At 36.4% G+C, this 72,089-nt stretch overlaps 1 protein-coding gene across 1 annotated transcript; it reads left to right on the forward strand.

The window, feature by feature from the left end:
- The first annotated feature begins 18,378 nt into the window (after positions 1–18,378).
- NAF1 (nuclear assembly factor 1 ribonucleoprotein) lies at positions 18,379–60,049 on the forward strand. Its single transcript, XM_042935150.1, has 8 exons — positions 18,379–18,839; positions 23,376–23,544; positions 38,375–38,468; positions 42,064–42,146; positions 48,488–48,648; positions 52,047–52,098; positions 55,632–55,734; positions 59,183–60,049. Exons 1-8 carry the CDS (start codon positions 18,511–18,513, stop codon positions 59,644–59,646), a joined length of 1,455 nt encoding a protein of 484 aa, XP_042791084.1. The 5' UTR covers positions 18,379–18,510; the 3' UTR covers positions 59,647–60,049.
- Positions 60,050–72,089: the final 12,040 nt, after the last annotated feature.

Consider the following 72,089-nt stretch of genomic DNA (forward strand, 5'->3'; position numbering starts at 1 on the left):
CTATGGTCCTATTGAGAAAAAAAAATATTTTCTGTTTTTCTCATCCTAACTAAGAACTAGAAGTTCTGGACAAAAATAAAATAAAACAAAATAAAATCTATTTGAAGGCATAGGAAAGCTGCCAAAATAGCAAAGATTTGTGAGAGCACAAGATCCCAGAGAGAATGGAAGTTCAGAGAAGTGAGTCCAAGATCCGTCAATTCCAGAGTAACTGCTGAGGCTGCAAAACCAAGCAAAGGGTTTGACAGACTCATGAAGTTCCAGTGAGAAAAAACAAAAAAACCCCTAAAAACCTGGGCTTTAGGGACTAGGAGGAAAGAGAAAGCCTTGTAAATGTTACAGGTTTTATGCAGGACCCTGGAGGCCTCCATCCTAGGAATCAAGGGTAAACCAGAAATAAGGCTCAAATTAGAATCATTTCAATTTCTGACTATATGAAGGTGACCTGAAATTTCTGGCACCTTAGTAAAAGAAGAGTAAATTTTCTCTGTCAGAAAGTATCATCTAAAGATCCAAGTTACCTATAATTTTTCACAAATAATGTCTGACATTAAAAGAAAAATCTCTAGACATAACAGAATGAAAAGAGGATAAATAAATCAAAAATATAAGTAAGGAAAACAATGTCCAAACTGAGTATGACAGACAAAAACATAGAAAATACATTAAAAAGTGCAAAAAACGTGTGACATAGTAAAATGGTCTATCATGTGTAAAGTTGGAGACAGAGAGGAGACAGACAACAGGACAACAGCAATATTTGAGGAAATAATGTCTAAGATTTTTTTTCAAAACAGTTCTCATGATGAAGAGCTGAGGAAAATCTCCTGGCTCTGAAAGGGGAAGGAAAGACTATTCGTTGTGAAAAACACTGAGAGCATTCTACGTAACAAGAGCTATTCTTTAAGGGAAAATATTTAGCAGAGCCTTACCCCATGTGGGGAAGAACATTTCATGTCAGTCCACTCTAGTCTTTCTGTCTCACATAAAAGGGGAAACACAGGAAAGGTAGTAGTCCAAGAACTTAGATCCAGTAAGACTGAGAGTTCATCATAAGATTATAGAATGCTTCTCCTTCCCCACACCTTACCAAATGCCAACAGTGCTCCAGTATAATAACAGTGGGTTATTGCTGGAAGGGGTGCAAGATACAGACTCTTTCTAAGGAGAAGTACTTAGGGAAGTCAAAAGTCAACAGGGGAGAAACAAAAGAGGACACTCAAGGGATTGGAAGTCTCAGGTACTTACAGCTACAGAGACATTAAACACAACTGAATTCCTTTTTGGCTTTTGCCAAATGCATTACAAAATGAAAAGAATGTCAGTCCAGTTAAATATTGTGAAGATGGGCAAAAATGTTCTAAATTATCAAGGAAATATGCTTTGAAATATGCTTTCACATCTGCTATTATTCATTCATAACTTAATTCACTCTAAATGTATAACGTATATTGTTTATCTTATGGTTTTGCGATGACTCTTTTTCAGCTATTACAGTAATTAAAATCAAATACCAATATAATTGTAAATGGCTGTTAAAAACATAATGAAAAATGTGGAAGGTGACTGGATATTTGACATCATTAAGGAATTTTTGTTAGTTTTTCTTTGTTAATGTGATTTATTTTTAAAATGCATATCTTCAAGGAATACATATTCAAATATTTACAGATGAATTTTATGATATCTGGAATTTGTTTCAAAATATTCTAAGTTAGCGGTTGGGGAATTAATACATAAACCAAGACTTCTACGAACTGATAATGATTGAAATGGATGAAGAATACAAAGGGGTTCATTTTAGTATTCACATTATTTTTCTATTAAAAATTTCCTTATTTAAAAGGTAAAAAAAACCCTTAATTTAGAACCTCAGCTTTTCTTTTGAGAGAGAGAGAGAATTCACTAGCATGAGCAGGGGAGGGGCAGAGTGAGAGGGAAAGAGGATCCCAGGCAGGGATTATTATTTTCAAATAATAAAGCTTATTCAATAGCATTACACTAAGTTATTACTAAAACTGATATTTGACAAAAGTAAAACTTTTTGTGCCATTAATTTAAAAGTTTGTATTGCTTTTAAATTTGAATTATTTAACAGTATGCTTTATTTTATCTAAAGTTTTATTTAAAATTCTTCATTTTCTAATTTCTATTTTAATGCACTTAATATTAATATGGTGTATGCATATAGTTTATAAGTAACTAAATATGCATTTTTTGGGCACACATATTCCCAAATCATTTTCTGATGATGTACTGTAGTGTTTCATTTTATTTTGCTTTTTAAAGTCTATTTATTTATTTTGAGAGAGAGAAAGAGAGAGAGCATGAGCTGGGGAGGGCTAGGGAGAAGGAGAGACAGAATCCTGAGTAGGCCCCCCACCAACTTTCAGGGCAGAGCCCGACATGGGGCTCAATTCACCACCATGAGATCATGACCTGAGCCCAGATCAAGAGTTGGACACTTAACCAACCGAGCCACCCAGCCTCCCCTTTGCTGTATTGTAAATATTTGTGATTTTCTGTATATTATGATGTTTTAATATCTTAAAAACAGAACAAAAAAACTTGTGGGGACAGACTGCCCTTTAGGGAGCTAGCCAATTCTTGGAGATAGCAAAGGGCCCAGCCAGAAGCATGTCTTTGTTATGCAAACTAAGCTATCCAAAATCAAATCTCTATCTGGCACATTATACCCTGGAGGCAATATTTTTCTACCTTAATCATCCCATGGTCAAGTGCAAGGCAACTAGGGACTACCACCGCTGGCCCAAACCTGCCAAAATTATTCCAATCAACCAATCCTAAACTGTGCAAACTGTCCTCCTTGACTCCCCAGGGAAACCCCAATAAAGACTGTGGCCTACACCTTCCCATCCTTCCCATCACTCCTGCTTCTGCCTCCTGACCATCCTGGTGGCTTTCCCACATGGTCTTTGTGGCATGCTATGCCTCCTGTCTGCAGAAACTGTGAATATAATAAACGTTGCTATTTCCTCAGCCAGTCTTCTGTGTCTTCTTGTAGTACATCTGTCTGACCATCTCTTAAAAAAGTAGAAAACTGGTGCACCTACAGAAAAAAAGTTTGGAGATCTCTACCCTACAAGTTGTCTAGTTCACGTTCAAGCACAATATAAGACTTTCTTTGAAATATTCCAATATGGTTTTAAATTCACCCCCCTCCCCCGCCCCCTGCCGCAAAGAAGCTGACTACATTGTTGATTTATGCTGTTTGCAACAAACAATCTTTAAATTGGCAATTCACAGGCCAGAGAAGAATAGACAGAGGTAGTAGGGTCACTGCTTTTACCTTTAGGTATGACACAAAAGTGTTAAAAAGTGAGTTAATCATTTCCTGAGAAATACTGAAATGTTTCTGCCTACCACCATCAGTGCACCACAGTGTCTTTGACAAAAGGACCTCAGGACCTTTCAGGCAAAAGCATCTTTTCTTCACTCCATCATTCAAATTTACTTTCCTCATGATATACGCAGTAAATAATCCAGCGATTGCCATCGTCATTTAATTCAAAGAACTGAGCAAGAATGACTCTGACATACTTTAATTTGGAATCTAGAGGAAAATAACGCATTTCCTATAAGAACTTCTTGTCGATCATTAGTAAATCTCAACAAGGCAGTGTGAAAACAATTTTCTCTGATTTCACAGACAAACCACCAAACATCTGTTTTTACTGCTTCTTTCCCAAATTGGAAATAATGGCAGCTGCAGCATTCTAACTGGCTGGCTTGTGAAATCGTTCAACTATTGACTGACCTCTGTTTAACTTTCATGTCGCTTTATTAAAAAGGAAATTTTTTTTGGAAGAGTACAATCAATTTTAGTAACTTCAAGATTGAATTATAGATAACAAATTGAAATATTCAACATTAGCCTGTGAACTGAAATTTAGAAAAAGAGGAATGCAAACCCTGGCTCAGACAGAACTGAAAATAAACAAAAATGAAATGTAAGAAATTTGTCGAGCGTATTACCTTTACACCCTGCCTGGGTATAGCAGTTCCAAAAATAGTCACAGTTTCTCTTTTCTTATTTCCTAAAATTTCAGCTTTATTTAGGGACAACTAGCATATAAAATTAACTCAAGACTTATGGATGCTGTCTTCTTCTCTTATACTCCTGTGTCTGTATTCCTGCTAACTTGATTCAGATCCTGCTCTTTGTCAAACAGCAAAAATTCAACTGAGTAAATTTGAAGATCTCACTGGCTTTGTTCAGTGACTCAAGAATTAAGCAGCATCCCATCTAACAAGTGGAAGGGAGCTCCTGAGAAGCTGTACCAATAGAAGACTATTACACGTAGAAGAGGGAAGACCAGATTGTTTCATCTTCCTTTTGAGGATGGGAAGAGTCTGTGAGGCAGATGACCTTATTAGTGCTGGTCAGGATGTTCCAGACTGACCAGTTAAGACTACATTCCTGGAGAGAAAGTGGAAATTGCAATTAATTTAGATATTAAGTCTTGATTTGGTGACATGGGCTTAGCACAAGTGACTCTATTTTGGGAAACTATTTTCTTTTTAACAGTTTCCCCCTTTTGATCGGATTCTCATCTTAACTGAGGGATGTGATACAAATATGAAGCATTAGCAGCACCTCAGCTACTGCTTGAAATTTTCGTTTGTTCTTTGTGTGCTACCTATAGGTCATGATGTTTTTGCTTAATGCCTGTAATGCTCATAGGTCACAGAGGTTCACAATCTTTAAGTCGGTCATTCTCTTTGTTCCTTTTATGATGTTCCAATCTTAAGGAGATCATTTGACTGCTGGTTAGTGGCTGAAAACGTGCATTAAAAGCTTCTGAGAGGATACAACACACCAGGGACATTATTATGATTATTACAAGCAGAATAATTCCCAATGTTTGAAGCACACTTCAGAGCCATGGTCCCCCAGACCCAAACTAATCAAAATCAAATAAGTCAAAGACAGACCTGCTAAAGGAATTATCCTTGTAAGCCAAATGGCTTGCTCTGTGATTGTATGTAACTGAGTTTTGACTTCCTCAGAAGTGTTAATCCAGATATAACAGGTAGTATTAGCCACAACACAGAGACCTCTTTACTCAGCTAAAAGATAATTGAACAACTTGGAACAGAACAACATGGAGGCAGAATAAGACCTATAAATACAGAGAACAAACGGATAATTGCCAGAGTGAGTAAGGTAATGAGCAAAATGGGTGAAGGGGAGTGGGAGGTGCAGGCTTCCAGTTTTGGAATGAAGAGTCATGGGAATAAAAGGTACAGCACAGGGAACATATTTACTGATATTGTAATTGTGTTAAATGGCGATGGATGGTAGCTACACTTGTGTGAGCATAACATATAGAACTGCTGAATCACTATGTTGTACACTTGAAACTAATGTAACATTGTGTGTCAACTATATTCAGATAAAAATAAGATAAATGTTAACATTTGCTTTCAACAAAAACAACAACAGCAACAACAACCGCAACAACACTTTGGCCAGAGAGTCTAAGGATCTTTGCAGAGCAGCAATCACCTTAACAGTAGATTCTGCAATATTTACAAGATTTACATGATTTCTAATCATAAGGTCATTTACATTTATTCCTAACCAGGGAAATAGAACCCTGCCAAAGAAAGTGAATCCTGAATCATGAATGCCTTCTGGTAATTATTTGAGATCATGTGAACGTGAAAAATAGTTGGGTTAATTTTTATAAAGTTTTTGAAGATTTTTATGAATGCTTAATTTATATAAGGGTTTGATTTTCTTAAAACTAACTAAAAAGAGTTCTTTTCCAAATTAATTTTGGCAATACCATTCAGAAGTAGAAAATATCACACATCTACAATCTACAACACACACACATATACTATACATATATATGTATATATGTATATGTATATATGTATATGTACATATGTGTATATATGTATTCGTACATACGTATATATATGTATGTATATTAAACTGAGAGACAGACAAGAGAACTTACAGCTTCCATACACACATTTCCCATTAGCCCAAATTCCAAATTACTTTTTTTTCTTTTTTTGATAAGAATTACATCCATGCAGTTTGTATTTTAATATTTATATCTCAAAGTCTCAAGACTTTTAAGAGAAATAGAAGAAGTTTGGGGATTGGTAAGAAAGAATAGGTACATTTTGAACTTCCTCTAGAGTCGCATTTCTAGTTTTTGTAAAGATTTGTAAGATAACGACAGTTGCTCTCAATTCCTCAGGAAATGGGCTTGCAACTTAAATGGCCTGATAGGTTGATCCACCCGTAAATCTTTTCACAGGGGCTTTAGAAAGTTTTTCTTTTCCTCTGAGTATATCGTTTTATTTTAACTTGGGGAGAAGGCCTAACAAAAAATTTTTTTTCTATCAGACTCTATAATTTGACCAATTTTTTGACCACAGAGCTACTTTGTAGTTTTTAGCTGGAACAAACAATAAATATTTCTGGCAGTATTGAACAACCTCTTGCACTGAGGAGGCGTTCTCAAAGATGGTGCAAAAGATATTTTATTTTCCTCTTTCTGCTAGGTACTACAGCAGAGATCCAGGAGAGCTGACTCTGATAAGGATTCTTAGTCTTAACTGGCTTCTGCCAGTTTTCCTAGGATCTCATCTGTAGCTCCAGTATATTTACCAGAATTTGGCAAGGTTTTTCATTATTTTTAGTTTTAGTTTTCCCTTGGCTATTTGAGAGAATAACAGCAATTTATCAGAAAATTCCTCCAAGTCAGGTAAACTTCGGGAGGGACCCATTTAGGGTCCCAGCTTTAAGGGTAGATTTGAAGGCATAAATTGTTGAAAATTTTGCAGAGGCCTTTTGAGCACAATCTTTTTTCCAGAGTCCTCACTGATAACAACTGAGACATTAATCCCTGGGCCAGTATTTTAACAATGGACCCCAGGAGATTGTGATATGGAGGTGGAAGGAAAAGTGTTATTTTATTTTAGGTGTCTGGCCTTGGAGCTGTCATAGCTGTAAAGCTAATGGTTTGGTAAACTTTTGTTTATGCTCTTGTGTCTTTAAATTTTCATTAGTCTTGGGGCGCCTGGGTGGCTCAGTCGGTTAAGCATCCGACTTCGGCTCAGGTCACGATTTTGCGGTCCGTGAGTTCGAGCCCCGCGTCGGGCTCTGGGCTGATGGCTCGGAGCCTGCTTCCGATTCTGTGTCTCCCTCTCTCTCTGCCCCTCCCCCGTTCATGCTCTGTCTCTCTCTGTCTCAAAAATAAATAAACGTTAAAAAAAAAAATTAAAAAAAAATAAATTTTCATTAGTCCTTTACAACTAATTTTTTAATTAAGCTATTTTGGAATCTTGAAGCCTTTGGAAGCTTCCATATACCAATTAAAATAGGTATCCCAGGCGCATCTCGGTGGCTTAGTAGTGAGGGCCAACTCTTGATTTTGGTTCAGGTCACAGTCTCTCATTTCGTGGGTCTGAGCCCTGCATCAGTCTCTGTGCTGGCAGCACAGAACCTGCTTGAGAGTCTCTCTCTCCCCCTCTCTCTGCTTCTCCCCTGCTTGCTCTCTACTTCTCTTTCAAAATAAATAATAACTAAACATTTAAAAAAGTAAGTATCCCATTCTGTTTGTTTGATATGGGGACCCTTACTTTTAAGTATACTTAAGTAAACAATCTTGTCTAATAGGAATATTCCGCATAATGAACATTATAATTCTAGGTTGTCTTTAGTAAAATTTTGTCATTTTGGTGGCTATTTAAAGCTTCCAGGAACACAGTTCTCAGACCTAACATGAACAGATATGCTAAGAAGATGGTGTGCTTGTTGAACTTTGAGATTACTATATAATTACTGTTATTGTTATTATTTTAGCTAAGCCTTTGGGTCACTCAAGCCAAACTAATACTTACGAGGGATGTGCCATAGGGTTGGGGTTGTGTGGTGTTTCACAGTGCACCTCATTCCACACAAATTATCTTGAGGTTGGTGGGTGACCTAGGGTCAATCTAATCCATTGTGTGACCAACTAATCCTCACATAAGAGTCTTTGAAATAGGTGGCAAGTGCTCTAAAACAGCCTTTAAGTTCTCAACTTGTGCCTGCCATTTTTCGTGGCCTTTTTCCTCTCAAGATTCCCATCAGCAATTAGCCTCTATCTACACAAACCCAGGCAAACAGACACATAAGCCTTAATAGATTAGCAATAACCAAGAGAATGTTACTGCTTCTTGGCCAAGAGAACAGCTTGTGTATACCACCAGCAAATCCCAGCATGGATTAAGTCAGCAGAGTTCAGTAAATGGGGATTGTGCACTAAAACTGGGGAAAGATATTCCAAACAACTGGGGAGTTTTGGACTGAACCAAGGGCTAGGGACTCAGCTTCCAGTGGAACCATTTGACAAAGCTGATCTGCTAAGCCCTGAAAAGCCAATTAGATCAGGATCTCAATGTAAAGACAGTGGAGCTCAGAACCAATTGGACTTACCCATGGCTCTCATAAAGAGCAAGAAAGACGGTGAATTCAAAGAGGTTCACAGAGCACCATGCCTATGTTTTTCATTGTCCCTGAATGCCATCAGAAGTTTGCTTCAGATCCAGCTGCCACCACCAAATCCATTAAACAATAAAAATTCAATGCAGTAAATTTGAAGGTCTAAACAGCTTTATTCAATGATTCATGAATCATGTAATGTCCCATCTAGCAAGCAGAAAACAGCTCTGAAGACCCGTACGAGATGGAAAGCTGTTATACACAGAAGGGGAAGGGATTAATTCATCTTCCTTTGGGGAATGAAAAAGGGTTTATGTGGCAGATTACCTCATTAGTGCTGACCAGAAAATTCTGGACTGACTGCTTAAGACTACATTCCTGGAGAAGGTTGAAAGTAGAATCAGTTTAGGTATTAAGCCTTGGTTTGATGACATGGGCTGAGCAAAAGTGACTCCATTTTGAGCCTATTATTTATTTTTACACCTTGATGCATAGATAAACTGAATTGCAGGCAGCACTGCTCACAGCAATGTGTCCTTGGGCAAGAGGTTATTTGAGGTTAAGTAGAGGTTCTGAAGCAATATTAGTCCAGGTTGTTTTGAGCTATGTTGGTGGGATAAAGGGACAACATTTAAAAGTGTCAAAAGTGCAATATTAATGAATGCTAAGTCTGATGAGATGGGACTACAAGAAAATTACATAGAATTTACCAGAAGAGTAAAGAGTTAAAGATAGATTTACAGTATGGTTTGTGTTAAGCAGTTCAATGTGTTACAGACACCACCGCTTTTTTTGAAAACTTCTTTAAGGCTTTATTTCTTATTTCTATTTTTAATTGTACGGATATATATTTGGATTTTTAATTTTCTTGGAATAATTTCAAAATCATAGAATAGTTATAAGAATAGTACAAAGAGAGGTGTCTGGATGGTTCAGTCGGTTGAGCACCCAACTCTTGATTTCAGCTCAGGTCATGATCTCATGGTCATGGGATCAAGCCCTACACAGGGCTCTGTGTTGAGCATGGAGCCTTCTTGAGACTCTCTCCCTCTGCCTCTGCCCCTCTCTCCTGCTCATGCTTGCTCTCTATCTCTCTCTAAAATTAAATAAAGAAATAAATAAAGAAGAAGAATAAAAAAAAATAGTATTAAGAACTCCCACTGACTCATTACCCAGCTTACCTAAAATTAACATTACTGTAATGGCACAATATTCTGATGTAATTTGCTGCCAGAAACACAGCATTGTTTTTGTGATATCCTTGCAAAATAAATATATCATATGAATCAAATAATGAGAAAACATCAGATGAACCCTAGTTAAGAAACATTCTTCAAAATAAGTGCCTTGTTCTCCAAAGAAACAATTGATTGTTACGTACAATTGATAATTTTCTTGTGTTTATACGTGAAATGTCCTTTTTATAAGAAACACGCACTGAAATATTTGAGGGTAGAGAGGCATCATTTCTGTCACTGACTTCCAAGTGGGGCATAATGTTGTACACACATGCACAAACAGATGCAGACGTATGTATACACACACATGGGGTGACAATGAGAATATGTACTAAAATGTTAACATTCTGAGACCCTTTTTCACCTAAAGCCCTAAGCTTGCTGTGGAAGCTGCCTTGCCAGGAAAGGCACAATCACTCACTCCTGCACCATAACCACAAGAGTGCAGGGTTTGGAGTGTGCTTGAGGAAGCCTAAGGCCGTAGCTATGCCCCCTCTTGTCCATAATCTAGCCAGTGACTGAAGCTGAGTGTCAGGACAGAGAAGCAAGGCGATATGGAAAAGTAAGGCATAATAAAGAATGAAGAAAAACGAGATTAAGAAAGTGCAAGAGCAAGAAAGTGATGAGAACAAGGACACTAGTTCTCTGGTATGGGTCAGGAACTCAGTCGTTCACTTTGCAGCAATTTGCATCTTTCTTTGCATTACCTTCAGCTCTCAGCAAAGCATGCTTTTCTGGGGGATTTTGAGGGGTGTTTGGCTTTGGTCATAAAGGAGTACAATGTAGTGGGGAACTCTTCTAGGTTTGGAAGGGCAGATGGCTGGGAAAGTCTGGGGGCTAGGACTAGGTAACTGGTATTTTGAACACAATGGACTCGAGCAGTGTAATCCAAAAAATGAACTTTATTTCTTCCACTGTGCCATTAAATCTGCCCAGGGGGACAATCCTTCTATTTGTGTGAAAACTCAGTCTCTCTGACTTTTCTGGTCACTCTGCAAAAAGAGAAAGTCCTATGATCTTTTAACATGGCAAACATAAAAATAACAATGTGTCTCACATAATAATCAAAATTCTAAATTTTATGTCAACATAAAATCTTCACACTTCTCTCCAACTGAAGACTTCTTTGAGCTGGTTGCTGACTGTGGGAAGCAGGACATGGTTTTCCTTTTGTCTTTTATCCTGTCCTAATATTTCTCCTCCTTTCCAAGGTTGTTATCATGCTAGATTTTTTTGGTCCTTCCTGTGTTGATGAGAAATGGCAGAGAGAAAAGAGGGAAGGTGGATTGAGAGAGGGGGTGAGAATCACAATAATCCATCAACTTTATCCTTCAACAGTTTTTTTTTAATGTTTATTTACATTTGAGAGAGAGAGAGAGAGAGAGCGCACGCTTGAGTGAGGAGAGGGGCAGAGAGATGGAGACAGAATCTGAAGCAGGCTCCAGGCTCTGAACTGTCAGCACAGAGCCCGAAGTGGGGTTCAAACCCACGAGCTGCAAGATCATGACCTGAGCTGAAGTAGGATGCTTAACCGAATAAGCCACCCAGGCACACCTCAACTTCTCTTTCAAAACCTCTTCATAAAATCCTGTGTCCGTCCTACTTTTTTATATCTTCATTGTGAATAAGGGAAATTTAAGGTTTTCATGAATGAGCATTGGCTGTTTCCTTTGAAATTCTGCCTTCAAGGAAGTCTAGCACTTTCTCAAAGGTAGCACCACTTGTATTCTGGTGCTTTGTTCAAAAGTTCCAATTTAATATCCTGTTAGAACCATATCATGGAATATTGGTGTCTTAGTCAATTTAGGCTGCTAAAATGAAGTATTGTGGACTTGTTAGCAACAGAAACTTATTTCTCACAGTTCTGGAGGCTTGAAGTATGAGATCAAGGTGCCAGTTTGCTTGGGTTCTGATGATAGTTCCCTTCCTGATTGCAGAATGCTGACTGCTTGTTTTAATCTCACATTGCTAGAAGAGCAAGGAAGTTCTCTCAGGTCTTTAATCCCACTCATGAAGGCAGAGCCCTCATGACCTAATCATCTCCAAAGGCTTCACATCCTAATATCATCACATTGGGGATTAAGTTTCAACATATGAATTCTGGGGGCATACAAACAATTAGTCTATAGCAGCAGGTATATATGAATTCTATCTTCAGGGAAAGAGGTAATCCTATAATCATGCTTAAAAAATTTGTTTCCCTGGAGACATTCTTCAAGGACCTAATTTATATGGTCTATCTGGTTGTTCTCATAGCAAAGGGCAATGGGAATGCATACTTGTCTTGAGAGAGCTTTCAACCCTGAAAGCCTGACATCAACTGGCATTCTGAGTGAGATGCATTAGGGTTTGGAGGACTTTAACAGCCATAAAAACAGGGTCAGAAGATGATCTAATGCAATCAACAGATGATCATTTTTAAGGGTCAACAATAATGTATGTGGAGTCCTCAGGGCAGTCTAAGATAAAGTCTATAGTTCCAGCTCTCAAGACCACTCAAGTATCAGAAGATCACATCCAGTATATTTTGACATATTTGAGAACAGTATGTTGAATGTAGAAATAAAAAACAATGTCTAGCCCAAGAGAAGGAAAACCAGCCCAACTTTCCCTGTCTCCTTGCTTTGCTTAAAATAGTCTCTGACAACACTGTCTTCATTCCCATCACCTATTGGGTGGTTGCTTTGCAATTTTGTTTTCATGTCATATTTAGGAGTTTTCTTTTATCTTAAGGAAATGGTGAATTACGGAAAGATTTTAAGTCAGAAAAATTATATGATCATATTTGCATTTCAGACATCTCATTCTGGCAAGAGTGTAGCGCATGGGTTAGAGACAGGTGAGACTAACTACTACATCAACAGTTAAGAGAGAATGGAGGAAAAGCCAAAAGTAAAACCAAGAAAATGAAAATAAAGCAGAAAGGGGGAAAATAGAAGAATGGTACCATAGATGCCACAGGTAGGTGGAGGGAGTGATAAACAGCTTATAATCGTTATGTGACAAATGTTACAAAATCTTATTTCCATTTAACATGCTCCTAACCATACATGTGTCTATTCATGTCTTTTTTTTTGATCTAAATTTTTTAAAATATTTTTTTTTCAGAGAGAGAGAGAGAGAGAGAGAGAATGGGGGAGGGGCAGAGAGAGAGACCAAGATAAAGAATCTGAAGCAGACTCCAGGCCCTGAGCTGTCAGCACAGAACCTGACATGGGGCTCGAATTCATGAGTTGTGAGATCATGAAGTGAGCTGAAGTTGGACGCTTAACCAACTGAGCCACCCAGGCACCCCTATTTATGTCTTTTTAAACACTGAAATAAACAGATCAATCACTGTTATATTCTATAAAAATTCCTGAATTCAAAAAATCTGAGAACTAAAAGCAGACTATATGAAATCACAATTCTATAAAAGGTCTTAAATTTCAAGTTGTTCTTTTTTTTTTTTCTTTTCTAAATCTTTTCTTCAAATGAAATCTTACTTGAAACCCAACACTTGTAATCCATCTGGAATGCCAATCTCCGCATTATTGGCTCCTGATGCACTCTGAGGTCTATCAAGGTCTGTTCTTGTGACCATTCATCATTTAAAACTGAAATTTATACTGTGAGTTCCATGAGCTCTAGGGCCATTTCTGTTGTATTTACCACTTTATTCCCAATACCTAGCACAGCATGTGACACAAAGTGGTGTCTGATGAATATTTATTGAATGAATGAGTGACGAAAGATCAGACAGAGAAAATGACATGACTTGAATTAAGTCACACAGCAAATCGATGAGGTTCAGACTTAGTATATAGCGACTGGGTAGGTACCGGTGGCATTACCAGAATATGAAATAAAGGAGGAGAAATAGAGTGAAAAAGGATGCTGAGGTCAGTTTTGGATATTAGAGTTTGAAGTGCTTTGGGGGCATCCAGGTAGAGGCATCAACAGACAACAAACTGTTAAGTCTATTTAGTTTAGACTCAGTGGTCTAGCTCTTCAACTCCTCTTGCAAACGGCTTTCATTTGTTTCACTTTTAAGCACTGTGTTTGTCCAGGCATGTTTCCCACCGTCACATAGCCACCAGAGCAGAGTTGCCTCAACTTTATTGTACATGCAAATCAACATGAGGAATCTTCTTAAAAAACAGATTCTGACTCAGAAGGTAGAGCCTGAGCTTTGGCAGTCTTAACAGGCAGTCTTAGTAAGTTTCCGTGTGATGCCGAGGCTGCTCATCTACATTTTGAGAAGCAAGACCCTGCAAATCAGTGAAAAATGGCACGAAGAGTTGGTTGGCAGTTTGTTTTTCTCGTTCTGTAAAATTTCACAATCTTTATAATAAATAGAGATGGGGAACTTGCAAAGTTTTATTTGCTTTTCAAATGAATTTCTTCTCATAAACTTTTCTTTTGCACTTCAAACAATATGTTTAGGTGTTTTACATGTTTGCTTTATAATATAATGTGACTGTTAATTCATAAATTAATTCAAGACAAATTTTCTTAATTTAGTTTTATTTTTTTGTTATTTTATGTATGTATGTATGTATTTACTTATTTATATTTTATTCTTAGGAGAGAGTATGAGCAGGGAAGGGGCAGAGAGAGAGAGAGAGAGAGAGAGAGAGAGAGAGAATCTCAAGCAGGCTCCACACTACCAGCTCAGAGCCCAACGCGGGGCTCGATCCCACCAACTGTGAGATCATGACCTGAGCTGAAATCAAGAGTCCAATGCCCAACCAACTGAGCCACCCAGATGCCCCAATTTTTATTTATTTTGAGAGAAAGATAGAGAGCAAGGGGTGGGGGGGAGGGCAGAGAGAGAGGAAGACAGAATCCCAGGCAGGCTCTGCACCATCAGCCCAGAGTCCGATGCAGGGCTTGAACATACCAAAGCGAGATGGTGACCTGAAGTCAAGAGTGAGAGGCTTAACTGACTGAGCCACCCAGGCGCCCCAGAATTTTCTTAATTTTAATAGTGATCCCATAAACTGCTTATTCTTTCTAGGAGTTTTTTTTAGCTGTTAGCCTCAGGCTAAGATTTCAGGCTAAGTTTAGCAGCTGTTGGAAGTAAAGCTGTTAGAGAGGCAGGCTCTGGAAGTAGGTAAATTCAAGACATTTTGAAACATTCAAGTACTTATAAAAAGTACCAATTGCAAAATAGTAACATAGTTTAAATCTATGCAGAGGTCTAGTTATTCTTATCCTGAAACATGGAGACCATCCCAACTGGAAAACAAAAAGATTTTTATGAGAAACCAGTAGCCTTTCTTAGATATCATTACATTCATCTAAATTGAATGAATGACTTAGGCATCATCTGTACTTTTATCTGTAAGTCATTTTTCTTTTAACGTGATTGCTATACAAAACTTCATTGTTTTCTTTTTCATTCTTCCATTCAAAAAATCTTTTTATGATTCGTTATGCTTCTGGGCACTGAGAGACAGCTGTTGAGTCAGATAAAGATCTCGAGTTCACAGAATTAGTTTTGTAGGAAAAGAGACAATAAGTAAATAAATGTGATCGTTTCATGTGAAAATATGTACTACTAGAAAAATAAAAAAAAGAACAACCAACTGGAGTGGTTCAAGGGTGGTATTCTTAGATTGGGTGGTCTGGAAAGCCTTATCTAGGGTGTAATATATGAGTAGAGAAATGAGTAAAATGAAGACATGAACCATATTTTTTTATTTTTTTAACTTTTTTTTTGACGTTTATTTATTTTTGAGACAGAGAGAGACAGAGCATATGAACAGGGGAGGGTCAGAGAAAGAGGGAGACACAGAATCAGAAGCAGGCTCCAGGCTCTACGCTGTCAGCACAGAGCCCGATGGCAGGGCTCGAACCCACAAACTGTGAGATCGTGACCTGAGCCGAAGTCGGACGCTCAACTGACTGGGCCACCCAGGCGCCCCAAGACATGAGCCATATTAATAAGAAAAGATAAGAGCAGAGTGGAACTGCCATATACCAAGAGTAAGCTTGGTGTGTGGAAGGGAGATTAAGACCAGTGAGATGACGGGCACAAGAGAGGAAAAAGCAAAAGAAGAATGGAAATGAGAGAGATAAGCAGCAGCCAGATCAAGCAGAGCAGGGAGTATGGATTTTATTCTAAGAGTGACTGCAAATATTTAGAGTTTTTAACAGAAAATTACATGTAATTTCTCTCTTCAGCATTTCCATCTGTACATTCCACTACTATAGTACATGCTTCTATAATACATTTCTTCACTAACGTTATTTATCACTTATTTCCAACATGTCTTTTCTACTAAACTGTTAGCTCCTTAAGAGCAGGGACTGTAATGATTTATCCACCTTCTTGTATGCCCAGTTCATAGTGCAGTGCATAATATATGGAAGGGCTAAGTAAATGATTACTGAATGAACAAATGGGTATTTTATTTGTTCATAAATCTCTACTCCTGGTTGTAATCTTTCTATTGAATTCTGGTCTCATACTTGCAAATGCTACTGGCATTTTCAATTAACTGTCCAATTTTTTTTTTTCCTCAAGTTCAACTACAAACTCATTATTTCATTCCAACTTCTCCATATTTATTGGTTTATATCAACTTCTTTCTAGTTTCCTCAGTTAGAAATGTTAGAGTACTGGGGCACCTGGGTGGCTCAGTCTGTTTAGGGTCCAACTTCAGCTCAGGTCATGATCTCTCAGCTCGTGGGTTCGACCTTGTTTTGGGCTCTGTGCTGACAGCTCAGAGCCTGGAGTCTGCTTCAGATTCTGTGTCTCTGTCTCTCTCTGCCCCTCCCCTGCTCATGCTCTGTCTCCCTCTCTCTCTGAAAAACAAATAAACACTGAAAAAAATTAGAAATTTTAGAATACTTTGATTCTTCTGATATTGGGAATTTTCTTTACTTCATTGACTCTAGCACTGGTTCAGACTTTCATTATTTAACCTGGAACCATCCAACAGACTTTTATCTGGCTAGGACATTCTGACTTAAATTTCTTCTCTTTTCACATTGACACCACATATCTCTGCAAGATCATTGTCGCTGAAGTGTCATTTTATTCATAAGTTTGTTCATGTTCTATTTATCAATGATTTTTCACACTAATGTGTTTGATATGTGGCATTTTCTTGTATAAATCCTTAATTAGTGCTCACATGAACTATATGAGATAGTATTTTTATCTCCATTTTATAGGTAAGGAAAATGAGATTTTGGTATGTCAGGCTACCTGCTTAAGGTTACTTTTTTTTTTTTTTTTTTTTGAATGAGAGAGAAGGAGAGAGCACAAGTGTGAAGGGGCAGAAAGAGAGCAAGAGAGAGAGAATCCCAAGCAGGCCCATGCTGACAGTGATGTGGAGCTCAAACTCACAAACTGTGAGATCATAACCTGAGCCAAAATCAACTGAGCCATCCAGGAGCCTCCAGGTTACTATTACACCAATAAGGAAATGGTAGGGCTGAGATTTGAACACAGGTCTATTTAGCTGGGAGAACTAAACTTTAGTTATTGCATTCATGAGTGGTATCTCAAGCTTAAATTCCTGCTTGTCTTTGGAGGTTACCCATGATACAGCCTACCAGTCTTACTGAACTTCTTATGACTGCTGAATTTGCATCCTGCATTTCTCATCTTAAATGTTTTTCTAGTTATCTTCTGGGCATTGACCTTTTTACTTCAATTACATTGTAAGCTCCTTAAGATCAGATAGGATGTATTACTCTTACGTTTCTGTGAAGGTCTGCTAATGTGGCGTGCACAGGATATATTCTCAGTAAAAAACTGACAAATCTTTAGCACAGTCCTTGGCACATATGCATGCTTACTAAATGGTAACAATGATTATTATTTATTATTCCTGAAGAGCTGATACATTAAACTGAAGTTCTAAAAAGATAACTATAGAGAAGCTTGGGTGGCTCAGTCAGTTAAGTGTGCGACTCTTGATTTTGGCTCAGGTCATGATCTCATTGTTTGTGGCTTGGAGCCCCATATCGGGCTCTGAGCAGAGCCTGCTAGAGATTCTCTCTGCCCCTCCCCCACTCACACTCTCAAATAAACATTAAAATTTTTTTTTGAAAAAGATACCATCGAATTCCGATCTCTGCCTCAATCCTAAGAAATTTTTGCTTACCTTCCTTATGATCTAAACAGTTTTCCATGCTAAGTTTGTTCATTTTAGTCCCATCCTACCCTTTCTATTAAGTGGCATCAACTACAATATAGATCTCACCATAACATCAACAAGCAGCAACATTCCGTCAACTATTACTGCTCTTTTTGAGAGTGCTTTGAAGAAAAACAAGGAATAGTTGGAGTAATTTTTTTCAGATGATTGTTAACGCGCTTGCTATCTATCTATCGATTTAACTTTAATGAAGTTTACTAGAAGTGTCTGTTCCAGACTTCTGGCTCAAGTTTCTTACTTACAGTGACTCGTGCAATCAGGTAACTCCCTTGCCCTACAAGCCCTCCTTCGCATCTCAGCTTGAAGTTGAATTGTCCCAGATGCAATAATTGGAACGTCCAGCCCCCCGACCCCACGGTGCCCGGGGACGCAATGAAACGGAGGGTTTAGGGCCCCGCGGGTCCGCCCCGCCCCCGGTGAGCGCAATCGCGTCCGGTCACGTCGTACGCTCCCCCGGAAGTGCCGCTGAGTAAGCGGCGGGGGCGTGTCTCCAGGCAGCTAGGCGTGCAGTTAGCCAGAAACGCGGGAAGTCGGGCCTGGCGCGGTTACAGACGCGAACCCTGTTGTTCTGTCCTTTTCCCGAGGGACCCGCGAGCCTCTCTGAGTGCCCTGAAGGTGAATCCGACTGGGTCTCCGGCGCGACGCCATGGAAGTGGTGGAGGCCGCTGCCGCTCAGTTGGAAACTCTGAAATTTAATGGCACCAGTTTGGGAGATAGCCAGGGTCAGGCGGTGCTGTCTCCGAGCTGTGTACCTGTCCCAGACCCTCGGCCGCCACCACAGTCGAATGAGCGGTCCCCGGACACCGGCCAGGCCGCGGAGGCTCAGCCTGCAGAGGAACAGCCGCCAGAACTCGCGCCGCAATCAAGGCCAGAACCTCCACAGGGAGGGAACTGCGTCACCGGCTCAGGCCCCGCAGAGCAGGCGCGGACCCCAGACTCTCTAGAGACCTCGGACTCGGATTCAGACTCGGACAGGTCCGGTGCCTAGGGGTCCCGGATCTCCGGCGGGTGGGGGGAGGAGCGAGGCCAGGGACTGAGAGGGTTCTCGCGTGGGCCCGGGAGGGAGGGAGGGAGGAGCGGTAGCTAAGCTTACTGAGCACGTGTTGACAAGTAGCTCGGACCGCCCATTCCTCTCTCCTGCAAATCGCGTGGTGAATCCGAGATTAATAATCAGATCCCTCTTTCTTAAATGTGGTAGTCTAAAGGGTCCTATGTATAGATCGTAAAAAAAAAAACCTGAGGATGATGGATTCGATAACCAGTTTGGCGTGTGTCCCTTTACGTTTATGATTTTGAGTTTTGGCGGATCTTCAAACAAACAAACAAACAAACAGGTTTAGAGTGTGTTTTTTTGAGCCAGATGAGTTAAGGAAGGACCAGTTACAGGATTTCAGACATTTCCCGTTTGGCTCCTGACAATTTTGTTAATTCGTAGAATTCTTGCAGGGAGCACGTGTTCGTGAAATTAGGGAAACGTTGTTATTTAGCATTATTATATGATCTGGATAGATTTTATAAAGAGGTGTTTTTTTGTTTTTTTTTTATAAATATGACACATGTGGTGAGAGAGGACTTAAGGTTGTAGGATGTTACTAGACCACACTGAACGTTATCTACACGTATTTGAGTGTCATGTGGGATACTGAATAGGTGAATAAAATAGAGAGAGGGACCAAAACTAAAACTAAACACATCAATACATAAATTAGAGGTGGTGAGAATTACAGTGAAGGGACAAGTGAGACATTGGGAAAGTAATAGGAGAGGCCAACCCTGTAGGACCCTGTAGCCATGTTAAAGTTTTCATTCAAAGTGTTAGAGAAGCTTTTGAATTTTAAGCAGAGAAATGGCATTCTCAGGTGTATATTCTAATAAGTTTTGCTCTGTGGAGAAGGAATTGAACTGGATTCAAGAGTGAAAGAAGAGGGGTGCCTGGGTGGCTCAATCAGTTAAGTCTCCCACTCTTGGTTTCAGCTCAGGTCATCATCTCAGGGTTTGTGGGTTCAAGCCCCACATCGGGTTATGTGCTGATAGTTTTGAGCCTGCTTGGGATTCTCTCTCTCTGCCCTTCCTGCACTCGCTCTCTCGCTTTCTCTCTCTCAAATAAAGAGTGAGAGCAGAGAAGCAAGAGTGGAACAGTGGTTGGTGTGGAAGTAGTTGGAAAGATGTTGCACGAGTCCATGATGTGACCATTGTTGTCTGGGTTAAATATTTTGAAGTTGCCCTAATAGATGGGGCAGTGAGCTAGACAAAGAGACATTGGTGGTGCTGTTTAGTGAAGTGGGGAGTAACCTATCTGGGATGGGGGCTGGAGACAAATAAGGGTGTTTAATTTGAACAGTTAATTTGAGATTTCTTTGACAGCTAATTGTAGATGTCAGGGAAGCATGGGATAATAAGTTTAGAGTTCGGGGGACAATTCTTGACTGGAGATGTAAAGTTGAACATCAGATTACAAATAGGATTTAGTTTAACTTTTTATTACAGACATTTCAAATTTGTTGAAAGTAGAGAGTAATGTAATGAATGCCCATGTACTCGACACCACACTTAAACAGTTTCCATTATTTCGCTAATCTTGTTTTATCTTTTTTTTTAACCTGAGAGTTTTAAAGGAAATCTAAAACAGCATGTCACCTTACCTATATGTTCTTTACATTTCTGACTGATAAAGTACTTGTTAAGCAACCACCATGTCATTATCAGATGTAGTAAAATTAACCCTAATTCCTTAATATCACCTAATAGTCTATATTCATATTTTGCTAGTTGTCTTTTAATAGTTGGTTTGTTTGAATTAGAATTCAAACAAGATTCTCAAGCAATGCATTTGGATGTTATGTCTGTTTAGTCTCTTTTAAGTGAACGACATTTTTTATTTAATGTTTATTTTTGAGAGAGAGAGAGAGAGAGAGAGAGAGAGAGAGAACAAGTGGGGGAGGGGCAGAGAGAGACGGAGACACAGAATCTGAAGCAGGCTGCAGGCTCTGAGTTTTAGCACAGAGCCCAACACGGGGCTTGAACTCACTGGGATCATGACCTGAGCTGAAGTTGGACGCTTTACTGACTGAGCCACCCAGGTGCCCCAAGTGAAGGTCATATGTAAAGCCGTGAAGACAGAAGAAGCCACATGAGGGTGGAATACCCCCTTAACATAGTGGATGCCAAAATATGGAAGTTTTTTGAGGAAGCCAGTGGGAACCATGTCAGATGTTGCTGAGAAGTTAATTAAGATGACAGAAACACGTCCATTGGACTTGACAACATGGGGAATGTTGGTGATCTTGTCAAGGAGTGGTGGTGATGGAAGCCATTTTGGGGTAAAGACTGAATGGGAAGTAAAGGAGCAGAGACAGCATGCGGTAACAACAACCGTGTCAAGAAACTTTAAGGGGAGAAATGAGGCCATAGCTGGAGGAATTCAACAGAGGTAGTGTAGAGTTTTGATATGCTGATGGGAATGATCAGGGATAGAGGGGAAGATTCCTGATAATAGTAATAGTGGGAAGGAGTTCACTGGTAACAGAAGGAAAGACCATACTTGCCAGGACTAATGTCTTAATTTCAAGCACTTAATAGTCCATTGTTTTTCAATGAATTATGGAATAGTATGGACTGGCTGTACTAGGCAGTTTGAAAAGAAAACGCTGTACTAGACAAAGAAAGAAATAAGTGTACCTTTGGTGGGTAGGGGGTGGCTTCAGAGGAGGTAATATTTGAGTTGAGCCTATAAAGAAGAATGGAATTTTTCTGCCCTGGGGCATTCCAGTCAAATAGCACAAATAATGGCATGAGGTGTGAAAATAAGGGAATTTGGGAAGTTTTATATGCTTCTGGGCTAGAGAAGTGGCAGGAGATGGGCTTGTAAAGGTTATCAGGAACCTGATTGCAGAGGGCTCTGAAATACACTAGGAGCATGGCCTGTGTCTTGTACCCAGCATAGATTTATGGAGAAAGTTTTAAAGCTTTTCTCTGTTTAGTGTTTTCTTAATAAAGAAATGGAAAGAATGGTACAAACACACAGCTGTCATCTTGATTTAATACTTATTAACATTTCAGAAGTTAGTTTCAGAGCCATTTTATTTTTTTAAATCTTTATTTATTTTGAGAGAGAGAGAGGAGGAGAGCATCCCGAGCAGGCTCTGCACTGTCAGGGCAGAGCCTAACACAGGGCTCCATTTCACCAACCATGAGATCACGACCTGAGCTGAAATCAAGAGATGCTTAACTGAGTCACCCAAGTGCCCCATTAATGAGCCATTTAAAAGTCATTTATAGGTATTATGACACTTTCTCCCTGAATGTTTTCAGCATGCATTCTCTAAGGGGACATTTTCTTAACATAATCACAATTACCACACATAACAAAATTAATAATTCCCCAAGATCTAATGTCCAATCATGGATGGTTTTTTTCTTTTTTCTTTTAAGCAAGTGTGAACTGATTAGGAGGGAAGGTCATGAAAGGGTGAGGGTTAACAGCAGTAGAAGGAAGGGTTGACTGTAGTGGAAAGAGACTACTAGTGTTAACGCCAGTTATACAGTTATTACAGAAAGATAGGTGAGAAATGAGGACCTCCCCCAAATATGGTCATAGTGACAGTGGAAATGGGAGTGAGAAGTGGAGTAGGAGTGAAGTTTGCCATCTGAAGATAGTATTTTATCACTGTGAGATTGCATTAGCTCAAAATGATTCCAACTTTTCTACCTATGGTGACTGGATTGAAGACTAAGCAATGAAATAAAATAGTAGCTCAAGGAGAGAAGCAGGTTTAATAGGGAGAATTTTTTTTTTTTAAACTTGTTGCTAGTATGAGGTGAGTGTGGGTTATTCATACAGAGTGGCCAGTGTACAGCCAGAGATAAGGGGTGGAGCCTAGAATTTTCAGTATCAAAGCTGATGATTTAGGAGTTATCTATACAGGAGTGATGATTGAAATCATTGGAATGGATGAGGTTATCCATGGGAAGAGGACAAAGAAGAAGAAATGAGGATGGACTTTTAAAAACATAAAATGTGCTGAGGGACATAATCAGCAATTTAAGAAGAGGGTTACTGGTCGCTGTGGAAATCAAGGGCTAAGGGAGTTTTTAGAGAGTAGAGTGGTCAGCATGATTGGTAATTTTCAGGAGTTTCCCAAGTTGCATGAAACTGTGAACATTTTATTGGCAATTAAGTGATCTTCTGGTCATTGAGTAGTAAGAAAGGTCTCTTGTTCAGAGATTTCTTTTGTGAGTGATTTGTCACATGCATAATTACATTAAGACAAATGTGTGATGTGTGAGACTATTTTAATAAAAAGGTTTTGGGTTATAGCAGAGGTTTTGCAAATGTTACCAATGGATTAAAGTCTACTTTCCAAAAATCATAGTCAATTTCGAGATGCTAGCTTTTGAATTATATCAGCAACAGTAAATACATAGTAAAGTAGATATTTCCTAGTTGAACACTTGTAATTTAGTACTGTTTTACTACTGCTTTACTAAGTTTTCAACTTTTTCTCCCTACAGTGACACAGATTCAGATAGTTCAAGCTCCTCCTCGTCCTCATCATCTTCCTCATCATCGTCCTCTCGTCTGTCACTTCCTCCACTGCTGTCAGATGGAGAAGATGATTTACAAGTTGAGAAGGAAAATAAGAATTTCCCTCTTAAAACAAAAGATGAATTACTCCTTAACGTAAGTACTTCTGTTTGTTCTTAAACTTAATTTGCATGTTATAAAAGATGTTACGGTACTAATTCTGGTCTCATTTGGCCTGTATCTGCCTCCATAAATTTGAAGACTTCTCAGCCTGTTATTGGGCAGACTTTTGCTATGCCTTGTTTTTTGTTTTGTTTTTGTTTTTTTTTTAACATAAAAGCAAGGATTGATCTGGTTGCTAAGGTTTCTAAGGTTGCTTCTAACTCTAAAGTTTGAAAATTGTTCATGCTGGGCATTAACTTTAGTTTGCTACTTTTTTAAAATTTTCTTAGAAAAGATTTCATATGTGGATTTACAACCTTGGTGATGTGTGTGTGTGTGTGTGTGTGTGTGTGTGTTTGTCCACACGTCAGAAAATTTTGTCCAATAGTAATTGAAATCTTTTTTTTTTTTTTTTAAAGTTTATTTATTTATTCCGAGAGAGAGAGTGAGGGGAGAGGCAGAGAGAGGGAGACGGAAAATCCCAGGCAAGCTCTGCAATGTCAACTTTAAGCTAGCCGGATGTGGGCTCAAACTCCTGAACCATGCGATCATGACCTGATCTTCAGTCTGAGCTGAAGTCAGGCATTTAACCAACTGAGCCACCCAGGTGCCCCATAATTGAAATCTTTTTATTAATTTATTTATTTTTAAATGTTTATTTACTTTTGAGAGAGCAAGAGTGTGCATGCCCAAGTGAGCAAACACAGGTGGGGGGAGGGGCAGAGAGAGCAGGAGAGAGAATCCCAGACAGGCTCCACACTCAGTGCAGAGCCCAATGTGGGGCTCATTCTCACAAACCATGAGATCATAACCTGAGTTGAAATCAAGAGTTGGACACTTAACTGACTGAGCCGCCAAGGTACCCTTGAAATCTTTTTAATTGATTGCATTTAGAGGAGTAGAAAGTGCAATTAGATGGGTAGAGTTTCTTAGGACCCCTATTTACTTGAGGTTTGGGAACATTTTATTGTTGCAGATGGAGAAAACTTGTTCATTACAGGATGGTATTTATTGGCACCTGATAGGTTTGGTTTGTAAAGTAGTCTCGTGTGGTTATTTCCTCTTAAACTGTAAACCGTTCCTAGAAGGATGGTGATAGTTTGGTTGAAACCTCATGATCCAATAGAAATATCTCCTCAGAATTTCAGAATATAGGCTATATTGCCCCATGTTTATTCTCTCTATACCCTTATGTACTTTACTTATTGTTAATGTTTTTTAAAAATTTAATGATCACTAATTACAGTTATTATGTAATAACTTAAATCAATGAAACATTTTAGTGCAAGGTTTGAAAGCATTTAATTTTTTAATTTTTAATTTTGAAAACATTTTAAAAGCCTGGAGGTAATTGGGCACCTTTTTATGACCTACCAATATTATTTCTTTTTCTCTACTTGTAGTGAGAAATATCCTATTTTATGCTTTATGTATTGAAAACCGCTTGGATTTTTATGCAGCTTCATCAAACTACAGACATTGATATCCCTTCCTGGCCTTTTTATGCACAGGCTCTCCCAACTTATGACTATTTATTTTCTGAAAATATTGGGAGACTTCTTTGGTCTTTCTCTTGTATTTTGGTCACCTTTCTAAGTTTTCTCAGATCAACAAATAAAGGACTGCAGTACTCCTGTATATATATCATTAAAAAAATTTTTTTTTAATTTACTCATTTTTGAGAGACAGAGACAGAACATGAGTCGGGGAGAGGCAGGCTCACCCTGAAGCAGGCTCCAGGCTCTGAGCTGTCAGCACAGAGCCCAATGTGGGACTCAAACTCGCAGACTGCAAGATCATGACCTGAGCTGAAGTTGGACACTTGACCAACTGAGCCACCCAGGTGCCCCTGTATATCATTTTTTAAATTATCTTACTAGACCTGGAATTTTACCTTGTGAATCTCTTGAAATTTAATGCAAAATTTTAGTCTATATGTTTAAGTATTTTTCTTGGTATATTGTGCTCATATTTTCATCAGAAAACCAAAAGGGTCCATGTTTACACAGAGGCCAGGAACTACCTTCTGGAAGGCTGAGTTCATATCTCATCTTTGTAGCTTCCATAGTATCAGGTAGGGTGCTTAATAGATAATGAGTTGTCAGTCAAGAGTAATATATGATTGAGAATAAGAATGAGTAAGGGAACTGGCATTTTACATTCATTCATTCTTAAACTATTCTAGCACACCTGTCATATACTAAGTGCTATAAACAAAACCCTCCAGTTTCTGCTCTCATAGTGCTTGGTGGAGAGAGACAGAGAGTAAATAAATCAGAGACAAATATAATTTTGGAAGTGCTATTGAATTGTGAAAGTATGTTTGGTTAGTATCAGAAAATTACATGTTTGCTGGCAAGGTATGTTAGCTTTTGAAACTTGAACAGTGGGCCAGTCTGTTCCCTTTTGTGCCAGTTCTGAGGGATCTTTGGGAAGGATGGAAGAAGCAATTATAGTCTTTACTTTTCAACTTCGGATTCTTGAGTAGCTTTTCACTTTATTTTATATTTACATGATTAGGAAGTCAATTTATTGGAAATTCCTAGTCCTTTAGACTACTGCTACTAGAGTTGAGTGGAGGAATGAGTTCCTTGGTCTGCCATAAATCTTTGACTTAGGGCTGTGAAAGTATATATTAGGACTCCTTCAGGACTTCAGCTCTCAAGTTCAAGGGAGAAGAATGACTTGGCCCTGATGAGCAAGGATGGTATGGTTACACATACTGCGTATCTTTAGGACTCTGCCTTTTTCTCTGTTGATCAGTAGGTTTTTCTCCATAGACCTGGCAGTTTGGCCATTGATATTCCTATATGCGAGTCTTGTGAAGGGCTTAATACTGGTTTACCTGGGGCCTGGTACACAGCCCTGAACACATCATTGAGGCTAATGGAATGTGTCTTCAGATTGCTTGAGCATTAGTCACAGTCACTCCTGTTTATGTGGGAAAGTATGTAGGAGAGTAAGTGCTTTAGAGAAAGTACATGGGCATGTGTGAAGGTGGGAACATGTACGAGCCAGTTTACAGAAAGGGAGTGTGAATGTGTGTGTATTTTGAGGAGGGTGAGGGTTGTGTGGTTAACACCAAGCCCTGCAAACCACAAGGAATGGGTTCTCTGTCATAGGAAAGGGAGGCTTTTATCCATTTCGGAAAAGGATGCTATTTAGTCAGTAATAACAGTTATCGTATTAGAGAATAAAAGGGAAATACTTGGAAGAGGTTATCACACGTGACTTATGTTGGACTCTTGTGGTTGTGAGTAGCAGAGGCTCTCCAATTACCTCGAGAAGGGAGATGTATTGTAAACTTACTTGGGGAGGAAAGCCATTGGGAACTAGGCAGCTATTGAGGATGGCCGTGCTGTTGTTTCTTTTATAGGCCTCTTGGATATTCTCCTAGTTCTCTGAGTGTCATCTTATTCTTTCTTTACTTACTGACTTCTTCTGTTTACCTGTAGATTCATCTTTTTAATTCTAGCTCCCACATAGATTGTGACCCTGGCTCTCTATCTAGTATCTTCTGTCATCTTCCCCTTGACAAACCAGACAGTTAGTGCTATATTTCTTTGCTGACTTTGGGACAGTCCTATTATTTAGCTTATTAGATTTGTTTTTGTGTGTGTGTGATTTTGTTTAAGTAAAAACAAAATAAGTAAAAATAAATAAGTTTATTTATTTATTTTTTTGAAAATGACAGTCTACTTTTCTGGGAACTATCCCCTCTTGACAACTAGCTCTAGCCAGTATCAAATGTACCATCTTTTTCAGATCATACTGATATATCCTTTTAGCAGGGATTGTGCATAGAACTGTTTCATCTATGTAGTCTATTTAATTTAATTTCATAATGAAATGCTGAAGAAAATTAATGAGACCTATTATTCATGTTGTCTTTGCTAAAAGGTACACATAAGTTAAAATCGACCAAGCAGTTCTATCCATTAGAGAGTTTCTGCTGGATGTTAGAGATCTCTAGAACATAGACATGCCCAATTTATCCCAGTTTTCCCTGTCTTACCTCTTTATAACATGTCTCATATTCTAGGCTGTTTCTACTGCCATTGAGGCATGCTGAACATCATTTTTACCTTCAGTTAGTCTGTCAAGCAGGAATGTTGCCTCCCTGGATCTAGCTTTTTAAATCTTTTCTATTGTTGAAAAGTTAGGTCCTGGTGATCTAACTACTAACTATTGCAGGTCTTTAATTGTAAGTATATGGGAGATAGTGAAGCAACCTCAAGATTGTTCTTTTAGAATTAACCTTAGAGTGTTGCAGTAATCCCTTTGGATGACAAGATATGGTTATAACTTGATTTAAAAAAAGGAGGGGTGAAGAGAAGAGGAAAAAAAGAGGGAATGGTTAGCCATACCATAGAGGCATTGAAAAGGAGGGTAATCTTAGATGGCTCTATTTATAATGTCACAATTATGTAATATATGCTGTTAAATTTAGCCAAGTGGACTTATTCTTTTATCATATACTCCTCTTTAATGCTGAGAAGGTGTATATTTAACCTCCACAGTAAATGTAAAGCAGCATAGATATTACAGCTTTGAAACTACATTAGACCACATTGAGTTTATTCAGTGTTTCAGTGAATTGGAAAATTAGGTCCTTTTTGAAAAACTTTGTCAGCAGTTTATGCCCTGAACTGTTTATTCAAATAAATCAGATGTAATTAAAAATTTAGAGTCGTAAAAACGTTTAAGGGATTGTGACATTTCAAAATCTTAATCAGAAATTAATTTTATACATTAATGCCTATTATTTTCTCTTCTGAAAACCTGAAGGGTTTTACTTAACATTCAAAAGTTATGGTTACAGTGCTTATGGGGATAAAAAATAGATAATGCTGTAGTAGGCATAATAGTATGTATTTATACACATAATATAATATGACCAAGAAAAAACTTTAATGCTTTAGGCAATTCTTGGTACCTTCATAATTTAGAGACTGCCTATGTTATATTGTAAAACAAATGCATTTTGTGGTTAGGTTGAGTACACTATATTTTCTTTCTGATTTTGGCAGTGCAGATGCATATCCTAAAACATCCTAACATAAGGGTATGGAAACTATCTGGACCGCCTCAAGTGGTCAGAAGTTACTTACAGCCGATTATTTCATGCCTGTTGATCTCACACCATCTATGAAACTGTATTGCACCTTGGTCTTCACTTAAAAATCATAGACAGAATATGTTGTTTTCGAGGCCTACCTTGCTTTATAAGTTTTGCCTTAAATGAAGGCTTCTTTCAACTTTAGCTTTTTATGACTCTAGGTACATTTGAAATTACTGCATTGTATCATAGAATACTGATGACACTTCTAACATTCTTTTTGGAATGTTTGATATTTAAGAAATGGCTTATGTACTTAAAAGGAGCTATTTTTAAATTAATATGTGGTACTCTTTAAAAATAGTGCTCAGATTTTTTAAAAAAATTAAAATTTCATGCTTCGTTATACAAAATTATTTTGGTAAAGCTTATAGCAAGTAGAAATGATCCCTTAAACTTCAAATAAATAGTGTTTTATCTATTAGAGTAACCATATATGTTCTGTGAATATACCATGTGGTTATTATTACACAGAAACATTCCATTTGTTACATTCTCCAATTCCTCAGTAGATTTTAATAAGTAAGTTCTGATTGCTTTAGAGGATAAAGACAAATGTCTGTTAAAGGGGAATCTAGTTAGAGAGTGACACCAGAAAGTTAATGATTGGATGCCTGATGAATGCTACTAGCCTTAAAAAGCTGTGAGATTTTGTGTAAGAGCAGATAACTTGCACTGCAGGGGTCAAGGAAGTCATCCTGACTTGATCTTAAATTACAAGGTAAGATAGGTATGGAAAGGTGACAGGTGAAGAGAATATGAACTTTCCCACTGAATAGATCCAGGGTGTTGCTTGGCAGTTGTATTCCCAGTGTTGGTTACTAGTAGGGGCTCAGAGAGTGTTTCTTCATTCATTCATTCATTCATTCATTCATCATCCATACAGCTAATGTCGTCAGTTCTAAAATGGGCACTTTTTTCATTTGTTAACATTTTAAAATTTGGGACTAATAATTGATGACATTTAAAAATTTTTTGGACAGTGCTTTATCTTTGTGATATATAAAGTCAGTGTCTTATTTGATGAAATACGGACTCAGTTAACAAAAGAATGCTTAGAGTTATATTTATTGCTAAAGATTTTTTCGTATCGAGATCTTACTTTAATGTTTATGTGAGTGAACTTTTGGAGATATTAGGAACTTTGTTTCTGACAGTAATTTTAGAGAAAAACAGGATAAGAACATTGTATTTATTTAAAAAGAAAAATATAAAGAGACTGCAAAGAAGTGTTGACTCATTTTTTAGGTGAAAATATTTAATGGGCTAGTCTCAATCTTAAATTTAGTGTCATATACAATAGAGTAATTCATGATGGCAATTAATGTGTACTGGTGAGAGATAGCTAAAGAAAAAGCTGAGTCCCATGGAACATTGTAAAAGTACTTTTTGTAAAGTTGATGAATTAGACTACTACTAAATGTTATATGTGGTCATAGTTACCACACAGTGTACAGACCTAATCCATTCTTTTTTCCAATATGTTTTACCAGCTATAGGGAAAAAAAAATTCCATTCATGGCTCTCAGTACTCCAGGGATTGGATCCTACTTTCCAACCATATCTGAAAAGTGAAGGCTCACCTAATAGCATCAGGTAATTGGCTGCCACATGCATGTCCTGTATTCTTGAGTAATCTGAGGAAAGTGGCCAGATAATTTTATTCCACTTTCCTCACTTTTAAAAATTCTCCCCAGTCTGCACCAGAAAGGATTAGTTGCCATTTGGAATGTTTGATTCCTTTTCTATTACCCTCCACTGCCCTTTTTGTAGATTCGTGAATGAAAATCCAAATCAGGGTTCTTTAGATAATTTTGCCTCAGAAAATCATAAATTACTGATCTCTCTCTCTTTTTTTCTTTTACTGATTTTTTTTTCTTGCCCCATAAGTCTTAAAGAAATAGAGAATTCAAGATCATTGTAATGCACAAATGTCATCTTCTCAGAGGCCATATTTGACCCATTAGCTCCTTCCAATTTTGCGATGGAAGTCTTTGACACCCATTTTTTGACTAGTGTATCTACAGTTTAATAGGATGGATTTTTAATGTTCTATGGTACTCATTTGAATATTGTGCTTAATTGAACAACCTTGTAGGCCATACAGATGTTCAAGAATCAGAATATAATAAGCTTGTAACACGAACAATAATTGTTCTTTCACGGATATTTCAGAAGTGTAGTTAGGGCCATGCATTTCTTTAATGCCATGGTTATGGGTATCTATTATCCAGAATTACAGTAATTGTGTTTGAGGCTGGTATATAATTTCTATCTTACTGTGCTGTCTTTTTGATTACATGCAGTTAAACATTTTTTAAATTGCATTATTAGCCATTTACGTGAAATATTCAGAACTTTTGCTCACTTTTCTCACTATTTAGAATAAGAAAACCAGGACGCCTGGGTGGCTCAGTTGGTTAAGAGTTTGACTCTTGATTTTGGCTCAGGTCATGATCTCGTAGTTCATGAATTTGAGCCACCATGTCAAGCTCCATACTGACAGCGTGGAGCCTGCCTTAGGGTTCTCTCTTCCTCTCAGCCCCTCTCTGTCTCTCTCTCTCTTTCTCTCTCTCTATCTCTCAAATAAATAAATACAATAAATAAAACTTAAAAAAAAAATCTTTAGAATAGGAAAACTGGTTCCCAGAAAGTGATTTGCCTGAGGGTAGTATTTAAGTAGGGGGAAGCAGATTCAGAACTAGTAACAGATGTGATTCCAGTCTGCTGTATTTTTAGTGTTTGTGTAGAAATGCATATGTAGCAATATTAGAATTTGATCATTTGAACTTTGGTTATTTGGTTTCTGAATAATGTAGCATATTTTGTCTTGGTGATAGATGATTGTATCCTAATGTAATAAGCTTTCTTAAATTGTATTTGCTTGGACCATCATATTGTCTTTTAATAAAGACTTTGACTTGGAACTGTAGATTGTGTAGGAAATAAGTGATTGAATTTCTTAGTATGTTGAATTCCCGTCGTTCATTTGCCAAATGCTGGTATGTGACTAGGGATTTTTATTTCCATGTGGCCTTTTCTTCTGCTGATGATGTGAATGAAGTACTTTTCTTCCTTTTCTTGCCTATTCTTTGTTATTACAAATACAGGTTTTGAATAAGTATGTCCAGAACTATTTTTACTCTTCTTTGATTTTGAGTCAGTAAACCTAACACTCACTGTATTTAAACAGTAGGATAGATATTTATCTCTGGTTGCAGATACTGTACATCCAAGACAGGTTTTAGTTTCTTTTTAATTTTGGGAAGTAAAAGTCATAAAAATAGAGATTGATCACAAATCTTCATTTCCCAGGTAGAGTATTCAGATTATCATTAAGGCTTAATAGTAATATGGTGTATGCTGTTGTAATGTGGCCTTAAAATTATATCTGTATTGATGGCCGAAAACAGATGGGTACTATTATTACCTGGGTGTACGTTTTGTAGTGGAGGGCTTTTTGGATGTCTGAGAACATAAAGCAGTGCTGTTCAGTAGACCTGTCTGCAATGGTAGAAATGTTCTATATCTGTGCTGTGTTAATACTGTAGCTGTTGAGCATTTGAAATGTGGCTAGTCCAACTAAAGACTGCATTTTAAATTTTATTCAGTTTTAGTTAAATTTAAATAGCCAAATGTAGTTAGTGTCTGGTGTTCTATAAGCAGAATAAAAGAAGCCTTTTTACCTACTTATCCATCTTTCCATGAGGGTTGTAGGTTAATCCAGGCTCATACTTTAATCTTCCTTACCTGCAGTATATAGCCTTTTTGTCTTTTATTTTCAGTACACTTGATTTTTGCTTATGTGATGGAGAAGGTCTTTCTATCTCAGATTTCCCTCATCACCTCTGCCCTCAGCTTTTTAGTTTATCAGTATGACTTTTACTTTTAATTCTTTATATCCTATGTGTACTGTCAAGAGCAGTAGTGTCCTTCAGTATGTGTTCTGGCTATTTTTTCCCCCTTATTGGAGTGTGTCTGTGTTTTTCCTCTTTTTTTGTGACAAGTGTATCCTTTCCCCACTCATGGAAAACAAAATTATTGATTTTTATTTCTTTAAAGGAGATTATGTGACTGAGCAGATTTATTCGTTACCTTACCAGGAACAGCTGTTGAACAGCAACTGTGTTATCGGGCAGCCAGGTGTTAATCTAATAATTGTAATGATGTTTGCTGCTGCAAACCTGAGGTATCTATGCATCAGTCCTGGGCAACGAAGCTCCCTTAGAAGCCTGTGTTTCTTACTTTCATTCCTTGAGGATTCTCTTTTGATTCCTGGGAATTATATTTTCATTATTTGATTTTGCCGATTGAAAAAGACTGTGACCTCTTCTGAGACTTTTGTTTAACTTAGACTGATGAGGTAAGTCATTTCATTTAAGAAATATGTAGTAAGCACCTACTATGTGCTAGCCACTGTTCGGGGTGCCACAGCAATCAGCAAGGCTGACCAAGTCCTGCTTGTTGTTGTATTTATTGTCTAGTTAAGGGAGTGGACTTCAAGCAAGTAATAAACACATGGGATGTTAGACAGTAAAGTGTTTTACAAAAAAGAAAATTAGCAGGGTGATTTAATAAAGAGTAACTAGGCTTGGTGTGGTGGTACTTCAGATTTCATAGTTAGGGAAGAGAAAGTAAATATGACATCCAAACATCAAGACAAGATCTCCTACTGCCCAGTCTGACATAGCAATCCAAGGAACTTTCCTCTTGAAACTTCTGAAGTTCTGTCTTTTTGAACCTGACAAAAATCTTTATGGAAAGCATATGTGTTTAAAAAGGACAAATATAATATCTCTTCTTCTCTGATCCAGTCCCCAAGATGTTGTCATTTTCAAAGCAAATATACTGCTTTACTTCACTGGACTTTCGAAGGTAAACGCCAAAACACATAAAGCTTTTAACCTGGAATTGTACTAGGCTGATTTCACTTATTTCTTATAAATTTTATGCACAATATTTAGTTTGTTATATACTTCTTGTGTTCTGCAGAGTATTTGTGAGAGATATTTCATATATCACTTAAATAGGTCTTTTACTATTAAAAGGCAATTTAATGCCTTCATTGACCTTTTTTAGGAATGCTTAGAAAACATTCCTATGTTACAAGATACTGGGATAACTGAACTAGAACTAGAGGAATGGTGGTGATCGTAGATAACAGTATTTCTGGGGTTTTTTTCCCTGAGTTTGGTTCTGTATGGGACTAGAGATCCTCCTCATTTGTAGGCAGTTTTGTCCTGTTAATACATAGCTCGGAAACAGGATAACAGGAATTAAGGAAGTCTCTCAGACTCTGCTTTTGACCACAGTTGTGAATTCCTGCCCCACTACAAATATTCTGGCTTTGTATATCTTCCCCTGTCATCCTCATTGCTAGATGTGTCTCATAAACATCCTTAGAGAACATCAGGATTTCATCAGATGTTGAAGCTGACCTGCTGAACTTATAGTAAATTATGTTATAATGATCTCAAATGATGATGAAAAGGCATTAGATAAAGTTCAACAGTCTGATCTAAAAAAAAAAAAATCCACACACAAATAGAAACACAAATAGGAATAGATGGTCACTTTCTTAACCTTTTTAAAAAGAAATTTCAGTCAAGACACATCATTATGCTTAACATTAAAACATTCCTAATAAAAACTCATTCATCATGCCCTCTATCATTACAGTTGCTTGACACTTGATATTCTGGAAATAGCAACCAATATTATTTGAAAAGTTAAAAACATGATGTAATGATGTTGAAAAGGAGAGGGATTTAATATGGTAATATAGTGAATACACAAGAAAGTAATTGGACATAAATTTCATCATGATGCTTTTTTGTGTTCAAATAATACCCTATAAAGATACATTTATAATAGCAAAGATACTAAATAACTAGGAATTTATAATATCAAATAAGGTAGAAGATGGCTTTAAATAAACCTAAGGACTATTTATGACTTATAAAAAGACAACTCTAAACGTGATTTTAATCACTACTAACAAGACGCATATATGACAAAATGGTTTTAAAGTTTGTGTAGTGAAATAAACCTGAGAATAGTTAGGAAAATTTCCAAGGGGAAAAATATGGATGAAGTGAATAGAAGAACTTGCCTTATTCCCAAATATTAAAACATGTAATGAAAGGCACAGTTGTTAAAATAGTTTAGGACTGACACTGAAATAAATCAGTGGAACTGAGTGGAGATTTCAGTAAAAAACCCAAATATATAAGTACATTTAGTACATGTTAAAATTTATTCTTCAAATCAGTAGAGGAAAGGATGGATTGTTCTATAACACATGGGAATAATTGGCCAGTAATATGGATAAAGATAAAGCCAATCTTTGCTTTGCTTTTATACAAAAGTAAAATTATAAATGGACCAAATTGAAATATTAAAAATGAGATTAGAAGCAATGAAAATATCAGTGAATTTAAAAAGCGATTTTGGTATAGGGAAGGTCTTTCTTTTTAGTGACACAAGTGTCAAAAGCCAAAGAAAGAAAAGCTTGATATATTTACATAAAAATTAAAATGCTGAAGTTCGTTAAGCAACTTAAATGCATTCTGGGAGGTAAGCAAGTGGATATTTTCTTCATATTTGATAAAGGGCAAATGTTCTTTAATACATAGTTCTTATAAATTTATAAAAAGATAAATTTTAAAGAAAAATGTATAAGATACACAATTCGTAAACAGTCAGAGAGCCAGGAAACACGTAAAGATGCACAGTCTTCCTGATTAATGAAGAAATTCAAATTAAAGCAAGATGTATTTTATATTGTAGACCTCTCAGACTGGCCAAGGTTTCAGGGTTGCTTCTCAGTGATTACAAGAATCTGGGAAAAATCTCATCATTTGTGGAATTGTTAATTGATGAACCTTTTTGACTTTTTTTCCCCAAGAGACAGAAACGTAGTGCAAATGGGGGGAGGGGCAGAGAGACAGGGAGACACAGAATCTGAAGCAGGCTCCAGCTCAGCCCAGAGCTGGAGCCCATTGCAGGGCTCGAACCCGCGAACTGTGAGATCGTGACTTGAGCCAAAGTTGGACGCTTAACTGACTGAGCCACCCAGCTGCCTCTGACAAAACCTTTTTGGAAAGAAATTTAACAGTATCAGTAAAAAATGAAAAGTGTTTATACCTTTGGATCTAGCAGTTCTACTTACAGGAGTTTATAACAGGAGTTATGCAAAGATATATGTGAAAGTTCATTGTATCATAGGTATGATAAAAATTAAAAAGTGGCAAATATATCAGGTGACTGTGTTAAATTATAGTCCATCTATACAGTGATATACTGTAAGAGTGTTTAAAAAATTAGGTGTTTGTTTTGTTGTAGAAAGATGTACAAAATGATAGGTAAAAAGGATAGCTTGCATAATTGGATATTTTAAGTAAAATATTTAAAAGTTAGAAATGTAGAGTTTATATCTGCATAGTAAGTGTATTTAAAAGACTATTAACAGCCATCTTTGGAGAGGAATTGGGAGGTTGAAGGTAATAAGATTGGGGAATTTTTGGTTTTTGCTTTGAATCCTTCTGTACTGTTTTTTTCCTTTTTTTAAAAAAGGGAACATATATTTTAAAGTTAAAGGAAATCAAAACAGTATCAGAATATAGATCGATACCAAAATATAATGACTGTATATTGCATAGATTTTTATTTCTCTTCATAGAAAATGAAAAACAAGGAGCTTTTCATTTTGTGGCCAAATAGCATTTATTTATTTGAGAGTAACATTGATTTTTGTGTCCTAAGTGTTAATGGCATGTGGTCTACCTCAGTTCAGAAGTTTTCCCAAAAGCTCTAACAGCGCTTTCTCTTTTGGAGTCTTCTTATTCTTTGTTCTGCCTCCATGATCCTGAGTTTATTTAAGCAGTGGGCTTTATCACAATCCAAAAGTGATGAAAATTTTTGTATTAGATTTAACTATAATTTGGTTAGTCAGTGGGGCAGATTTCAGATTTCATCACTATACTTCTGTATTAGTGTGGTGCCTGGGTGACCTAGTCAGTTAAGTGTCTGACTCTTGATTTTGGCTCAGGTCATGATCTCACGGTTTGTGAGTTCGAGCCCTGTGTTGGGCTCTGCGCTGATAACGTGGAGCCTGCTTGGGATTCTCTCTCCTTCTTTCTTCCCCCCCCCCCCCCAAAATAAGTAAGTAAACTTAAAAAAAATAAATTTACACTTTTGCATTAGAAAATGCCATTTGCTATTTTTAAGAGGTGCCACTCCTAGAAGCAGAAATCAGTGTGATTTGTCCTCTTAAATATCAGTAAAGCCTTCCTGTCTGCAGTCTCCCAGTGTTATAATTCTCCATTCTTGTATTTAACTGGGTGTGGGATTTCTTTACCTAAGAACTTCTTAAATAGGTCTGTTCCTTGTCACGTGTTCTGTATCATTTCTACCAACTGTACTCCCTTCTCTATTCTAATGTACACATGGACCACTTTCAAACCATGGTCTTGACAAGAAAAGACTTTCCATGTTTAATATGCAAAAATGAACAGTGGCTGTCCTCTCCCTAAAAGAACTCAGAAAAATTCTAACATAAGACAGTCATTTCCTCTACCACCATCTAGACTAACCTTGCAGAGATTAAGTCTTAAGCATTGAGTTGGTTGAGACTTTTAGTGTGGTTTTTCGTAAGTAATTCTTGATCAGAAAATAAAAGCAAGTTATACACTTCAACTCTGGTTATATGATTTGTTAAAAACCTTGTTTGATCCCTGAAGAGGAAAATGATTACCCAAGATACATCCATCTGCAGTATATTGTATTGTTTAGGTTTTCCCATCTTTTCCGACATTTCTTCAGAAGTTATCTTTTTCCTCCCATACTAACTCCTGATATGCCATCCATAGGATCTTTACACTTTCAAGCCTTCTTAAGGAAAAAACTTCCTTGTAAAAGTTAATTATGATCTTTTGGAAAAGGTCAAAAATAGAAAGCTCTGTTTACTTTAAAACCTAAGGTCAGTTTTACTCTTAAATTTCTCTTCAACTTCATCTCTACTTCAACATCTAGTTTCTATAGCAACTGAGATAGGGTCAAAAAAGAGGAATTGTAAAGAAATTTAGTTTTTAACATAGAGAAAGAAGATTCCAGGAACACAGTCACCGCTTTTGCAGGTTGGAGCCTACATTCTGTATCCTAGAAATTCTGTATTTTTTCCTGAAGAGGCCAGACATTTACTCTCTTTCACAAAGCCCCAGAAAAGATTGCTGCTTGTCTTCAACTGCTTAGTCCCAATCAAATTGATTAACCAAATTAAGACGGCTAAGTGAGAGAACACTTCTGTTGGAGAAGTCGTAGTGACCAATAGAATGATTTTTCTGGGACTCACTGTGTGAATTGTCTATTTTTTAAATCATGCATTCCTTAACAGTGATAGCTTTTTTTTTTTTTCTTTTCTTTGTCTCATTCAAGTGTGATTGGTGGGCAAATCTAGGTACTTTTGTCTGTGTTCTTTGTCTAGCTGGATTAAGCTATAGATGTTATTGTATTACTCATGTGGGGAGATATTGGAGGTGGGAGAAATACTGCCAGACACTAACAAGGATAACATCAAAGTGATGTTTTGAGTGCCTAACGTTACATCGTCAGACATGTTTATAAAACTTTAAATAGAAATGATGTCCCATTTTTTTTTTTAAGTTGGTGAAGCTGGAGGAAGATCAGTGCTTTTTTATATTATAGGAACTACCTTCTGTTGAAGAACTCACTATTATCCTGCCTGAAGATATTGAATTAAAGCCTCTTGGGATGGTTTCAAGTATTATTGAGCAATTAGGTATGTAAATGATTTTATTAATCAAATTTTTTGTATCCAGGTATGTATTCATCAAAGAATTTATGACTAGTCAATTTTCTGTGAAATATGTAATAATACTTCATTTTATAGTCACTAAGTTTGAATAGATAAATTCAGTTTTTACTTGTATAGGTTACTAATAAATACATTGTCTTTTTAAAAATTTAAAGTCTACTTTTACTGACATTTCTCCAGAATTTGATTTGGTATCTTCGTTTTTTACTACTATTAAATTACTACAAATTTAATAACTTTACACAACACAAATTTATTATTCTACAGTTCTCTAGGCCAGAAGTTTGATATGTGTCTCACTATGCTAAAATTAAAGGATTCGTCAAGGCTGAGTTTCTGTCAGGGCTCTAGGGAGGATCCATTTTCTTGTCTTTTTTAGCTTCTAGAGGCTGCCTGCATTCTTTGGCCCATGGCACCCTTCATCTTCAAAGGCAATAATATGCCTTATCTGTGACCCTTCTCCCTTCATCATATCTCTCCCTGACTACAGCCTTAGAAGATTATCTGCTTTTAGGGACTCCTTAGGTTGGGCCTACACGTATAATCCAGGATAATCTCCCCATCTCAAGGCTCTTAACCTTAATCACATCTGCGATTTTTTTTTTTTTTTTAATGTAAACATATTTACAGGTTCAGGGATTAGGATGTGGGTATCTTTTGGGTGGGGAGTGAACATTTTTCTGCCTACTGCCTTTGATTTTTATTTTAGAAACATGTAAATTAGCTCTGTGATTTAATGGCATGAAATTTAAAGCTGTTGGTTAAGAGAACTATATATTACAGATTTCTTTTAGCCCTAGGATGTGAGGTAGGAACATGAAAGGCCTTGAAGTTAATGTAGCTACCATTAAGTCTTATAGTGAGATACACCTGAAAATAGAACTCAGAGTTGACAAAGTCAAAGATACTTAAAATGGGTGGTAGACCTAGATTGTCCACCAGCCTCCTTAGTTTACAGGACTTAAGGGATACAGGAAAACCCAATTTACTTGCCCTTATGATCAGTTGTATAATGAGTCAGTGATAGAAATTGGACTTTTGACCTTTTCCTAACAGTGTCCACACCAATATTTTTAAAACTTCATACATTTATAATTTTGTACTTTTACAATTTATTAATCAAAATTTTGATTAAAGTGAAACATCCTTTTTATAAAAATCATGATTATTAAAACTCTTTATTTACCTGATTCTAAAATCCTTACATTTACTGGTTTTTGAGTTACTTTTGGCATTTAAGAATGTACATAAATAAGATAAATAATTATTTGCTTACATGGTATGAGTTGAGCATCTATTAGGCTTGATGTTTATAGAAAAAATTTAGGTCATAATGTTTATCAAGAAAAAATGTGAACTATTTGATAAGCACAGAATAATGCTCTTTAAAGATACTGTTTTGACTAGCACGCCCTAATAGACTAACAGAATTCTCAAGCTGCTGGGGAAAAAAGATTGTGTCAAAATTATCACATACTCCTCTCTTTTGAGAGCCTAAAATATCTAACATTATTTGGACCAGATTATAAAAGAGAAAATGAAGTATTAGTACATTAAGCAAAAAATAACATGAGTTCAAATGAGAACCCAAAGAGAAAAAGAGAGGATTTGGCTTTGTACTCTGCAGTTCTTCTACAAGTTCTGCTGGTTTGTTCCTCTCTCTCTCTCTGTTTTAATTTGGAAAATACAGGAGGCTAATTAGATATTATTCACCTTGGTAGAAGTAGAGAGATGTCATAAAATTAAGGATCTTGTGCTAGTACCTATTTGACTGTTGAAAGCCTTTGAAAATCTTTATCAGTGTATGGTATAAACTTTAAGTTGATCTGTACCCAACTACCTGCAACTGCCACCTAGAATCATAATAAAAAAAGAATAGTTCTGTAGGCTGTGGAAACAGGGTCAGTAGTTGTGATGTTGCAGGAAGATTTTAGGTTCTGGTGATAACTTGGTCTGGAATTAGCCAGATTATGATTATAAGATATTAACATTATGATAATGTTAATCTCTTGAGTCCTGTTTTCTCATCCTTTTATGAAATGAAGGTATTAGATTAGGTGATCTTTTATTTTCATGTAATTTGATTCTTGGGAAGGGGATTAGGGAAGAGAGATGATTGAAAATGAATTCTCTTAGTGCTCACTATCATTATCAATCCTTACTCATCATCTTTATTCCAGAAACAGATCTAACTCAAAAAATGTTGATCTATATATAATCTGTGACTTATACATATGTTCAGAACTTAGAAGCAGTAACTGATGGGGACGCCTGGGTAGCTCAGTTGGTTAGGTGTCCCTAACTACTGCTCAGCTCATGATCTCATAGTCCGTGGGTTCAGGCCCTGCATGGGGCTCTGTCCTGACAGCTCAGAGCCTAGAGCCTGCTTCGGATACTGTGTCTCCCCCACTCTCTCTGCCCCTCCCCCGCTCATGCTCACTCTCTCTCTCTCTCTCTCTCTCTCTCTCTCTCTCTCTCTCTCAAAATAATAAACATTAAAAAATATTTTTAAAAGAGGTAGTAACTGATACAATTGAAGTTTTTGAAGTGAATTTTAATAATCTGAATTACTATATTTCGTTTCTCAAGTAGACGTGACATCTGTAATGTGGCAAAGTATTCTTGCTTGTTACTCTAATTTTCTAAGAGCCTACTGCTTGTTTTTTCTCTTTGCTATGTATGGTAGACTGGTTGTTTAACATTTGTGTCATATAGAGGAATTGATTATGATAGACTAGTGGGATAATGCTATTGCTTTTTGAGAAAGAGAGTGATAAAAATTGCTGTTGAGTCCTATCATTCTTCATCTGTTCTGAGGAAGATGCTTTTATGAAGTCTTTAGCGTTTTCATAAAACAGTAAGTATTCAGTTCTTTGTAGAAAAGAATTTCTACAATGAGAAAGAAGACTGATTTTTCCTAAAATAAGAGTTTTGTGAGTAAATGCAATTATACTTTTTTGGATAAAAGTTGCTTGAGAAAATGTACATGACTTAAATTTATTGACTTTTTAATGGGCGATACAACTTTTCTGTGAGATTTTATACTTTAGTTTTTTTTTTTCTTAGAATTGTAGCTTTTTGGGTTTTTTTTTTTTTTTTTGGTGTGTGTTTGTTTTAAGTTTATTTATTTTGAGAGAGAGAGAGAGAGAGCATGCACGTGTGTGAGTGGAAGAGGGGCAGAGAGAGAGAGATGGGTAGAGAGAATCTCAAGCAGGTTCCATGCTGACTCAGGGCTTAATCTCATGACCACGATGTTACAACCTGAGCTGATAGATAGCAAGAGTTGAATGCTTAATGGACTGAGCCACCCAGGTGCCCCACACAGGTGCCCTAGAACTGTAGCTTTCTGTAATAAATAAAAATATGTAGACTCTATTTCCCTGTATCACTTGATAATAAATAGCTTGTTGATTTAAGAGAAATAGTTACCAGATACATTATCTCATCTTAAATTTCATTTTAAATTATGTTGGAATTAAAGGCTAAATAAAATTATTACTTAAATTTTACATTATTGTCTAATTAAATCTTGAAATATCTGCTCTGTTTCATTTTTCAGTAATAATTGAATCCATGACTAACCTACCTCCGGTTAATGAAGAGACTGTAATTTTTAAAAGTGATCGACAGGCAGCAGGAAAGGTTTGTTAAAAAACAAAAAAAAAATCAGATCTTAAAAATTATGCTGTTTCTTTGTTGATTGTTTTTTCTGACTTTCCCTATCTGTCCTAAAAAGAAAGAATTTATTAATTTTAGTAGGTGAGCAATCTAGAGCTCTGAAGTTTTAGTTTTTTCTTGATTTTCGTCAGTGCTTCTTATCTGTTGATATATTGGTTTAATACTGCTTATCACTCTTTGCTGCTTGCATCATGAAATATAAAATACATTTTTTTCCGTTTGTCAGGTACTTTGTGAGGCAGTGGTTCTACATATTGAATATCTCCAAGTACTCAAAGTTGAGTGCAGGGAACTTTCTACAGTGTAGTAGTTAACCTTTTTTTTGGTTTGTGAGTCCCTTCGAGTGGTGGCTCTCAAAACTTTAGACTTTGGTTTCCTCTGGTAGAATCTGAGGATGGAAAAAAGAAAAAGTAGAAAAAGATTTCAGCAATAGCTGTAAAGTGTCATTGTAAGCACATTCTGGGAAATTATGAGTATGTGTACTTTAGTACTTAACATAAAGTTGAGTCCCTTCTAACATCCTTCGAATGGAACAACTCTGCATGTCCATCTTTAATATGGAAGACTTCACATTTTACCAAATCTGTGCAATTTTGAGCAGTCAGCAAAGGATGTAAAGTCAAGAATATAAATACCAACCAAGTGTTCCTTTTTTGGCTGTAGGGGTAGCTTTATTCACCTCAGCATTTCTGCACCATACAGAGTACAGTTCTTTGTGTATTGTGTTGAAGACAGATAAGAAGTAGCTTTTTGGGGTTTAGTTTTTCCCAGGTAACCAACAGTTGGCTTCTTTTTTTGTTCTAGGACAATTAATTTATATCTAATCAGAAAAAAAGCATATCTTTTTAATTATATTATTGGATCATTCATGTAATTTTCCCTTTTTTCTGCCACTTCCCTACTATCCCATTCTAACACAAGTTGGAAAGAGAGCTCAGGTTTTTATCAGGATCCTACCACCTTATACTACCTACTTATATTTATATTTAATGCAAGTATATTTAAGTTTATAATATATAAAATCATATATATATATATATATATATATATATATATATATATATATATATATATATATATATATTAGGTTGACAGGCTAATTTACCAAAGAGAAATGAGTGACTTAGGATTGCAAAGCAATCAGTGGTAGAATTAATTGGAGTCTAGAGCTAATCTATTTTGGCAATGCTGGAGAAAGTCAGTGAGGGGAAGAAAGATGCTTTAATGCTTAAAGGATGGTGCTGTACTTTTTTGTCTTTCAAATACCTAAGCTCAGTCCTTTTCTTTCAAGTATGGGTTCTGCTGGTGCCTTTGTGAGGTGTTAGAGATATGCTAGGGGGCTGTACTGCAGAGAAGGTTGAGAGAGAAAAGGGATGGGAAATGAGTAGATGACTGTGTCATGAGCCGCTCTCCGTGCCCTTGGGCGTATATACTTCTTTAGGAGAAACCAGTATTCTGCCCCAGTGCAAAAGCAAAGCATTTCTCGCTGTCCTCAAGAAAGATGTAGAAGAAGGGAGAGAAGAGGGAACAGAAACATATTTCTTCATTTTCTGCCTAGGAGTTGAAAATGATCATTTCCATGATTCCTTTTATTTATGATTTTTGTGACAGTTACCTTTTTCTCTAAATAGCTAGCTTAGACAATTTTAATTTCACAATACCCAACACTAAGCCAGTTAAAAGCCTCTAAATTCACATTTCTTAATATCTCTCATTACATTTGAATTTTTAATTCTATAATCATGACTAATGTTAATATTCAGCTCTTTTGTCATTTGAATTTGAAAGGTATCAGATAAAAATGTAACATTTACTCCTCTAACTTTAGTTATGTGACATAAGTCTAGAGGGAAAAATTAAATCTATTTCTAAATTTTACATAGAGAGCTTTGTAAATTCAAGAAGTGACAAGCCTTTAAAAAATATTTGATCATAAATGGAAGCACTTTGAAATGATTCCCCAGTATAATGGCAGGGGAGAGGAGAGTTGGGAATATCAAACCATTGATCAGAAAATGAAATTGAATCTGTTTTAGATCTTATTTGGACACTAAATTAGTTTTACCTTCAATGTCAAACCTTTGTATATCTTTTCTTTTTCCTCTGCCCTTCAACAATAATGAGCCACAGTGATATTTTGTATATTTTTTTATTTTTATTTTTATTTCTTTTAAGTTTATTTATTTTGAGAGAGAGAAAGCATGAGTAGGGGAGGGACAGAGAGAGAGAGGAGAGACAAAGAATCCCAAGCAGGCTCCACACGGTCAGTGCAGAGCCTGGCGCAGAGCTCAAACTCACGAACTGTGAGATAATGACCTGAGTCAGAGTCGGTTGTTCAGCCCACTGAGCCACCCCAGCACCCTTGTATATCTTTTAAAATTCATTGAAATTCTGTAAGCAAGTGAAATTATCCCCACTTACTTAAAGATCACAAAGTTAAAAAGGAATAAAATTGAGTTTCCAACCCATTTGGTCTGTCTGATGCATTTCCCTTAAACCTCCTCCCCCTTCCCTACTGATGTAAGGAAGGTGACCTTGGATTTGTGTTTCTACCTTTTGCCCTTTAATCCTGATGATGAATCGTTCCTTTTGATAAATGAATAAAATTTTATTTTTAATGTTTAGCTCTTTAATATCAGGGGATTTAAAAATTGACCAACCTATGCAATATATTATCCCTATATAACATGAATTACTTGTTTGTTTTGCATTTAGTCTTCAGTATTTGTTAGAACAGGTTTTGTTTTTTAATTATTATGTACTTTACTTTCTAATGAAACAATGAAATGTTTTCCCTGTCAGATATTGAGCAGAAATTTTTACTGATCTTTTTTTTTTTTAAAGATCTTTTTAAAGATTCTTTATTTAAAGAATACTTTGTTACAGTCTGGTTGGTAGTATGTGTTGATTTTCTGGAAGTATAGTTTGATACAGTGTTTTTTTTTTCCTCCCCCAGCAACTTGTGAAGTAATAATACACAGGGTGATTGAAATAATCATTTATTCTAACCAGTGAACTAGAATACTCTTATTTTCTTCATTTTTATTAATAGGAAGTCAAAATAGTAATTGATAGGAGAATTCTTTATGGCTGTGGAGTGTTCTCGATGCATCTTTAGCCAGCTGTCTCATGCTGGCCCCCAGCCACTAGAACTTTTGCCAGGCTGCATGTAGAACATCTAAGCATGGACTGTGCTGTAGAATGAGAATTTGGGGGAATGAATGTACTTCTCTTCTTGTCAGTTGTTTTCCTAACAGACCCTATGCTAGATCTGTGTAATGTGGTGTAGTGGTGTGTGTTTGTGACCTCTGTGTGTGACAGGAATCCTTTGAGGTCTTTTAGCAGAAAGATACTGCTTTTAAGTAAGAGATGGTAAGTATATTCTAGAGCCAAGTGGAAGGACACTGAAGACTACCTCTCAAATGACAGGGCAAGTATAAAACATTAGTTGGATTAGATTTTTGTGAGTATTTCTATGGAATATGTACTATTTAGAGTATAAAGAAAGCTTTTTGCCTTCCTTAAAGTAAATATCTTAGACATCATTATCCTAAGTTTTGTTTCTCACACTGTTGTCTCAGCCATTCTTTCCTTGCATCTGTAGTCAGGATTTCTTGCAGAATCCTCAAGGGCAGGTCTGAAGACTGAGTAGGGGTAAAACTGTGAGGTGAAGTGGGGCTGGCCTGAGCCCTACTTTGTCTGAAAGTCGTTCTTCACAGTTTAGCTTTCAAGTATTAGCCAGTCTAAAATCTATACTTTGAAGCTGATAGTAGTTTAAAATATTGTCAAATCCCCCTTTTTTTTTTTTTTTTTCTATAACTCTGGGTTAGCTAAATTGCTTATGTGAACTCAGTTAAGTGTTCCTGTGGCTATTCAAGTTAGTAGCATAAATACTTCTCAGTTTTGGTGTAAGCCATATATGGATTCACTAATGGAGCTTCCTGTCACCTGTTGTATGTATGTGGTGTTATTTTACTTAAAACTTTATAGTGATTTTCTCATAGATACAGCTGATCAACACTTAAGATCTTAACAATAGTGAACTAAGCATGCTTTGATTTTTATCCAAGAATTTTGAATGTTAGTTCAAACTAGTCTGTATATAAACCTGAGGCTATTAAGGCATTGCTCTAGTGAAATCATTTCTCAGGATATGGAATTATTTATCCAGGGAACCATTCCTTGGGAAACAGTTTTATGTACCAGGTTGCAAACAATGATTATTATACTTTTATAGGAAATTTTTCAAAAACTTATTTTATCCCTGTCCAAACTTTGAAGAATGAGATTTGTCTATATTTATCAAAGTTAAAAAAGAATTAAGACTTAAATTTTTTTTTTTTTTAAATATTTACTTATTTTGGGGAGAGCACAAACGGGAGAGGGGCAGAGAGAGGGGAACAGAGGATCTGAAGCAGGCTCTGCAGGCTGACAGCAGAGACCCCGATGTGGGGCTTGGACTCACGAACCGTGAGATCAAGACCTGAGCTGAAGTCAGATGCTCGACTGACTGAGCCACCCAGCTGCCCCAATAATTGTTAAGGCTTTTAAAAAAGTGACAAGACAATCTGTTACTTTATGTAATGTAAACCAGTAAGAGTCATGCTCTAGGATATCCCTTCTGTCCTTTGTGGTTCTGGTTGGAAGAGGTCTGCTCTTTGTATCTAGATCCTTTCAAAGCAAATTTGCTATTTTCTTTTAAAATTAAAAAAAGATAAATTTTTTATGCTATTAGTGTTATTTCAGAATATGTTGCCACTTGTATTGAATACTACTAGTTGTTTTTAGGGTAATCATGTCTTCAGAATATTGGTACCCTGCCTGTTTTATGCCTAACTGAAAATTTAATAAAACCTTGAATGGTATACTGAAGAGAATAAAATGAGAATATTTACTATCAAAAATCAAGAACTGAGAAGGTACTAAAACATACTTTCAGTGCAGTTGGTTTAAAATGATCAAAGCTATTTGGAAAGTTATTTGGTAATTTTTTTTAAGTTTATTTATTTATTTTGAGAGAGTGCAAGAGCACGGTGGGGAAGGGGTAGAGAGAGAGAGGAGAAAGAGAATCCCACGCAGGCTCTGCACGGTTAGCGCTGATTCGGAGCTTGATCTCAAGGTTCCTGAGATCATGACTCAAAATCTAGAGTCAGACGCTTAACTGACTCAGCCACCCAGGGGTGCCCCAAAAGTTGTAATTTACATCCAGAGTTTTAATAGTAATCATACTCTTGGCTCCAATAATTCTGCCCCTTACCAATGAATTTTCAGGAAACCTGAACTATGTAAATTTACATAAAAAGATACTCATCATGGCATTATTCATCATATTGAGCAAATTGAAAGCTTCCTAAATGTCCTGGGAGACAACTTAAATATATTGTGCCAGATCTATAAAGGAGTGTGCTATAGCTACCAAGATATACTTACGAAGAACATGGAAAAACTTAATGCAACCTTTGGTTTTAAAAGGGAGTAGTATACAAAACTACAGTGTGGTCTCAAAAGGAAAAATTTATTAATAGAAAAAAAGACTATAGAAGTCTACACTGATATTGGTCATGTCCAGTTTCTATAACATACATACATTTATTACCAGAAACATTATTTTTAAAAATTTAGGTATTTCTTTTGAGAAGAGCTTGAAAACAAGAGGCTTTGTTTTATCATTCTTAAAACATTTTCGGAAATACAGTATGTCTGTACTGAAAGTCCTTGCTTCACATAAAAGTTAAAGGCTGTATAGCTTCTTTGGTTTTTGAAAAATAAGCAACTTCAAGTTCAAATCTACTTTTCTAAGTTTTAAATTAGAAACAGTTGTGGTTTAATTTTATGAAAATGTTAACTACCATATGGGAACAGCAGAAATGATTGAATACCCATTAAGGCAGAAGCTAGCTTTTAAGTTTTGTGTTATAAGAGTCCAAGTGACACAGCATTTTATTTCTCAGAAGTTATCCATTGTAATTCTTTTCTTCATACTTTACAACTTAAATGAGGAATAATAAAAAAATGATAATTTATATCTAATTGGTATACCACCAAAATGATTTGAATTTAATAAGGTACAAACTTGTTACACTTGTTTTAAATTCATAAAAAGGAAATCTGGATTGAATTGATGCATTTATAATCAAAATATGAAGACTGATTATGCAAAAATGACTTAAATAGAAATACAGTTTTATTGTTCTGACATGAGAGAATTACCTTATTATAACAATCACCAGTTTTTAAAAAATATTACTGTTTGAATTACTTTTTTACATATTAAAGGAGGTATTTATGTTTTTTCTATTTTATAGATATTTGAGATATTTGGACCTGTTGCACATCCATTTTATGTGTTACGTTTTAATTCTTCAGAGCACATTGAGAGTAAAGATATTAAAATAAAGGATACTATGTATTTTGCTCCATCAATGAAAGACTTCACCCAATACATATTCACAGAAAAACTTAAACAGTAAGTATGTTATTGACATGTTAGTTGTCTGCCTATCTGGTGTTTATATTTTAGGAATAATTTTCAGTGAAGGTCATTCATTATTGTTAAATATCTGTCTTCCAAACAGTTCATTTATTTTCCTAATAACATCTTTGAAAGGTACAATTTGTTATCAGACTTTGCAGGTAGAGATGATTTATATCTTTAACCGAAAAAGACATAGTCAGCTAGTAGGAATACATTTGGACCGTATAAAGTTTCTGAATTCTAATTCATATTTTTTCCATTATATACTTTTCTAACATACATGCTATTTCAGTATTAGTATTACCACCCAAAAAGAATTCTTTTCCATTTTAAATAAAATTATTTAGTTTGGATTACATTATAGGCTTAACTAATAAAACTTTGTAATTCTCAAGAAAAAAAACAAAATGAGTACATTTCAAGTTGCTTATAAATTGTGTCTAGAAGAGACAACTAAAATATGTCCCTGAAAAGTTATGTATCAAGTTGATAAACGGTTGATTTAACCAACAAACTACTGCTCTCCCTTTTATAAGATGCTAAATGATGCCTATGGCATATGGAAGTAGTATTTCTGCATGTTTATGGTACTCATTAATTTTGCATTTCCATGTGTTAATTGTGTTGCCAGGTGTTAGCTGTAGAGCTGTTTTTAGTTGACCTTGTTATTATAATTATATAATTTAATTTTTATATTAAATCAGTGGCATATAGTTCAAGTAGAATAGCTTTTTTGGGGAAAAAAAAGTTGAATGCTTTGGAACAATGAAATGAATATAAACCATTTAAACATATTATAAAATTAGGAGTGGAAGACACACTTCAAAAGATTGGGGGAGGAGAGGGGATCCTAAATCCAAAAATACTTTGCATTCAGTTTGACACACAAGTCCCTTTTAGGTCTAGCTCTCTTTTGATGGGAAACTTGAAGTATAGTTGAAGCATTAGGAGTGTGGTTTTTGCAGAACATACAGGAACTTCAGTCAGTGAGTAGCCCTGGAGCTACAGCAAAAGTACTAGCTAGTCCTGATGGCATGGCGAAAAATCTCTTAAGTATTTACATAGTAAATGAAGTCTCTGAATTCATTTATCATTTTAGAGATGAAAATTTTGTTCCTGATGATTCCTTAAGCTCGTGTTTAGGAATCTACACAATTATCTGAGGGAAACATTTTGCCTAAGTTGGTGAGGTTGATTTTTCTAAATAACTGCTAAAAAGAAAGGTGAATTAAATAGACAGTAAAGTCATGTTTTAAAATCATTCCTTAAGGGGCGCTTGGGTGGCTCAATAGGTTGAGCATTCTGACTCTTGGATTTTGGGATCTTGGGTTGTGATCCCAAAGTGGTGTGATCCAGCCTCCTGTGTCACTTTGCGAGCTGAGTGTGGAGTCTGCCTGAGATTCTGTCTCCCTCACTTCCTCTATCTCCCCCACTCATGCTCTCTCTCTAAAGTAAAATAAAAAATTAAAACATTAAAAATAAAATCATGTCTTAAAATAGTATTTCATTCTGCTTTAAATATTAGGATGTTGCTGTAGTTATGGCATCATTTTAACTTTAAAAAATTTCTTTTAATGCTTTTTTTTTTGAATTTATTTTTGAGAGAAAGACAGCATGAGCGGTGGGAGGAGCAGAGAGAGACACACACACACAGAATCCGAAGCAGGCTCTAGGCTTCAGACTGTCAGCACAGAACCTGACACAGGGCTCCAACCTGTGAGCTGTGAGATCATGACCTGAGCCAAAGTCGGACGCTTGACCGACTGAGCCACCCAGGTGCTTCAGCCATAATTGTAACTTTTAACAAATAAAATATTTTAGCTTAAAACAGATACACTTAAAAAGATTTCCTGAAGACATTTACTGAGTAGATTTTAAATAGTAGAAGAAGTTTTTGTTCTTGATTTGCAAGAATAAGAATTTTGTCCTGGAAAGAAAAAATAAACTAAAGAATTGGGAAATTAGGCCCACCCTGCAGAAGCCCCACCTGACAAAGATTATTCTGTTTTAGACTGTATTTTGATGTCTGCATGGGAACTCTGTTGAGTACTTGCCTTTGAGGTAGAGAAGTTCAGCTCCTCTCTAGTTTATCTACCTCTAGTAAGGCTATTTTAATTTTGGCTTCCCATGAGCTTACTTTCTTGTTAAAAGTGCTTTTTGAAATGTTGCTTGATCTCTTCTTCAGTAGATTTTGATTTTCTGTGGTAAATATACTAATGGGGAACTTTCTCCGTTTATGTCTTTAAGCTTCTTGCTAAGGGCACCCCAGGCCATGAGATGGCATATATGTTACAAGGGGACTGGAGCTGTGTTAACTGCATAGGTGTAAGCTAATAATTATTGAGTAATAGCTTTTTTGTAAATACAAAAATCATTGATAGTGCCCTCATATACAGGGTCAAAGTTTTGAACCAAAAGAGCAGACTTCATGATTTTCATATTCTGCTAGCCCGTTGACATCTGTACATTTATTTTTATGGATTGTAGATTAATATATTAATGATTTTAATGAATTAATAACTGAGAACCTCATTTATTTCTGAGATTTAATTTAAAGCAGTGAGGACATCTCCTAAAGTTTTGTAATACTTTAATGTAATTGAGTAACAAGATATTGTCAAACTTAAGAAATCAAAAAGATTAAAAAGATAAAGATGAGCTTTCAGAAATCCTAGTCCTACTTAATAATATATGTACTTCTGTTGGTTGTAGAGTATAAAACTGTCCACTAAAAATAGTTCATGCTTGTGATTATACTGTCCTTCAGACTCTTCAAAATTCTCCTTACCAAATGAGAGCTTGTTTCTGCCTTCTCTTTTGAGAAACACTGTTGGAGTAAGGTTTGGTTACTCATGAAGTATTATTGATAGCCCTCAGGTAAATACAGGAAGATATCATGTTGTTATCTCTACCATTATACCTGTAAAATCTTAAATAAGAGAATGCCTCCTGGTCATTTTTGTATCCTTGACACTGGAACTGTGTCTGACCTATAGTTGGTGTAGAATAAGCATTTGTTGAAGTGAACTTTATGAACTGAACTCAGGTATCATCAAAGTCATTGCCTCTGGAGATGCTTATGAACTGCAAAACCACTTTCCTCTGCACACCACGCACAGCCTTGGCTTCTTATTCTGGTTCCCTGGTTCTAATATTTATGTGTGTCCAGTTCTTGTGTTTTCCTTATTAGCTTTCCGCATCTTCTGAAACAAGGGAAGAATATACACTTGGTCCTTTTATTTTTTGCTCTTATTTTCACATATATTGCAGAATTAAGGTTTGAGCTCATGTCTTCTACTTCATTATTTTCTATACTATTAACTAATAAACACTTAGCAGAATCTTAAGTACTTCTTGTTTTCTTTTGACTTTTTATTTTCTCTTTCTAGGGATAGGGGATCAGATGCGTCATGGAAGAATGATCAGGAACCACCACCAGAAGTAACTATAAGTCTCTTTACACAATATTTTAGGGATTATATAGGACTTGATTTTATAAAGTGTAATACCTGACCTTAACGAGGTCCTTTAATGCTGCTTGGCAGTCACACTGCCGTCCTTGGGCCTACCTATGTAATGTTTCCATCTCCCAGGTGACTGTTTTATACCCCTCAATGAGAGTTTTTGATCGATCATTTTAGGAAAAAAAATATTAAAAAACAATTGGGGGGAAAATATTTTTTTAAAAAATTTCTGGGAAAAAAATATTTTCAGCCATATTTTAATATTTATCAGTTTATCAGTTTCCTCCTAATTTACTATGTTTTTAATCAGTTTTGTGGAGAGCTGGTAAAGGAAGAATTGTCATCATTGAAAACAATTTTATTCTTTAATTTAGTAAATTAACCATGGGGGCATGAAGACATTTATTAATGGTGCATTTTAATAAGCTGCCTTACTTTTGGAGGTACAAAATGATTAGAATCAGGGCACCTGGGTGGCTCAGTCGGTTAAGCATCCGACTCTTGGTTTTGGCTCAGGTCATGATCTCACGGTTCATGGGTTTGAACCCTATCCAGTGAGGAGCCTGCTTGGGATTCTTTCCCCCTCTCTGTCCCTCCCCTACTCATGGTCAGTCTCTCTCTCTCCGTCTCTCTCTCAAAATAAATAAATAAACTTAAAAAAAATTGCTTAGAATCTGCCTCCCTCTTCATTTTTTTAGAATTACCTCCCTAAAAAAGAGAACTCTTGATTTTCTTTCTTGAATTCATGTCAGCCAAATTAGTTTTATGTCTCAAAGTAGCTTGACAGTTTTTCTAGAGATGTGGAATAGTCAGGAGTAATGATTATTTAACTTTCCATGGAGATCGTTAGGCAAATTTTCTTTTTTTTAAGTTATTAAAATACAAAAATTGCAGCAATGAGTATATATCTTCTTGAAAATAGCATGAATTTATACAAAGTAAAGAAAGAATATTATAAATGAGAATTTTTAAATGTACTAATTCTGATGAAGTTTCTCAGTATTATAAATTCTTGGTATTTGTAGATTTAACTTTGTTCATTTTAGATGTTTTTAAGCAGTGGTGAAGAATCATGCTAGTTTCTAATTTTGCTGAGGCATGAATCAGGTAATACTGCCTTAGAGAGTCATTTAACCAGTGAGTGATCCTAATTTAATTCCACATTACCATGGGATTATGTTTTCTAATTTATGTTAGGTATACATGTGATTTCTGTTAAGGCTCTGAGGTTCACTTAGTGTTCTTAGTTATTTTTAGGGTATCTTCATACTGAAATTGTATGTTTTTAAAGTATTTAAGGGGTGCCTGGGTGGCTCAGTCGGTTAAGCGTCCGACTTCAACTCAGGTCACGATCTCGCGGTCCGTGAGTTCGAGCCCCGTGTCGGGCTCTGGACTGATAGCTCAGAGCCTGGAGCCTGCTTCAGATTCTGTGTCTCCCTCTCTCTCTGCCCCTCCCCTGTTCATGCTCTGTCTCTCTCTGTGTCAAAAATAAATAAACGTTAAAAAAAAAAAAAGTATTAGAAAATTCACAAAGGTCTTAAACATATTTCTTGTGAAATGCAAATATTCTAATACATCCCTGTTGTTTTAGACCTAAGCTTTGAACTTACTAATTATGGTAATGTTAACTGTTTATAAAATTGGCATGATCAGGTTAATTTTAAAATGAAAACCCAGCGTACTTCATGGGATTTTTTGGGGTTTTTTTGTGTTGTTGTTGTTTGAAGTAGTTGACCGTCCCCCTTATTTCTGTAATAAGAGAAAACTTCTTGAGATTTAAAGTTTATTATGATGAAATTTTGTAGTATAGAATTATTGCCTGACATTAATCATAGATTATGTATAAGGAATGTACTTCATTTCCATATTCATTTCTGATACGTGAATATGTAGTTTGTAGTTGAAGTAAGGTATATGAGTATAAATTTCAATTAATGTGTATACAAGAAACAGTGAATTTTTTTCTGACCTTAGGAGATGATAGCAAAATTATTACCTAAAGCACTCTCTAAAATAAACCAATGCCAATTAAAATCCTTTAATACCGGCCTCCTGCTCTTAGGACATGCCCAATGACTGGCTCATAAGGTTCTTTATTCTCCAGTTTCATCATCTGATTTCTCTATATAAGCAGCTTTCACTTTGCCTTACAGAACCAATTTCATGTCTCAAATATACCATGCCTTTGCACATATTCTCACATATTCTCCTTGAAATTTCTCTTTCCTTTATTTTCACTGCTAATTCATTAGAGATTTATCTTGAGTTTCATAACAAACATCTCCCTTGCCCTTTTTTTTTTCCTTTCTTCAGTCCTATACTCCCATAGCACTGAGTCATAGCACTTGTTCATTGTCTTTTTAATCTCATTTGAACAGCTTCAGGGAAAACAGTGTTTTCCATCTGATCTCAATAGTTTCCTAGCGTTTGGCAGATAGCAGATTTAACAGGAGCTTAAAAATCTTAGCACTTTGAGATCAGCAATAAAATGTCATGTATTTGAAGGTACTAACGTTGATATTTTCGAATTTGATTATAGATTCTGAGGTAGATGGACTCTTGGTTCTTGGAAAATTTGATCTAGAATATATTTCAGCAAGGCTATACTGAAAGTCTCATAAAAAACTTTCATATACATTTTATTTCTCTTAATGTATATACATGCATACACAGTGAACCTGTGTAAGTAAAACATATCTGTTTTTTGATATTAATAGAAAAATAAAATTATTCTAAGAAGTCATATATAGCTTTTAAGCTTTGGTATTTGGGCTAGAACAGTGAATCTCGATTCTTACTTACTCTTGTAAGTAAGACTGACTCTTCCCATTTGTAATTTAAAATGATTTCCTCTTGGAAGTCGGATCATCATGTATCTGCTTATCTAATAAGCCTTTCCCTGCAGTCCAATCTAAATAGCATCCGCAGTGATTTTTCTGCCCATATTGTGCCTTATTATTTATTTACAACCCTTAATATACCTGACATTATATTATTAAAAGATAATTATTAACTAAGATTATTGATACCTGTAAAGTGTTTAGAACAGTACCTGGCATATAATGGGTATATATAAGTTTTTGAATATTTTTTATATTAGATCTGATAATTTATGTAATTTGCTTATTCCTAACTATTCCTTCCCTTTAGCATTGTTTGGTACCTGGCATTATGATGAATATTGACTCTTAAACTTGAGGTCAGTCTTCTAGCTAAGGAATATCTGTATCTGAAAGTTGTTAAAGATTGGCATTTTAAAGTTACCAATCTGGAAGAAAAGAAGTTACCTATCTGAAACTTTCTAGAAATTAAAAGATAAAAAGCCTTGAGTACTCTGGCCTGTGTTAATTAAGAGTTAATTCAGATATTGCTAGAAAATATTATCAAAAAGAGTAACATTCTTTTATTATTTGGGGTCAGTGTTAAATAATAGGCTTTTTCTCACTTCCAAGTATGTACCAATGAATTGGTAAATCCATGTGACATAATCTATATATTTTCCTCTGCAAGGCCTTAGATTTCAGTGATGATGAAAAGGAAAAAGAAGCCAAACAGAGGAAAAAATCTCAGATTCAAGGCCGGAAAAAATTCAAGTCTGAGTCTAATGAATCAAGTGAGTAAATGCAATATACAGTGATTTTTTAATCTTCATTTACGTTTATGTTAAGTTCATTACTAATAAAACTGAAAGAAACCTCTGAATTCTCTTTTTACCTCCTGGCATCCATCTAACATTGGAGGCATTACATGGCGTGAAATGTGATGGAAGAGAGCCATGAGGAGTATTCAACCTTAGTTTTTTAAGCGTAAGGACGTAAAAATGGCTTCTAGGGATAGATAAAAGCTTGTGAGTCAGTTGTGCGTATAGGCATTTTTTTCTTAAGTAACCTCTGCTTTCATGTTTAGAATTAAATGATACAGTACTTAATATCTAAATCAAGGTATTTTATTTTTTAACATGCATTTCCTTTCATTATACCTTTCCTGTTTCCTTTTCCCTTTTTTAAAACTAAACTTTTTATAGGTTTACATGCAGTGGGAAGAAATAATAGAGATTTCTGGCATGCCTGTTACCCAGTTTCCTGACATGGTAACATCTTGTAAAACTATACAGTACAATATCACAACCTCCAGGATATTGACATTGGTACAATCAAGATTCAGAATATTTCCACCACCCCTCATGTTGCCTTTTTTATAGTCACTCCCACTTCCCTCCCTCCCACCTTCTTAACTCTTGGCAATCACTTATCTTTTCTGCATTTCTGTAATATATTTTGTCATGTCAAGAATGGTTATATAAACGGAGCCATACAATATGTTACCTTTAGGGATTGGTTTTTGTCACTTAGCATAATTTCCCAGAGATTCATCCAGATTGTTTTATTTGTCAAATTTGTTTCTTTTCATTTCAAAGTAGTATTCCATGGTATGAATATACTACAGGTTGTTTAACAGTCATGCAAGGCATCTGGGTTGTTAATAATTTTGGGTTATAGGAATAAAGTTGTTTTATATATTTGTGTACAGGTATTTGTGTGAACACAACTTTTCATTTCTCTGGGATAAATGTCTAGGAGTACAATTGCTGGATTATATGATAGTTGGATTCCCATCACCAGTGTATGAGTGACTCAGTTTGTCTGCATTCTCACCAGCATTTAGTTTTGCCACCATTTTTTATTTTAGCCATTCTCATAAGTGTGTAGTGATAATCTAATTGTGTTTTTAACTTGCATTTTCCTAATGGGTAAGTATTTTGAACATCTTTCCATGTCCTTATTTGCTGTCTGTAAATCTTCTTCAGTGATGTATTTGTTCATGTCTTTTGCCCATTTTGTAACTGTATTTCTGCTTTTTTTTACTCTTGAGTTATGGGAGCTTGTACATAATTTGTTCCAGCCTGTAGCTTGTATTTTTATCCTCTCAAGAGAGCCATTTGCAGAACAAAAATTTTTAATTTCGATGAATCCCTAATATATAATTGATTTTCTTTTGTGGAGTCTGAGGATTTCTTGTCCAGACATATATTCCAAAAGATTTTTCTCTATTTTTTTCTTCTAACAGTTTTCCAAGTTATTTTAGCTATTCTAGTTGCTTTGCTTTTCCATATGCGTTTTTAATAATCTCTATATTGACAAAAAGTCTTGCTGGGATTTTGATGGGAATTGTTTTAAACCTGTTTATTGGTTTGGAGATAATTAATATGTTAACTGTATGTATTGAGTCATCCATTGCACAAACATGTATATATCTTTATTAATTTAGATCTTCTTTGTTTTTTTCTAGCAGAATTTTGTGGTGTTTAGAATATAAATCCTGTACTTTTTTTTGTTAGTATACACTTAAGTATTTCATTTTCAATTCATTGTAAATGGTTTTGCATCATTAATGCCAGTGTCTATGTGTTTGTTGCTAGAATGTAGAAATAAAATTAACATTTGTATGTTTAGCTTCTGTCTTGTGACCTTGCAAAACTCAGTAGTTCTAGGAGTTTTTTGTTTGAGATTTTCTACTTAGCCAATTACATCAGTTGCAAATAGGGACAGTATTCCTTTTTTGTTTTTCAAACTGTTTTTGTTTTTGTTTTTGTTTTTTGGTCTCCCTTAGTAGCTCTCTGGCACTGTTGAATAAATGTGGCTTGTTCTTGATCATAAGAGAAAACACTGTCTTTCATCATTAAGTATAATGTTAGGTATAGGGTTTTCGAGAACAACATGTTTTTATCAAGTTAAGGAGAAGTTTCCATTTGTTCCTATTTTTTGTAGCTTTAAAAAAATTATGACTGAAGAGTATTAAATTTTGACAGTACTTTTTCTGCATTGATAACATGATACAATTTTTTGTCATTAGTCTGTTAATGAGGTAGATTACACTGGTTTTAGAATATTGAACCAGCCTTTGCATCCCTGGAGTAAACCAGACGTGGTCGTGGTGTATAATTCTTTACATATGTTGTTGAATTCACTTGTCTCCCTCTTTCTCTGGTGATTTTCTTTATTCTGAAACCTACTTTTTCTGATATTAGTGTAGTTACTCCTTTCTTTCGATGTATCTTTATCCTTTTACTTTCAACCTAACTATATCCTTTGAAGTGAGTTTCTTATAGACTTGTGTTCATGTTCTTTAATCCACTCTAACAAGCATTTCCATCTGTTTTAATTGATGTATGTAGTCCATTCGTGTTTAATGTAATTTTTGATATGTTGGGGCTCAAGTCTGCCCTTTCCTATTTATTCTCTCTGGATTTCATTTCTCTGTTTTATTTTTTCTGCCTGCCCGTGGGTACTGTAACTTTTTTTTGAATTCCATTTTGATTTGTCTGTAGTGTTTTTGAATGTGTCTCTTTGTATAACTTTGTCAGTGGTTGCTGTAGGTATTAAATTGTACATACATTACTTATCACAACCTACTGATGTCATTGTTTTACCAGTTTGTGTGCAGTTTAGAAACCCTACCTCTTTATGTCCCTTTATTATTCTCTAGTTTATAATATAATTTGCATTAAATACTTCATATATATACAATTAGAATCACAAAAACTCATAATATTTGCTTCAACCTCAAACATAATTTAGAAAACTCAGAGAAGGACACTTTATTGTATTTACTCATATTTTTGTTGTGTTCTTTCCTCCTTTCTCATGTTTCAAGTTTTTTATTGTTTCTGTTTACAAAACTTGCTTTAGTCATTCTGTCAGGCAGGGTAGGTCTGCTGGAGAGAAGTTAGTTTTTCTTTATTGTAGAATGTCTTTGGTTTCCGTTTTCCTCAGGATATTTTCATTTAGTATAGAATCCTACATTGAGTTTTCTTTCAGGCTTGGAAGTGTGCCACTTCCATGTGTCCTCCGTGGTTTCTTATGAAACATCTATTGCCCTTCCTCATCCTCTGGCCTTGTGGATTCATTTAAAGTTTATAACCTTAAGCCTTATGCTTTTTTAGCTACCATAAGATATCCTGGAAGTTAAAGAAAAGGCATTACTGAAATTTTATACTGTGTTTTTTGATGTATTAAAATTCATTTTAATTTTGTTTTTAATGTGTTCTTCCTCACTCATAGGTGAAAACTTTTCAGAAGTACATCAGAATTGGAATGCTCACAGCTCTGCTTCAGAGCACTCAAAAGGATATCGCAACAGAGAATTCACACGAGGATTTTCCCGGGGTAGATATCCTCGACCTTGCCATGGCAGGCCTCCATCGCCACAGTTTTATAACTCAGAACAGATGGTGTTTCAGGAGACTTCAGGATTTCCACCTCAGAGACCAGATAATACTATCATGCCACAGTATCCTTTTCCTCCGCCGGTGTTTGACATGCATAATTTTTCACTCCCTCCTCCTCTGCCACCACTCCCACCACCTCCACCGCCTGCATCTGTAAACCTGGGTTGGGCCACACCAAACATGGCACCTCATCCATTAATTCCCTTACCATACTCCATCCCCCCACCCCCTCCCCCGCTGCCTCCACCTCCTTCTTCTGGAGATAGTAATTCTTCTCACTTTGGATCCTACTACTAGGGGAATGTATACATTTCTGGAGAAATGTAGACTTTTTATATGGGAAGGATTTTTTTTTTTTAAAGAAAGCAATTATGGAGCTAGATTTTTAACACTGTAAAATACTAAATGATTCCTTCAGTCGTGACTTGATATATATTTGTAACCTTTGTGAAATTGTATCGTTATGAAAATTTCACTTTTGTGGAGGGGGATATCCAATTATGTAATATTTAATTAAAACTTTGAATCCATGCTTTCCCTATTTCTGCTCAATTAAATAGTGTATATAGGTCTAATAGATCTGGAGCAACTTTCATCATGGGTTAAAGTATATTGAACACATTGTCTTCTTGATATATCTGAAAATAAGATGCTGAAATCCTATTGAGAGTCTTTAAAATAAACTATTTTTACAAATGTATGCTTTGCAAATTGATTTTGATTGTAAATGCAATTTACCAGTAATTTTTAATGTTCTCTAATTTTTTTTTTTCAAGTAAGTGAAGGTACAGAGAAATAAAGCCTTCAATATTGGTAGAAGTTCTGACTATAATTAAAGTTAACATTCATTAATTATGCATAGGCAAACTTTTCATTATCTATGCAGATTTCCATTACTGAGGCATTATGTAGTAGATTTTACTATTTAATTAAAGGAACAGAAGGACTATTCATGATAAAGTATGTTACTTATTCACAATAAAATATATGTAACCCCATATTAGGACACTATGTCTTCTGTATCTGTTTCTCAGATTCTCACATGCCTGCTGCAGATTAGTGCTTCATAAGTATTTATGGAATGACTGACTGAATTTAGAGCTTTTAATTAAATTACTCCTGAGTATTCTTTTACATGATGAAATGTAAATGCAAGGAAAATTACAGAATTTTAGAAATAGAAGAGGCCTTAGAAGTAGTTTAAACTAGTCCTTATTTAACAAACAATGAGGAACCTAAGGATTCCAAGTTGTAATTAAGATTACCCAGCGGGCCTAGTTTTACTGATTCTCACATCAGCAGTTTCTACTAAATTGTTGTTTCCCGACCTTTTATTTCTTGAAACCCTTAGAAAATAGTATTTGTATGCATATTGGGGTAATTTGGAGATCATTCATCACAACCCCATGGACTGTGGTTGCACCCAGGCCCCTCTTCACATCCCTGAAGGCTGAGGAGACTCTTTGCAGAGTTCCGGGGCCCAACTGAGAAGCCCTGGCTTTGGCGTACATTGACTTTATCATGTGTTGTACTTCATTTTTCTTTCTTGAAATGTGTTTGTAGCTTCTCTTTAGGAGTTAACTGTCATAGATTAGTTCATAGGACATTGTTAGAATTAATTGAGATTATATCTGGAAGCACTGAAAAAAAAATTTCTCTAAGAACGGAAAGAGTAAGATGTTACCATTCATTACAGTAAATCAACAAGTCGTTAGAATCACCAAGGCATAAAAAGCATTCTTTGAACCTCTGTACCTAAAGTACTAGTATCTGACTTTAGGTATTTATTTTCTGAAGAAACATAGAACTGAATGATACCATTTGGTATCTGCCTTCGATTAAGTTGCTAACTGAAATACTTAACATCCAACTTGCTTCTTCATACATGAGGGATTTTGAAACTTCAGGGTGTCTAGAAATCACATGTAATAATCACCTAAGGTTGGGATAGCTTATTAAAAGTGTACATTCTTGGATTTTATCCCCAGATTCCAATTCAGTAGATCTAAGATGAGACCTAGGAAATCATGTGTGTGTGTGTGTCTTCTGCTTTCCCAATGTTCTATTTATTGCTTTAATATTTTATTAAGTTTTTAATTTTAATTCCAAGATAGTTAACAGTACGGTGTTTGATTAGTTTCAGGTGTGCAATAGAGTGATTCAGCAATTCTGTACATTACTCAGTGCTCATAGTTAAGTGTACTCTTTAATCCCCATCCCCTATTTCCCCCATACTCCCACCCACCTTCCCTCTGGCAACCCATCAGTTTATTCTCTGTATTTGAGTCCGTTTCTTGGTTTGTCTTTCCTTCCCCCCACTTTGTTTTCTTAAATTCCACATATGAGTGAATCATATGGTGTTTGTCTTTATCTGAATTATTTCACTTAGCATTATACTCTCTATAACTCCACGTTTTGGCAAATGACAAGATTTCATTCTTTTTTGTGGCTGATTAATAGTCCATTGTGTATATGTGAAATATGTATATCACATCTTTATCCATTCATCTATGGATGGACACTTAGGCTGCTTCCATAATTTGGCTATTGTAAGTAATACTGCTGTAGATGTGGGGGTGCGGGTGTCCTTTCAAATTCATGTTTTTGTATTCTTTGAATAAATACCCAATAGTGCAATTACTGGATTATAGGGTAGTTCTATTTTTAATTTTTTGAGGAACCTCCATACTGTTTCCTACAGTGACTGCACCAGTTTGCGTTCCTACCTGCAATTGTTTTGTTGCCTCGTGTGATCTATTCTGGAGAATTTTCCATGTGTATTTGAAAAGAATGTGTATTAAGGATGGAATGTTCTGAATATATCTGTTAAGTCCATCTGGCCCAATGTGTCATTCAGAGTCACATTGATTTTCTGTTTGGATGCTCTATCCGTTGATGTAAGTGAGGTGTTAAAGTCCCCTACTATTATTTTATTACTACCAATTACTTTATTACTAATTGCTTTAAGTATTTGGGTGCATAAATATTTACAATTGATACCTCTTTTGGATGTTACCCTGGCTTGCTTTTTTACTTCTATTTGCACGATTAATGCTGCTCCATCCCTTCATTCTCAGTTTACGTGTGTCTTTACATGTGAAATGCGGCTCTTTTAGGCAGGGTATGTATGGGTCTTGTTTTTTTTTAACGATTCCATCAATCTGTGTCTTTTGATTGGTGTGTGTAGTCCATTTACAATCAAAGTAATTATAGGTATGTTTTGATTGCCATTTGTTACTTGTTTTATGGTTATTTTTGTAGTTTTTTTCGGTTCTTTTCTTGCTCTCTTCTTTCAAGATTAGTTGGCTTTCTTTAATGATACACTTGCGTTCCTTTGTCTTTATATTATGTGTATTTTCCTGTTTTTTGATTTTTGGTTACCGTTTGGTTTGTATATAACATCTTCTGTATATAGCAGTCTATATTAAATTGATGATCACTTAAGTTTGAACCCATATTTTACTTCTCTTCTCCCCATATTTTAGGTATACGGACTGTACATCCTTTTATTTGTGAGTCCCTTGACTGATTTTTACAGATTTACCTATTTTTACTGCCTTTGTGCTTCCTATTTTACTTATCCTTGCTTATGGTCTTTCCTTTCCACTCAGAGAGTTCGCTTTAACGTTTCCTGTAGGGCTGGTTTACTGGTCATGAATTCCTTGAACTTTTGTTTGGGAAGCTCTCTTTCCTTTTTTTTAAAAAAAATGTTTAATATTTATTTTTGAGAGAGAGAGCTCGAACAGGGGACAGGCACAGAGAGAGAGAGCGGAGACACAGAATCTGAAGCAGGCTCTGGGCTCTGAGTTGTCAGCACAGGAGCCTGACATGAGGCTGTAACTCGTGAATTGGGAGATGGTGACTTGAGCCGAAGTTGGACAGATGCTCAACTGACTGAGCCACCCGGTGCACCTCTATCTTTCCTTCTATTCTGATTGATAGCCTTGCTGAGTAGAATATTCTTAGCTGCAGATTTTTCCCTTTCAGCACTTTGCATGTATTATGCCACTCCTTTGCTGCCTGCAAAGTTTCTGCTGAAAATCAGCGTAAAGCCTTATCAGGTTTCCCTTGTATGTAACTGCTTTCTTTTCTTTTGCTATATTTGTTTGTTTGTTTCTTTGTTTGTTTAAAAATAGGCTCCAGGGGTTCGTGGGTGGCTCAGTCTGTTATGAGTCTGACTCTTGGTTTCAGCTTGGGTCATGAGCTCATGGTTTCATGGGTTTGAGCTCCACTGTCTCCCTCCTTGCCCCTCCTGCACTTACACTGTCTCTGTCTCTCTCAAAAATAACATAAATTTCATAAAAAAAACAAAGGCTCTGTGCCAAGTGTGGAACCCAACACGGCGCTTAAACTCCTCAACAGCCTTGAGATCAAGACCTGAACTGAGATCAACAGTCGGACACTTAACTGACTGAGCCACCTAGGTGCCCCATCTATTGCTGCTTTTAAAATTCCCTGTCTCTACTTTTGCCATGTGTCTTGGAATAGACCTCTTTGGTTGTTTATTTTGGGGGGGCCCTCTGTCCCTCTTGGATCTGGATTTCTGTTTCCATCCCCAGATTTGGGAAGTTTCCAGTTATTATGTCTTCAAATAATATTATGTCTTCAAATTTCTCTTCTTTTGGAATTCCTATAATGTGGATATTATTAAAATTTGATGGTGTCATTGAGTTCCCTAAGTCTGTTCTCATTTTGAATATATTTTTTTCCTCTCATCTACTCAACTTGATTTCTTTACATTACCATGTGCTTCAGGCCACTAATTTGTTCTTCTGCTTCATCTCCTCTACCATATATTAATTTCTAGTGTGTTTTTAATTTCATTTATTGTGTTCACTCTGTTTCTTTTTTGTCTCATTTTTAAGGGTCTCACTGGTATCCTCCAAAGTTCAGTCAGTATCTTTATGGTCATCATTTTGAATTGTCTATACCTCTGTTTTGCTTAGGTCTCTTGCTCTGATTTTGTCCTGTTCTTTCATTTGGGGCATATTCTTCTGTCTCCTTATTTATCCTACTCACTGTGTCTGTTTCTGTGTGTTAGGAAAGACAGCTGTATCTCCACTTAAAAGTATGAAGTTAGGAAAGTATGAAGTATGAAAGTATGAAGTATGAAGAAAAGTATGAAGTTAGGAAAGACAGCTGTATCTCCTGCACTTATGAAGAAGAGGTCTTGCAGTGCCCTGCCGTACAGTGTTTCTTGTTCACCAGAACCTGGTGCTTCAAGGGGTGTCTTCTATATCTGATGTGTGTGCGTTGCTGTTGTGGCTGAGCTGCTCCTTCCTTCAGTCCAATTGTCTGAAATGGGTTTCTTTGCTGTTGTGGGTCGGGTTAGGTCCCTGTGGTGTTAGTGGGCCAGTCTGGGGCTGTCTTGGCTTGAATTGAGTCAGACCAGGTGTTTGCCAGAATGCAGTAACACCAAATTACAGGGGGCTTTTCCCTTTGTTTTCCTTTGAGAAGCTTTTGCTGGTGGGTGGGGCCTGCAGTCAGATGAGTTGTCTGCCTCCAGCCCTCTGTGGGGCCTCCTGACTGGTATGTGTGGTTATCTCCCCCTCTGCCTCCAGGGTTCTGCTCCTGCCCCCTCCTCCCCCCCCCCCCCCTGCAAAGTGGTGCTGACCAGTGTAGGGGCTGCTTGCATACTATCAGGCCTGTGGCACCACCATGGGCTCTGGCCGAGAGCGCATTGGAGTTGGCAGTTCCGTCAAAGCACAGCATGTGGGGTGAGGGCAGCAGGGCAGTAGTCTTAGTAATCTTGGCCCACCCCTAGTCCTTTGCAGGAGGGGCCCTGCAGCACCCTTACTCAGGTGGGCTGTCTGGAGGGGTGGATTGGCAGAAGCACAGTGTAAGGGGGCAGGGCAGCTGTGCTAGAAAACTTAGGCAGCGAGTCCCTTAGATGGCAGGTTGTTAATGCTAGAGGACATGCTGGGGTAGGGATTGGGACAGGGAAGGAGGGGCAGGGAATGGCACCTGCCAGTTCCCTTGCTCCTGGAAGAGTTGCCCAGCAATTACTGCCCCTCTGAGGCGTGTTCTGAGATTAGTAAGTAACTTTCCTTCCCTTGTACCCCAGGTGCCTTTGAAACTGCTTCCGTGCTGTATCTCTACGAGCTGCTTGCTGTGCTGTGTCTTTAAGGCAGGGGACTCAGTTTCCTCTCATCCACCAGTTCTGCAGCTGAACCCATTGATTTTTTAAAAACTCCCAAGTTTAAGTTCCACTAGTGGTAAGCACTCATGAAATTCAGCCCCTCTGGTTTTGGAAACCAAATTTTACAGGAATTTGGCTTCTCACAGGGGGCTCCCCTGTGTGGGAGTCTGTCCCCTCTCCATGCTCACTGCATCCCTCATTCCTGCAGACACTCCTGTGAGTCCATTTAGTTCTCCCAACAGCATCTCTACCCTTCCTACCCTCCTCCACATTTAGTTGTGGAGTTTGTTCTGCCAGTTTTTGGGTCATTTTCTGGTTTATTTACACCGATGTGAGTGTTAATCTAGTTGCGTATGTGGGTTGAGGCAATACCACGACTCTGCCATCTTCCCCAGAATTCCCCCAGGAAACTAATTTTAACAGCTACTACTGGGTGATTAATTTCAGAGTTTATTCTTAGTATTTATAGATTTCTGAATAAATATATAAAGTCCCAACTCCTTGACCATTTGGAACTTCAAGGAGCACTTTTGGGAGGAGAGGTGAAGATGTGAGGGTTGATAGGGAAGAAGAGAGAAATAAAGTCAATTAAGTTCTATAAAATCATATAACAAGTTATATTTGTAGCATTTCACTCAGTTCTGAGTTTTTGTTTGTTTTTGTTTTTGTTTTTTTTTAGTTTTTATTTTATTTTGAGAGAGAATTAGCACTGTTAGCTCAGGGCCAGACATGAGGCTCACACTCATGGACCATGAGATCATGACCTCAGCCGAAATCAAGAATCGGATACTTAGCCAACTAAGCCGCCCAGGTACCACCTCAGAGCTGTTATTTTTGCCAATTACATCTGTCTTTGGAATTTAAGAGCAGAAACCCATCATCATGTCTTTTTTAATTTTTTTTTTAATTTTCCTTTTTTAATGTTTATGTACTCTTTAAGGAGAGAGAGAGAACGTGAGTGGGGAAGGGGCAGAGAGAGAGAGGGAGACACAGAATCTGAACAGGCTCCAGGCTCTGAGCTGTCAGCACAGAGCCTGATGTGGGGCTCGAACTCACGATCTTCGAGATCATGACCTGAGGAGTGAAGTTGGTTGCCCAACTGACTGAACCACCCAGGCGCCCCCCACCCATCGTGTCTTTTATGTAGAAGAAAAATACTAGCATTTTCATCATCTCCACCTTGATCTTACAGTGCTTTTAAAATTCTGTAGTCCAGGGGCGCCTGGGTGGCACAGTCGGTTAAGCGTCCGACTTCAGCCAGGTAACGATCTCGCAGTCTGTGAGTTTGAGCCCCGCGTCAGGCTCTGGGCTGATGGCTCGGAGCCTGGAGCCTGTTTCCGATTCTGTGTCTCCCTCTCTCTCTGCCCCTCCCCCGTTCATGCTCTGTCTCTCTCTGTCCCAAAAATAAAATAAAAAACGTTGAAAAAAGAAAATTTAAAATTCTGTAGTCCACACTTTAAACTACTAGCTGGTATAAAGGTGAATACATAAAGAGCTATACTCACAGTTTCTCACCTCAATAGAGAATTCTTTATATTAGCCTTTTCCTATAAGAGGTGGGCATTCACATGATTGAATGTGTATAATGCCTTTGCATGTCTGCAGTTATAAATACAGTAAAATTAAAATGATTGCCTAAGTTAATCTATTTGTTTTACTAAGATGAATAACTGTCTCTTCTCTTTTTTTTTTTTTTTTTTTTTGTCACAGAAAAGATAGTGAAGTTCACGGTGGTAACTGGATGACCTGTCTATGTAATAGAAATAGGTGTTGAAAGAACTGGGTTGAGACTGTCTGTCTAATGAAGACCTGGAATAAAACGTGTAGTTTTAGGACCTACCAAAAAACATTCTTAAAAGCCATGTAGTTAAGTTGTAATGTTAAATACCAAAATGTAGCCATCTCTTGTGTAGCTAAATGACTAGTAGATTTAATTATCAATACCAGTTGGTTGTAGGGGAGATGAAAGGAATAAGCAATGGCAGGGGGCCTGTGTGCCCAGCTCTCCTTGTTTTGGGGTAATGAATATAGAAGGCTTTCTCTTCTTTTTCCCTCTTCCCACTCACATTCTGATTTATTCTTCACTGCCTTCCACCCCCACTACTTTTTGTGCTACATTTTCTTTTACTTGCTTAGAGTTGGTAAACAGTAAGTACATTAAAAAATCTAGAACATTTGATGAATAAGAAATGAGTAGAATCTGAGTTCTAGTCTACTGTAATTTTAAACTAATAAATAGAAGTGGCATTTTAAGTGCTAAAAATCTTAGTGTGTCCTTTTTAAGGACAATGTTTCTTAAGATAACAATCATAATTTGGGAAGAGACAGTCACACATAATACATCATTTTTATATGTTCTATTTGAACAATAATGTTAGTGTTTGCATTCAGTTTTATAAAAATTACATCAAAAATTATAAGTGCTTTAAATGCTTTCTACTAGTTCTTTTATACAGTGTCTTGTCATTAAAATATTTTTGTTGCAGAAAAAGATGATCCTCTCTCCCTTCTGCATGACACAAGTCAGGACATTCAGTCAGGGGAAGAGCAATAATTACTTACGTGTCTACTCACCCATTCCCAGTCTGTTTGGCTAGGGTACTTGAGGTAGGCTTGAGAAAATTTTTCACTTAGGGTACTGTCTTCCTATGTTCAGGGTATTTAGAATTTTTGAAAATAAATAGTCATGTACCTACAATTAAGTACTAGGGAAAATAAATTAGTATATTATTAAATACTAGCTCCTTTTTAAAAAAGAAAATTTACAAATTTAAACTAGATTATTTTTGTAAGATCAATCAATTTGCGTGTTCACGTTGTAGTACATTCACAAGACCTTTGTTTTGACATTGCATATTTGATACCAATGACAATAAGCTCCCAGGTATCGCTATAAAAAGAAGATATTTTTAATAGAATGCAAACCAGATAAAAATAGAATTATTTATGAGAACTCATTGTCAGGTAATGTTGCAGCCACACTATGATTTAATACATTCTACACTATTTATGATTTAACGCATTTAGGTTTAACACACACACACACACACACACACACACACACACACACACACACACGTATCTCTTACTGCAGATAAATTGCCAGAATTCCAAAAGCTTTTTTTCTGCTTCTCACTCTGAGGCTTCATCTGATCCTAAATTTATGTAGCAATTATGTTCTGGAAAACCAAGGAAACAATTACTATAGTGTACCTGAAATTAAAGTTGAGAAATATCTTCTTCATATCTTCTATCAGACATAAGTACTTGTTTTGAGCTACTTGCAACAATGAAACTGCATCTCATTTTTGACTCTGTGTGCATTCTTTACCTAAATTGTTATCATTGATGGATTAGACATGTACATTCACTTAGTGTCCTGGAAACAAGGGACAAATTTGTGTATCAAATGGTAAAATACTGAAAATAGCCAATGAAGAAAAATATAAAAAATTCTTATGCACATTATATATATATGTATATATACATATATATACACTTTTTAATATATACTTCTGTGTGTATATATACATATATTTGAAGGCTAGTACATAAAAGCCTGATCATTATGCATATTTTAGTTTAGTTCCTTTTGTTTCTACTTACAGGTTCGCTAAAATGGGAGTAAATAGTCCATTAGTTTATTTTGTAGTTAGTTGCATTACACCATCCCTCAAACAGAACACACTGACCTTGGGGTGCTTGGGTGGCTCACTTTGGCTCAGGTCATGATCTTGTAGTTCATGAGTTTGAGCCCCACATTGGGCTCTCTGCTGTCAGCACAGAGCCGCCTTCAGATCCTCTGTCCCCGTCTCTCTTGCCCTCCCCTGCTTGTGCGTGCACATGGTCTCTTTCTCTCTCTCAAAAATAAACATTAAAAAAAGAAGAAGAAACTGACCTTATGTGGTAAAAGCTTTTTATGTATATTGAGGATATATGGTCTATAAACATTGTTTCTAATGAGAGATATGACCCAAATAGTAACAAAATGTAACAAATACAAAAGAATAGAATCTATTAGCATATAATCCCTACTATAAGGTGATAAACAGATGATGGTGGTCTGTGATGTTTAGATGATAGGGATGAACTTCTCAAATGTTCTCAGTATCAATAGTCACTATACTGCAGAACCTGTTATTGCAGCTTTTTAAACTGTTGATCGTGTGCTTCCATGACATACAGGAGTGCTGGAAAGCATTTGCTCTTTCCTGCATCTCACTGCTCTTGCAAATGTCTGTCTGACTAGGCGTCATGCAGTGTTTCATCTTAAATAGGATTTGGGACTGTCAAGCTGGGTTATGCAAGCTGTGGGAGTAGCTGGTTCATTGAAAGCAAGTAATTAATTTTCTTTAGTGTCGGTTTGGTTTTTGACCAAGTGTAATTGGTAGTATATTTATTGGCAACAACATGAGCTCGAAAGAATTCTGTTTAGCAAGATTATGAACAGACAAATATTTAAGGACAGAAGGGAGTACTAGGCATTAACTTTATTAACACATTCAAATACCGTTAGTTAGAACCATATGAAATTCCCTACACAAGAGAAATTTCAAATGGTTCAATGTAATATGTGGACTATAAGGTGTATTATTTCTCATATTTATTTTTCTTCGTAGAACATATCTCTGTGCCATTACTTTCCAGAACACATTTTTGGAAATACTGTCATAAATGACAGCTGGCAGAAATTCATGGTAGTGCACATTTCTCAGAGATATTTCTAGTCTTGCTAAGAAGACTATCAGAAGATCATGGGGCACAAGAACTATTAAAATATTGTATATTAGGTTAGGAAAAAACTGTTCTTTAGTGTAGACTTTGTGGTTCTTGACTTGAGATTTGTTCCCCAGTGTTCTAGGATCCACTAAAAACCTGTGAGATGGACATTTTTCTCGGAGAGAAAGTCCTTGCCTTTCATCTTGTTTTTTAAAGTAATATCTGAAGAAAGAAGGGATGGAGAGAATCTTTCAAAGGTTTTCTCCTTTTGTAGCAGGTACAATAATTTAAGTGTTTCTCACATTTGATAATGCACAAATCCTTTAATAAAAAAAAAATATGGGGGCGCCTAGGTGACTCAGCAGTTAAGCATCTGACTCTTGATTTTGGCTCAGGTCATGATCTCAACAGTTTGTGAGTTCGAGCCCCATGTCAGGCTCTGTGCTATGTCAACATGGAGCCTGCTTGGAATTCTCTCTCCCTCTCTGCCCCTACCCCACTCATTCATTCTCTCTCTCTCTCTCTCCCTCTCTCAAAATAAAGAAATAAACTTAAAAATTAAAAAAAAAAAAGTGTTATGTACCCCGAGAACACATTCATGGATCACAGTTTTGGAAACTGAGTTACTAAATTTCATTCTATGAAAATCTCTTTTCAGATTCTTATAGAATCTTTATACCTGCAAGAATATATCTGTGGACTTCAACTTAGACAATTGTCTTAAACAATATTGGGTTTCAAATGGCTGTACAGGAAAAACTTCCAAATGATTACAGCCAGGAGTAGAGGAAATATTTAATGGTCTTAGACATCTAGAAAATGTCTAGCATGTATGTTTCTGCCCCATGGGGAATTTCTTTATAATTTCAACTATAGATAGGAAATCACTCATACACTAATAGAAAGGGGCACTATATTCTGTTTAACAAATTTAGTTGTCCATCTCCATTTACAGAGCTCAGGCATATCGTGACAAAGGGTGAACTTTGACCAAATTAACGAAGTCTAAGAGCATTCTATAAATACTGGAAATGCCCAAACACAAGAACAACAGGAAAGGGAAGGACCTGGATGGAACACAAAATAATCCAGAAAAAATCCTGCAATGAGATACGGTGACTAGGCCAGGATGAGGCCCTTCTTTCAGGCACAAACAGCTAAGGCATCTCTCCATCTCCTAAGGACAGCAGATGTGGAAGATTGTATATAATTATCTATTATAACTGTATAATTTATTTTTGTTACAGAAATGGAAAATATAGATTGCTCACGACAATTAATTCAGTCATGCTGGTTGATACACTTTTTTAGTTTGCATAAATTTTTAGTCATAATATATCCAGATACTTTTACATATAGTTCTCTGCCCACTCGGTGGGCACTTAAAGGCTGTTCCCAGTGTGGTCAAGAAGCATTATCCCTTTCAAAATGCTCATTTAGAAAGTTTCCTTTTTGTGACTGCAATGTGAAATGTAAGAGTAGACTCAGTTTTCACAGTGTATGCTAATTACAATCTCATAACATCAGGACATTTTATTGTGACTAATTGTATCAATCTCCCTGATTGGAGTATAATTCCTCGAGGACCAGCACTATTTGATCACGTCTGTACTCTTAGCACACAAAAGGTATTCAAGAGATGCTAATTGCAACATTGACAAATGCTTCCTGCAGTTTCATAACCTGTAGGACTCTCCTTTGTGTTTCTAGAATACAGTGGTTTATATGTGTTGATTACAGATGAACGCTACAAGCATTAGTGATAATTCCTTTTATTTAATAACTTGCAAATATTTCTCAGGATATCAAAAATCTATTTTGGCAAAGATTTTTAGGACAGATGAGACTCAAAAATGGCTCAGAGAGGGGGCGCCTGCACGAC

The sequence above is a fragment of the Panthera leo genome, chromosome B1 (genome assembly GCF_018350215.1).
Source record: "Panthera leo isolate Ple1 chromosome B1, P.leo_Ple1_pat1.1, whole genome shotgun sequence".
NCBI classification, from domain to species: Eukaryota; Metazoa; Chordata; class Mammalia; order Carnivora; family Felidae; genus Panthera; species Panthera leo.

Bases quoted from the DNA above. Each gene is read 5' to 3' on its own strand.
- NAF1 (XM_042935150.1), top strand. From the start codon at position 18,511: ATGGAAGTGGTGGAGGCCGCTGCCGCTCAGTTGGAAACTCTGAAATTT. The intron at 52,099-55,631 runs GTAACTATAAGT...TTCCTCTGCAAG, and splicing joins ATCAGGAACCACCACCAGAA to GCCTTAGATTTCAGTGATGA. The intron at 55,735-59,182 runs GTGAGTAAATGC...CCTCACTCATAG, and splicing joins GTCTGAGTCTAATGAATCAA to GTGAAAACTTTTCAGAAGTA.